Source organism: Pyrus communis, chromosome 14, assembly GCF_041283825.1.
Source record: "Pyrus communis isolate YQ-2024b chromosome 14, ASM4128382v1, whole genome shotgun sequence".
In the NCBI taxonomy this organism is placed as follows: domain Eukaryota; kingdom Viridiplantae; phylum Streptophyta; class Magnoliopsida; order Rosales; family Rosaceae; genus Pyrus; species Pyrus communis.
The window spans coordinates 25,117,738-25,189,826 of NC_142578.1; the positions used below are offsets into that span (position 1 = coordinate 25,117,738).

General features: G+C 36.2%; 6 protein-coding genes, 1 non-coding gene and 2 pseudogenes across 8 annotated transcripts in view; 4 read left to right on the plus strand and 5 right to left on the minus strand.

Moving 5' to 3' along the window:
• Window positions 1-15,117: 15,117 nt before the first annotated feature.
• LOC137713778 (UPF0481 protein At3g47200-like) lies at window positions 15,118-17,073 on the minus strand. Its single transcript, XM_068453129.2, has one exon. It carries the CDS (start codon window positions 16,905-16,907, stop codon window positions 15,414-15,416), a length of 1,494 nt encoding a protein of 497 aa, XP_068309230.2. The 5' UTR covers window positions 16,908-17,073; the 3' UTR covers window positions 15,118-15,413.
• Window positions 17,074-17,856: 783 nt separating this feature from the next.
• Window positions 17,857-17,955, minus strand: LOC137714013 (U6 spliceosomal RNA). The gene has a single exon (XR_011065356.2). It is a non-coding gene; the product is annotated as a U6 spliceosomal RNA (small nuclear RNA).
• A 1,985-nt stretch (window positions 17,956-19,940) lies between these two features.
• On the minus strand, window positions 19,941-22,072 carry LOC148691474 (uncharacterized; annotated as a pseudogene).
• Window positions 22,073-33,164: 11,092 nt separating this feature from the next.
• LOC148691475 (UPF0481 protein At3g47200-like) lies at window positions 33,165-40,496 on the plus strand (annotated as a pseudogene). The gene is made up of 4 exons (XR_015955662.1): window positions 33,165-33,318; window positions 33,445-33,569; window positions 36,050-36,686; window positions 37,424-40,496. The product of XR_015955662.1 is annotated as a UPF0481 protein At3g47200-like (transcript).
• Window positions 40,497-47,602: 7,106 nt separating this feature from the next.
• On the plus strand, window positions 47,603-49,444 carry LOC137712087 (large ribosomal subunit protein P2y). Its single transcript, XM_068451232.2, has 4 exons — window positions 47,603-47,740; window positions 47,825-47,914; window positions 48,655-48,887; window positions 49,224-49,444. The coding sequence occupies exons 2-4, from the start codon at window positions 47,827-47,829 to the stop codon at window positions 49,248-49,250; spliced, it is 348 nt and encodes a 115-aa protein (XP_068307333.2). The 5' UTR covers window positions 47,603-47,740; window positions 47,825-47,826; the 3' UTR covers window positions 49,251-49,444.
• A 985-nt stretch (window positions 49,445-50,429) lies between these two features.
• Window positions 50,430-54,667, minus strand: LOC137712847 (monodehydroascorbate reductase). Its single transcript, XM_068452021.2, has 9 exons — window positions 54,041-54,667; window positions 53,555-53,626; window positions 52,681-52,732; window positions 52,430-52,510; window positions 52,198-52,316; window positions 51,888-52,107; window positions 51,641-51,759; window positions 51,436-51,561; window positions 50,430-51,115 (listed from the first exon to the last, which is right to left on the minus strand). The coding sequence occupies exons 1-9, from the start codon at window positions 54,182-54,184 to the stop codon at window positions 50,651-50,653; spliced, it is 1,398 nt and encodes a 465-aa protein (XP_068308122.1). The 5' UTR covers window positions 54,185-54,667; the 3' UTR covers window positions 50,430-50,650.
• Window positions 54,668-61,254: 6,587 nt separating this feature from the next.
• LOC137712712 (serine/threonine-protein kinase D6PKL1) lies at window positions 61,255-65,737 on the plus strand. Its single transcript, XM_068451848.2, has 3 exons — window positions 61,255-61,586; window positions 62,373-64,367; window positions 64,761-65,737. Exons 2-3 carry the CDS (start codon window positions 62,563-62,565, stop codon window positions 65,605-65,607), a joined length of 2,652 nt encoding a protein of 883 aa, XP_068307949.2. The 5' UTR covers window positions 61,255-61,586; window positions 62,373-62,562; the 3' UTR covers window positions 65,608-65,737.
• Window positions 65,738-66,013: 276 nt separating this feature from the next.
• LOC137713183 (histidinol-phosphate aminotransferase, chloroplastic) lies at window positions 66,014-70,224 on the plus strand. Its single transcript, XM_068452450.2, is given in 10 exon segments — window positions 66,014-66,657; window positions 67,235-67,318; window positions 67,464-67,618; window positions 67,749-67,846; window positions 68,021-68,129; window positions 68,873-69,030; window positions 69,330-69,472; window positions 69,561-69,701; window positions 69,908-69,926; window positions 69,929-70,224. Coding segments are annotated over 10 exon segments (1,209 nt in total). The 5' UTR covers window positions 66,014-66,423; the 3' UTR covers window positions 69,997-70,224.
• A 437-nt stretch (window positions 70,225-70,661) lies between these two features.
• Window positions 70,662-72,089, minus strand: part of LOC137723265 (uncharacterized) — a 6,617-nt gene continuing 5,189 nt past the window's right edge. The window contains exons 6-7 of the mRNA XM_088684037.1: window positions 71,679-71,770; window positions 70,662-70,800 (exon numbers count right to left, since the gene is read on the minus strand). The gene's annotated coding sequence lies outside the window, so the exon portion shown is untranslated. The remainder of the gene's footprint in view (window positions 70,801-71,678; window positions 71,771-72,089) is intronic.

The following is a 72,089-nucleotide window of genomic DNA, read 5'->3' on the forward strand; positions in this document are numbered from 1 at the left end:
TTTCTTATTTATTTTTAGAACTTTATTTAATTTCTTATGTAATTTCTTATTTATTTTTAGAACTTTATTTAATTTCTTATTTACTTTTAGAACTTTATTTAATTTTTTATGTAATTTCTTATTTACTTTTAGAACTTTATTTAATTTCTTATGTAATTTCTTATTTATTTTTAGAACTTTATTTAATTTCTTATGTAAACTTAAAACACCAAATAAAATTACATAAAACACCATTTAAACTTAAAATTACATAACCTCACCATTTAAACTTAAAACACCAAATAAAATTACATAACCTCACCATTTAAACTTAAAAAAAAAAAAAAAAGCAAACACACTAAATAAGATTACTTAAAAAACAATACACTTTATTCTTCAACCACAAGCCTTATTTTAATTATCTTCGCCTTCGTGCAATCTCCATTGATGGTCAATCAAGTCATTCTGGCGGGCTATGTGCCAGTATGGCTCTTGCAATGAAGTGTATCGTTGAACGATCAATTCATTGTAACGTCTATCCCGTTCCAACGGCTCGTGTTGCACGGGATCTTCAGTCCGGTCATGAGCATAGTAGATTTGTGTTCTTGAGTTGTTCATCGGATCCGGCTCGTATTCATCGACAACATCATAATCATACTTGTCTTCAACAATCATGTTGTGGAGAATAATACACGTCATCATGATGGATTGAAGAGCCTCGACATCAAACATTCTAGCTGCAGCCCTGACAATGGCCCAACGAGCTTGCAGGATACCAAAACAACGCTCGACATCCTTCCTACACCCTTCTTGACACTTTGCGAAGTGTTTCTCTTTTTCACTCTGCGGGTGTGGCACTGTTTTGACAAATGTTGACCACCTTGGGTAAATACCATCTGCAAGGTAGTATGGTCCCTCGTATTTATTACCATTAACCCAATATGTGCATCTCGGCCCACGCCCTTGTAGCAGTTCGTCAAACACTGGAGATTGGGCAAGGACATTTAGGTCATTCTGAGCTCCTGGAACACCGAAAAAAGCATGCCAAATCCATGTATCAAAAGAAGCCACCGCTTCCAGAATGATGCTTTTGGCTCCTTTTCTATCGCCATAAGCTCCTTGCCATGCACTTGGATAGTTTTTCCATGTCCAGTGCATGCAGTCGATGCTTCCAATCATGCCAGGGAAGCCTCGCATCTTACCCTTCCTCAGAAGCCTTCGCATGTCCCTTGTCATGGGTTGCCGAAGGTACTCATTGGTGTAGAGGGCTTCAATTGCAGAGCAAAACCGCATCAGGGACTCCAGAACTGTTGTTTTTCCCATCCTTGAGATCTCATCCACTTGATCTGCAGATGCTCCATATGCAAGCATTCGCAAGGCAGCCGTAATTTTTTGCTCAGGAAGAAGACCTAGAACATGAAAAGCATCCTCTTTTTGCACAAAATATGGATCATGGTTGCAAACATCACTCATGATTTTAGCGAACAAACTTCGTTGCATTCTAAAACGACGTCTAAAAACATGATCAGGGAAAACGCTGTTGGGAATAAAATAATCTTCCAAGAGATCTTTACCTCGTCTTTCCTTTCTTCTATCGATGTTTGCCGCACGTCCGGGTATGGCTATCTGACCCATAGCTTCCATGATACGGCGGGAATGTGAGGCCCTCCGCCTTCTATGGTGATCATCCTCATCCTCCTCCATTGCGAAGGCCTCATCTCCACCTCCACCTTGGTCAAGATTGACCAATTCTTCCTGTTGTGCCAACAACCTTTTCTGCTGCTCTTGCAACTGTTTATACGCTCTCCTTGAAGAAGACATTGTAAGAACTCAAGATTTGAAAACGATAAAGAAGAATTCTGAGCTAAAAAAAAGGATTGAGTTTAGTGTGAGGATGGATGTAGGGATGTAGGGTTTATATGGACAAAAAAAAAGAAGATGAGGTTCTGGACAATGCCACGTGGCACTACGTGATTGGTTGAAAATCTTAGCGGAAATCTATTCAAAAAATAGTACGTTCGGATAATGACACGTGGCGTGACGAGATTGGTTAAAAATCTTATCGAAATCTTGCCTAAATTATTGTAAATAGGAAGTGACACGTGGGTTGTCGGGATTGGTTGAAAATCTTAGCGGAAATCTATTCAAAGAATAGTACGTTCGGATAATGACACGTGGCGTGACGAGATTGGTTAAAAATCCTATCCGAAATTAAAACTATTTTTTTTTATATAAAATAATTATTTAATATTTTAAATGGACTGGGTGCCAGCGCATTTTGTAGAGGTGGAGATCGTTTGTGCCAGCGCATTTTTAGACTAGGTGCCAGCACATTTTTTTTTGGGTGGAGATGCTTTGGCCTATTACGGTTCATTGGGTCTATTACTGTTCAATTAAGTGGATAAATGGGCTGGGTGCTGGCGCAAAGTGGATAGGGGTGGAGTTGCTCTTATATGTACAATAATCTCTATTTTTTTCAAAAATTTGAAAAAGGTATGCAGTTTTTGAACAAGAAAGGTATATAGTTAAATATATAGGGGCATATGATCTTGATTGAGGCCAATATAAATCATTTCTTCAATGCCATGTGCAGGTTTTATGGATATAGATGTCGCAGTCAGACCACTCCTTTAAGTGTGACAAGTCCACCAAAGGAATATACAGATAAGCCAATTCCCGAAGGCTTTTTCTATTTGGAGATATTTGTCATTTACAAATGATGGAGCCTTAAGCTTAAGCCGATGTGATTAGACGTTTGATCCACCACAACCCAGTTTTAATTTCCTTGTCTATTTGACCTGGAGCAAGAACCTAACCTTATTTATAATCTACTTTCTATTAATCATAGCAACTTAATTAGGATGTTCATAAATAGTTGCGTGGATCACACAAAGTTTCTGAAAATTGTGGGAGATCTCATTAGTATATATAGGCAATGATTAAATATACAAATTTAGAGTAATGCTAGATAAACTAATTTTTAGACTAAATTTGCAAACCATATGATGTGTCATCAACAAAAAATAAGCACATTAATCAATATTTCATTAATAATTCAAATTATCAACAACCACGTCATATGGTTTACAAAATTTGGTTTAAAATTTTAGTATCCCTGACATTGTGCATAAATTTAAGCGCTAGTACTAACGTGTTATTGGCCAACACAATTTAATTTTCAGTTTGAAATAACTTGTTGCTAAATTGTAAGAGCTAAGTATGATATTTGTTTTTCAATTTCAGTTTTAATCCTTCATGTATCATGATTGTTGCTAGATCTAGAGGAGAAAGTAATTATGTGAATTAGAAGAGATTCTCATCACTAAATAATGAGATGTTCAGAACAATCCTCAAATGACTAAATGTTTCCAGTTTTTCACTCATGGTGATGAACATCTGACGTTAAATTGCGATGTGAACTTAAATGAATAAACCTTAAATTTATATTTAACCGTTGATTGTCATTTACGCTTTATTTTGCTTACTAAATTTCATTTTTAAAATTTTCATTTTTGGAAACATGATCATCTGGTGGATGTAAGAAGATGAACAGTTCAGATCTTTGATATTCAGATATTTGATATCACGTTTCGATATTTACGGTTAACTGAAATATGAGTAGATGTCATATAGTTTGTAGAAACTTTATAAACATCAAGCAATATTTTCACTAACCGTAAAACTCTGAATATAATATCAACGATCCAAACTGTTCATCTTCTTACATCCTCTAATAGATCATGTTTTCAAAAAAGAAAATCCGAAAAAAAAAAAGTTTGATGAGAAAGCGTTGGATTTTAAAGTTGACCTCTTCATAAAAGTTGTAAAGCTTGTCGCTATGAGTGATTGTATATTTTTTTTTTACATTTTTTACACTTGTACAATAATTTTTATTATTTTTATTATTTTTTCCCTTAAATAATTATATGAATAAATACATAATATAATAATAATAATATTGGTAGATATGGTATACCACCGGTACTGGTTTTGGATACCAGTACTGTACAGAAATAGTATGGTACGATACAAATACCGTACCATTACCAATTGATACAAATTTTTTGGTAATAATTTGGTATGATATGGTTGGTAGGACAGTTGGTACGGTAATTTGGTAAAAATTTTCACCCCTACATACATATACGGTAGTTCTCCTAACAACAAGGCATTAAAGCTTTAAATAACTGTTAAGTGTTTTAAGATAATGAATTTCCATTTTCCTCTAATTTCTTTTATTAATTTTTATTTTATTTATCACAAATAGCGATACTATTCCAAACCAAACTTAAAAAAGTGAGAGAGTTTGAATATGAGGTGCAGTGCGACTCGTTATTGCGTTCAAGCATATTTAAATAGACAATTAATTGTAGTTTTACAAAGTAAATACCTTTCCATGAATTTTAGTTTCCATGAGTTTTAGTTTTCCAAAACTATATATATATAATTTTCATTTTATTTGAAAAAATTAAAATTCTTGACAATCTAACTAAGATAAAAGAGAGAAAATGGGAAATACCAGCTCCAAACAAAAAAGAGAATCGAAATCTTATCTTGGCATGCCTTGACCTTATAATATACAATAAGGTGATTGGTCAATGTGGTGTGCTTCCTATGTACTAACGTACGTTGTCTGTTCTTGCTGCTGCCGCATAAACATTAACTGATATATCTCAAATACAAGACATTCTTGATTCCCTAATCCTTATGTAACAATGCATTCTTATAAATAAATGCCTGTTTATGCTCCAATTTGAATGTTTAATCTCCTCTTATGGGATCCCACAAAGCAAAAGTTGAAGTGGAAAGCACAATGTGCTTCCATTTCTATGTATCCTCAATCAAATCATTGTTATAACCTTATAGAAGTGATTTTTATAGAAGTTTATTCGGTTATATCCAGTCTTGTATATTAAAATTCTTTAATTGTATATATCTATACAATATATAGTAGCGGAGCCAATTTGGGATCAATGATTGCTCATAATAGTTAATTTTAGAGTTTATCTTTGACCCCAACTAAGGAGATAGTGGACAATGTTGAATTACAACCTATTGTTGCTTCTTCATTCTCTAATTTCTTCATTCTTTCCCGTGTCTTCCTTCTCTTTTTTCTTGCGTGCAACCTAGTAGTGCGTACCTCACATGCTCAACTAAAAGCTTCACTTAAAAAGTCTTGGCCTGCAAGTCTTGACAATTTGCTAGCTTGGGCATACCTTGATAGATTTAGATGCTAGAAGAACACAACTATTGATAGATGTCATCACAAGCTTTCGGCGAATGTTGGTAGATTTTTATAGGTGCCCATGAGATGCTCGAATGAATGGTGCAATGATTTTTTTTTTCTTTTTTTCGAAACCATAGCCTCATTGTTGCAAATTGACGACTCCACCAATGGCAACATATATATAAGTTGGGTGGGGACTTAATAAACCTATTAAGATGTGAGGTTTTCTTTCAAAAAACTGTAATTTAAGGAAACTTGGTACTTAATAGAGTCATGTTCTTTTGGCCATCTGGATATATCAAAGATTGATAGTCACTCAGTTTCATATTAAATGTGAAGACTAAAACATTAGAAGCACATTATGTTCATCCTTCATCTTTAATATCCAATTTAAAGATTAATGACTACGTATTTCCTGATCACCTATTTACGAGCTAAACATTCTGCTACTTAATAAACCTTGGACAATCATCTTTCCACTGTAGTACATATGCACACATATATGTGTATACGATCGAGTTCCTAATATAACAAAGCTATATATGGTGCTGACAAAAGACTATTAATTCTCTGGTGCTGCAAAGGAAAATGTTAAGTAGGTGAGCTTAATTATTTAATTTATCGCATGCTTTTGGTGGCCTAGCCACTGTGACAAAACTATGCATGGATGCGCTCAAATTTTGTCAAACTTTATTGGTGTAAGGCCAGAAACCCTTGTGCTCTCGATCGGTTGATCTCTTTCTATATCGATCACTGTGTAGATGGACTATGCACGTATTATATTCTGCTAGACGTGACCGTACCATGGTCTTATCCCTTGCCTCTTTTGTTTATTAAGTTGTATGATTAACTACTGCCCCATGTGGAGAAGTGGACTTAGAAAAAGAAAAAGAAGACAAAAAAACGAAAGTGAAAGAAAATGGCAGTTCACTGTTTTTTTCTGGGTCCATGCAATTCATTCATTGATTTTTTATGGCAATGCCAGAGAGATCCTCAATTTAATTGTATTTTGTAAATTATATTACGTGGTTATTCACGATTGAATTATTACTTAGATTTTGATTAACATGCTTATTTTATATTGTTAACACATTACATAATTTACAAAGGTGGTTTAAAAAATAAGTCTACCCAGCGTTACTTTTTATATGGGTGTCAAAAGATAGCGAATCACTTATACAATTAACTGGGTTCGATTCCTAGCATTGGTGAATCGCACGATGGTGGCCAAAGGAAGTTGAAATGCTTCTTATTTATTTACTTGGGACATAGCCATGGGCGGGATAGGGCTTTTCTTTAGCATATGGCTAAAAAGAAGGTCTATAAGTAGAAATATAGTACATGTGAGTCTTCCCGATCCCTAAAAGAATGAACTTTTGTGGCGAAATTACCAGATCACTTTTTAAAAAAGAAATCGACTGGTAATATATAGTGTAGATCCAGACAAGTGTGTGCTGTATTTTCTATATTTTAGTTATGAGAGACAAACGTGTTCTTGATTTTTTAAGGATAACAATAGTTTTGTGACAAAATTGATTAAGTAAGACCAGACGTGGTTTTATGCATTTCTTTGTACAACTGCAAACCTACTACGTTAGGACCTATTTTATATTACACATTGGGAAAGGGGTATGATATCCACACATCCCATTTTACTTCTCACACACATATTTAATTTTCGGCCGTCGGATCGGATGAATTGAAGAAGATCAATGGACAGAAATTATCAAGGAATGTGTGAGAAGTAAAATGAGGTGTGTGGATAGCACACCCCTTGAAAAAAATATCCTCTCTTGAGATGGTATATGAGCTCTTGTACACCTTATTACACCAGGGTTTTGTAGGAGTAAGTTGTACTCATGAGATTTTCTTACTTGTGTGATTCGAAATTCTAATATTTAAGTTTACAACTCGTTCCATATTCATACATTTACCAAAGCCACCAGCGGATATTAACGTTTCAGAAGGTTGTTATGACTACGATTATTTACTTCGACTATACTCAATGCCATGAAGGTGTAGACTGTAGAGTTCAATTGATCACTCTATTGAAAACTGCCATAGATGGATTCTAGCTGCGCTGGTAGAGATTAAGATATAAGATTGACAAATGGGCTGCACAGAACCTAGAACCTTACGAATGAGGTTAGTGTTTCAAGGCTTGAGGTGGTTTGGGTTGTGGAAGATGGTTGGCTACCAAAAGGATTGAGGTAGTTTGGGCCAATATATGGTGGTACTTATATTTTGAGCCCAATTATGGTCTAATCCAAATTACACTTTTTTTGTATTATTTGAATTAGACTAAGGGCTAATTTAGTATGTTGTGTTTAAAAAAAAAAAAATATTATTTTTTTATTGTGCAGTGAGAAAAAGCAGTTTTCAAAGAAAGCATTTAGGTGTTTAGTAAATTGTAGCTATAAAAATGCTTTTAACAAAAAAAAAAAAAAAAAAAAAAAGTATGGAAATGTCTAGTAAACTTTTATGTAAAATTGTTGTGGTTGTGCAAAATGACTGAATGAGGATCTTGGTGAATGTGATATTATAATGCTTATCTTAATTTTTTTTTTTCACATTCAAATAATTTTATAAAAGATAAACAAAATATTTGATTAATTAAAGAGGAGAAAAGAGAAGGAAGACACGGGAAAGAATGAAGAAATTAGAGAATGAAGAAGCAACAATAGGTTGTAATTCAACGTTGTCCACTATCTCCTTAGTTGGGGTCAAAGATAAACTCTAAAACTATTGAGGTCATGAGCAGTCATTGATCTCAAACTGGCTCCGCTACTGTATATTGTATAGATATATACAATTAAAGAATTTTAATATACAAGACTGCATATAACCGAATAAACATCTATAAAAATCACTTGTCTATAAGGTTGTAGCAATGATTTGATTGAGGATACATAGAAATGGAAGCACATTGTGCTTTCCACTTCAACTTTTGCTTTGTGGGATCCCATAAGAGGAGATTAAACATTCAAATTGGAGCATAAACATGCATTTATATATAAGAATGCATTGTTACATAAGGATTAGGGAATCAAGAATGTCTTGTATTTGAGATATATCAGTTAATGTTTATGTGGGAGCAGCAAGAACAGACAACGTATGTTAGTACAAAGGAAGCACACCACATTGACCAATCACCTTATTGTATATTATAAGGTCAAGGCATGCCAAGATAAGATTTCGATTCTCTTTTTGTTTGGAGCTGGGATTTCCCATTTTCTCTCTTTTATCTTAGTTAGATTGTCAAGAATTTTAATTTTTTCAAATAAAATGAAAATTATATATATATATATATATATATATATATATAGTTTTGGAAAACTAAAACTCATGGAAACTAAAATTCATGGAAAGGTATTTACTTTGTAAAACTAAGATTAATTGTCTGTTTAAATATGGTTGAATGCACTAACAAGTGTTAACCAGTTAGTAACCTCTAAGATAAACTCTAAAACTATTGAGGTCATGAGCAGCCATTGATCTCAAACTGGCTCCGCTACTGTATATTGTATAGATATATACAATTAAAGAATTTTAATATACAAGACTGCATATAACCGAATAAACTTCTATAAAAATCACTTGTCTATAAGGTTGTAGCAATGATTTGATTGAGGATACATAGAAATGGAAGCACATTGTGCTTTCCACTTCAACTTTTGCTTTGTGGGATCCCATAAGAGGAGATTAAACATTCAAATTGGAGCATAAACATGCATTTATATATAAGAATGCATTGTTACATAAGGATTAGGGAATCAAGAATGTCTTGTATTTTTCAAAGAAAAAGCAGTTTTCAAAGAAAGCATTTAGGTGTTTAGTAAATTGTAGCTATAAAAATCCTTTTAACAAAAAAAAAAAAAAAGTATGGAAATGTCTAGTAAACTTTTATGTAAAATTGTTGCGGTTGTGCAAAATGACCGAATGAGGATCTTGGTGAATGTGATATTATAATGCTTATCTTAATTTTTTTTTTTTTTCACATTCAAATAATTTTATAAAAGATAAACAAAATATTTGATTAATTAAAGAGGAGAAAAGAAGAATATTGTTGAGAAATTAAAAAAAAAAAACGTGAGATAAACAATAGAGATGGAGAAGATAAAACTCTGGGTTGCAGAACTTCCCCTTCCTCTTGTCCATGGCCACGAGCCCAACTCCCAGTCTTTCTCATCCAAAAGGGTCAATTTGACTTCGATCAACCCCACTTTGGTAGCAGAATTCCACCCCGTTGCTGCCACCAAGAACACCGAAAATGTAATGGGATATGTGCTCCAACTAACTTCTCATATGGTCATCTGATTCATTCAATCCGTCCATTGATTTCTTGCGTGGAAGACGAGGGAGGGAGACGAAAAAATGTTTCATACGTAGAAGGGAACGATGGAGAGGATAGTAAGATTGTCATATTGAAATTTTCATTAATGACTATCGTTCACTCTTGTTTTGTGAAAAGAAAAAAAAAATCCACTTTTTTGCTTTGAATTTCCATGATTTAGAAAGAAAAAAAAGGGTTTGATTGAGTTACCAAATAAAAATTGGAGTCTAGCTTTTTTTAACACGTACTTATAAAAAAAAAAAAGTTGAGCAGTTTCGAACCAATACTAAATGGAGGGGTCTACTAAATACACACTATAATTTAACGATTCATGTTTGGCTCACCATCTTTCTATTCCACATCTTGATACCATCTTACATGACAAACTGACGTGTACCTCCAAATGTATTATCTTTTATTTATTTTATGAATCTTTTATTTTTTAGAGAAATCAATAGTGTTTACTCATTTTTTGAAGAAAGCTTGTTTAATTATTCTAATTATAAACAATCATTAGAATTATTGGTTCTGCAAGAATATCACTTTCGCATTTGAGGATTACGCGTTCGATTCTTTTATCGCTTGCATAATAAGAAAAATAATAAAGTTATTATTCAGTACAAAATGCACATCTTACTTTATGGTTCCTTGGTATGAAGTTAACAAATGTTATAAAACGAAATAAAAGAGAAGATGCAGATTAGCTCTTGCAAATTGAGATTGAAGACAAATTCATCAGATAACAGTTTAAGATCAACCCAAAAATGCTAGTGAGATAAATATTTTTCAAATATTATTGTCATCTCAATTATTTATTTTCACTAAGGTCCATAACTTGGAGAATTTTTTTTCCAGTGTAATTGAAACACAGCCTAGTAAATCAAGTATAATAATACAAGTGATTTAAGTTTTTTTTTTTAAGTATCCAACCATTTGCATTATGATATTACTATATTGATATGTGTTTTTGGCACACTAAAAAATCTCGCCACAATTTAGGGTTTGGAATTTAATTTGGGGCTTTGGAACTCAAATACAATTCTTTACTAGAGTTTGATGTTTAGGGCTAAGAATTTAATTTGTCTCAAGAAATTTTCTTTTGATTTATCTCAAGAAATGTGTCACTTATGTGTTTGGTTCCTTTTTATACTCTCATTCTCATTTCTTTAAGTAAATATGCATTGGAAATGAAAATTAATTGTGGCAATGAAAATTATCATTGTGGCAATAGGGGGAAAATTTGGCGGGGTATTTGGCTCAGCTTTGGCATTTGGCTTGGGTTAGAGTGGGTTTTTGGGGGGGGGGGGGGGTGAATAGGGGGAAATTTGGCATTTAGCCCATTGTTGGAGATGGTCTAAGGGTTGGAGCAAATAAGTTGTTTAGGGTTGGAGATGGTCTTAGGAAGTTAACATGACTAAACTCATGTTAGTAATACAAATATTAAAAAACATCGAAGTCCTCAACCAAATATGGCAAACTTTCGTTGTTATTTGGATAAATTATACAAAACTACCTTAACTATGGGTCGAACCACAATTTCATACTTCATGTTTTAAACATTGTAATGTCATACATCAACTTATGAATTTGTTGCAATGTTAGACCTTCGTTAAATTTTCTATTAATTTGACTGTTAAGTGATGAAGCGGCAACTAAAATAAAATTTTATTAATTAGTAATAAATTATTAATTTTTCATTTAACAATTAAAATTTAAAAAAAAAAAAAAAAACTCTCTCCCACTTGCCACATTGTCACCCCAACTCCTAAACCTGGAAAATCATACTAACCCATACCAAATCCAGAAAATCATACCATCCCATCCCAAATCCAGAAAGAAAATATAAATCCATACCACATCCCCACCCTCCCCCGTCTCCTCCACCTATTATCTCCAGCCAATTCCACCATCTTCACCTCACTCACAGATCCGACAAACCCAAACACCTTGGTCGACAGCTTCATTTCGTGGCATGGAATGGACTTTCTCCCTCCCAATTTCGTGACCTTTCGCACCACCTTCCCTGCAAAATCAAAATTCCTGAATCCTATATTTACCATGCTCTCACTTGTTGGACTTTTTAAGGTATTACAAATCATTTTACTTCCTAAATATTATCTATACACATAAAGTGAGCAACCTAAAATGGTGAAACATTTAAAATACCATAAATCGCCCTTTAAGAATTTCATAAATTACAATTGAACCAAAAGAAGCTAAAGTATTTAACCATATTTTTATTTTGAATGAATTTAACATTTAAAATTAAATAAAAAAAAATTACAAAAACAAAACCTCCCACGTTAGTGGGTGGTTTCACATTTTTAATTCGTTTCTTTTTTTTTTTTAAATAATTTTTAAAAAATATGTAAATTAATTATTATGGTTGTTAATACTATCAATTTGGTTGGTATCCATCACTACTAATGTGCGTTACTTTCTGCAACAACTATATTAATATCGAGACAGCTGTTTCTTGTATTTGTCTATCTTTGGTTTGCTTTTAATTTGCAATACATGTGCGGGATCGTAGGAAATATGTTTTGTAAGAAATTAAAATATTTTTATTCCATAATAATTACGATTATTGAATTGGTTATTTGCAAACCACTAAATGGGTTTTAATTTACTTTAATTTCAGTTTTGGTTGGTTACCATATCAATTTTATTGTTGCTGCCTTTATATGCTTTAATTCTTGATTTATGATAAGAAATTTATCCTTCCGTTTTGCTTTGAACAATTAAGTTACCTAATTTCTAATATATATTAATAGCTATATAATTTTAATATTTATTATTATGAAAACATGTTACAAAGGAAAGATATATCATATATAACAAGGTTGCGGGCATTTCATGGTAAATGAGTTGTTTTTCAATTTTCATATGACCTTTCCTTATTTCTTGAAGTGTTGTTATGTCATTCAATTGTTTTGTACCAATGGAAAAACCGAGCTGTTCACCAGATCTAAGTATTACGAGTGTACGCTTACAAGGACCATAGGTTGTTGTATCCTGAAGAGTACAGTGCCATAATCTGTTACACTAAGACATTGTCTTAGAGGGGCGAAATCTACTCTTTAAGAACAATGAACTTACACACCTCAACCTAAAATATGTTATATTCCAGGATCAACGAAGAGCGTTCTCTACATATCAAAGATAAGTATTTTATCTTATTTTGCTCATTTTATGTAATTAATTGTGGCAATGAAAATTATCATACACTAATATTTATCTTATGTGATTTGTTGTAGATTTGTTGTAGAAGAACTAGTATTCAAATCGTATTTCCAACATCACTTCCCTTGGCTTTCCCATTGTGGAGCTGAGGAGGGCGGCGTGTGGCGGTTAATTTAAAAAAAAAACTCACCGATCCGATCCGATAAGAAAAGGCCCAAATCCACATCCAAAGGTGACTCGCCTGGCCCGAGTACCAGTTCTAACGGCGGCGGTGAATTTAGAAGGCAGAGTCCGCAAGCTCAGCTTGAGACGCCGGCGAAGTACGTGAGCTCGACTACAAAGAAGTCGTCTGCGTCCGCATTGGGGGCGGCGGAGCCGGCGGCTTTGGTGTCTCCCATTATGGGTCGTCGTTGGGGTTGAATAGGATAAAGACGAGATCAGGGCCGTTGCCGCATGAGAGCTTTTTTGGGTTATAGGTGTCTCCCCCTTCAACCAGTCGTATCTATGTCTTTTGTCATGTCATTTTTCAAGAAGATTATTTTCCTTTTACTAACTTGAAGGTCTCTATTGAATCTCCAACCGTTTTGTTGGATATTCAGCCCCTCTGCAGCCCCCGTTGCCGAGCACAGGCCTACTGCCTTTTTTTCCTCCGCAGGTCCATTCTCTAACCATCGACCTGCTGAGCCCACCTCCCAACTCGCGGGCTGCAGCTGTATCATTTCTTTCTGCCACTCTACACGCTGCGTCTACTGCAGCTGCACCGACTGCACCTCCACACGTGCCCCTGCCATCTACACCGACTGCATCATTTCCCTCCCATGAGTCAGCACCTGCACCACCGCTGGCGAAGCTACAAAGGAACACCCTTGCCAGAAATCAAGCCTAGGAGCGTTGGTTTCGCCCCTCTGGTCCCGTCGGAGGTGATGGCTGCTCAGCCCGCTCTCTGGTTTTCTGCTACTATGCAGCACAGTGTTATAATTTTATTTTTTATTTTTAAAAATCGTAAAGTAAAACGACGCCGTTTCGTTTAGTGTTTTGAAAAAAAGTTAAGTGGGATGACATCTGACCGTTTAGCCCGTTCCCCTATTTCCAAAACAAATCAGAGCACGTAATCGAGCTCTTTCCTTCTCCCCTCCTCCCAACCTCAAACGCTAAGAGGTTCGTTCTTTTCCACTTCAATTCGGTTTTGCACAAATGGGTGTTTTTGGGTATTTTTGAATTTTGTGATTCATGTGCGATTTCGGCTTGAAAGATTTGATTTTTTTTATTCATTTGGGGAATTCCCCATTGCTTGATTGATTGGTTAATATTGAAACCTAGGTGTCTGATGCTTCATCGTCGTCGTCGAACAACGGAATTACGAGTGGGTCGCCGACAGAGTTTGATGGTCTTTCTCCACACATCTCCAGGTGTTTGATGGTCTTCCTCCATCTGCCTCTCGTACAGCTTTTTGCTAGTCTTTATACGCACTCCATGTGTTTGATTTAATGCCTCAAAGAATTATCTGACGAATCAGTCCCCAGGGGCAATGTGAATCAAAATGAGAATGAAAATGGTGGTAATTCTGAGTATACCATTGTTGGTGTTGAGGTAGCTAACGAGGAAAGTAAGGGTAATAGAGATGAAGTGGAGGTAGCAAAATGTTTAGTACAAAGGTATTAAACTTGGTCTAGGGGATTTCGTTTTCTACAGTGTTCTTGTGGGCAGAGCTGCAATGTATGACCTCATGACTGTGTATGCCGGTTATCTTGCCATTATTTCGAGACTCTAAGTGCACTCTTATTTTGTGGTCAATGTACCATCGAGCTTTGCCAGCTGTGCCCATATATATTATCTTGGGGGACTTGGATTGTCTGCCCTCCCGATTCCATACCATTCCCATCCTTTTCTATATTCTGTGATCATAGTTAAGTCACGTCAACATTTTATATTCTTATTGTTTTTTGTTTATTATTTCTATAAAAAAAAATCAGTATAAAATGTTGACGTGACTTAACCGTGACCACAGAAATAGGAGGGGATGAGAAATGTATAGGATGGGGAGGGCAGACATTCTAAGTCCTTTATTTGGATGCTTCTCTGATGCCTGCCCTCTCACTCGGCAAGCATATCCCAAGACATCACCTTTCATCCAATAGCTTCTCTAGCTAAATGCTCCCAAAGTCAAAAAAGCAAGCCTAGTCTAGCTTTTCTTTTGTAGCACTCCACATGGTTTGCATCCTTCAATGCAGCCCACCGAAAGCAAACATACGGTTCAATTGTTGCCATATTATATGGTCCAATCACAACAGGTCCGGAATCTGGACACCCTCATCTCATTTGAAAAAAGCATTAGGTATTTAGGTTTCTTGAAGAACCCTTAATCATCAAGTATGTCAAGTGAGGGAAAGGATAATGAAACCATCAAGTTTTCCCAGCGTGTATTGATGTAAAGCTGGAAGAATATTTATTGAAAACACACCAAATACAAGACTAGTTGAAACTTTCATTTGGAAAAACAGGGGAAATACAAAGCAAACAGAAATAAACGAGTGACGGTTGGATACGTTTTCAACTCGCACTCAGTCAGGCCAAACTCATATTGCAAGAAGTAGAAATCCCTAAACAAACTTACGACATAAGTATAAGATCTCATCTGCCGGTAACCGGAATCCGGAGAAGGGCCAGCATGCATCAACATTAATCTTTTGACTATTTTTTTTGAAGGTAGCTCAAGATGGCCATAATCGTTTGGATCCCAGCAAGAAGAAGAAGGGTGAAGGCAGTTAAAACTGTAATGAAGGACCATGGCCTGCTAAAATATGTTCGCATGAAAGTTGCCCAATGGCTGCTGTAATAGGCCTCTACATCTCTGAATTGCTCGGAGAGGTAGCATTCCCTTATGTTGAACACAACATTTTCCCCTAACTTTGTGAACATCTCAGCCACGTATTGATCGTTCAGTGAGAAGCCGGTGATTATCCCATCAGCACAGAGGAGCCTGACGTCCCTAGTTGAATTGATGAGACAGCTCATGAAGGCAATATAAGCGGTGAAGTGCTGTCTCTGAGATGTGTACTGGTGGCATCGTTCGAAGGCCATGCAATTGATGAAGACAACAATGGCGAGGTCATTGATGGTTATAGGTGGAATTCGGAGTACCCCATTTCGGAGGTCAATATCTAAGAAGCTCTGTGCATCTCTTCGAGGCGTAAACTTGATACCGGAGGGTCTTAGTTGTGTGGTACATTGGATTGACTCAGAAGATGGACGGTACTTGTGATTGGAGTCACGATCATTATCATATGGAGTTCTTGAGAAAGGTAGAAACCTAGAGAAGTAAATAAATAGTTTGGCTGGGAGTAGGGCCGCTTGACATAGTACCTGTAACGTACGTTGCAATTTTGACTTGGGGGCATATTTGGAAGTTAGCATCATATCAGATTGGAGAAGGAAGCTTAAGTGAAACAAGTGAAGCAAGTGCTTGGCCTCCCCTGGCTCGATTATCATTTTAAGGACTTCGCTAGGCCTAGGCAATGAATGATTGAAGAACTGAAGCGCAAGATTGCGTAGAGGTTGTTTAGTCCGCAAGAATGAGATCTCAAATAGTTTTTCAAGGACGAAGAAAGGGAGTTGGTTTTCAAGCTTAAGGAGATCTCTCGTAACAATTGGAACCAACCCTGGCCTTCTTAAGATGGGTTGACCAACGTCGGAGGCCTTACTCATCTGTAGAAAAAGCTCGATGATAAAGCAACCGTCAAGCACCATCATTCCAACAAAGTCAGGGCTTGACATGGATATCACCTCAGAATAGCAGCTTCTTGTGCTCTCCTCCAACGATTGCATTGCCTTGTAGTATTCGCCCAGCAAATCATGCCCTCCTTCATTCCTTTTTCGGCAAAGAAGCGATTCAAGAAACTGCAATTTGTAACTTTCAAATTCCAGTAACTTCTCCTTGTCGCGGTGGTGAGGTCCAATGGAGACAATCTCAGGCTCAATGGCTTCTGGACGGATTCCAGTGAGGCTGGGAGGAACTCTATCTATGCACTGTGTGCTCGTACTGTCTGTTGTCTCAACTTCTCTTTTCTGCTCCTCTAGACTCCTTCGCATTGCAGCTTCAGATTCTTTATAAGCATTCGCCTCTACTTCTTCTTCGCTAATACTCGACTCTAACACTCTGATAACATGATGCTCTCTATCCCCCATTCTCTCTCTCTCTCTCTCTCTCTTCAATCTAGTAGATAGAACGTTTGCATCAGTTTATACTTTATATAGAAAGATCCCTCAACCTCAACCTATCAAAAATTATCAAGGAAAGTTCTCATGCTGTTTTCAACAGTGGAAATTTCGTAGAAACCCCAGTTGTCACTCATGTTTTGACCAGTGGATATTTCGTGGATATTTCGTAGAAACCCCAGCTGTTTTGACCGGTGGGTGTTCGTATTGTCCCCTCCTCAGTCCCCAATTTAAGCAGTGAACATGGGAATCCATGATCAGCATATAAAGTGCCCAATTAATTTGGTAATCCCAAGTCCTTAGGCACCTAAAGTGAAGTCATCAAATCTTTTTTTGTAAGTGGTATGCTTTTTCACTTGTAAGTGAGAGGTTTTAAGTTTGATTATCGACATAGGTGAATTTGAACCACATTATTGCTAGCTCATTGTGAGGTTAAGCTCCCCCTCTCCCCCTTAGTGTAGATAATATTGTTTGTTAAAAATAAAAAAAAACCAACGAGTCACACACTAAACATAGCAATTATATCAAATGATTAATCAATTTTTTGTTCAACCTTATAAAATTGTTCTTTTCTTTTATTTAACAGAAAAAGAATGAAAGAGTTTGCCATTTTTGGTTTTATCACCATATATAACTAAATATAAGTCAAGTAAGTTCTTGACTTTAAGGCAAAGAAAGAATCTAAGTTAACCCACTCCCATTTAGTGACACAATCATTTTGGTTCAAAGTCAGTTAAGCGCAATCTTCATCACTCAAATCCTGTCTATTAACGGTAACTAGTAAACTAGTAGTGACACGTTCGCAAATCGCAATCACCAAAATCGCGTTCAAGTAAATTCCTAGCCTATACGCAAGGCCAATGGCAAATTTAGGGGGCGAAAAGAAATGTTTGTGTCAGTTTATATACAAAGGATCCCTTAACCCATCAAATCTCGATTTATGCGTGTCATCCTTGCGCAGGGATCATGCTAATCTTCTCTGTATCGTTCCAATTTTATCGGACGTCTCCGAAGGAACGTCCCTTAATCTATCAAGATTATCAAGGAAAGTTCACATACTGTTTCGATCAGTGGAGAATTCGTTGAAACCCCAGTTGTCACTCCTGTCTCAATCAATCTAAGGAAAGTTCACATACTGTTTCGATCAGTGGAGAATTCGTTGAAACCCCAGTTGTCACTCCTGTCTCAATCAATCTTTCCCCGGAGTTTCATGGAAAGTTACAAATGACTCTTGGCAAGGACAGGTTTCATGGTCCACGGAGACCATTACGTAAGACTTCTCTTTCTTGTTCTTGTTGAATGCTAACTTACTGAGGATATTATTGTTGAGGTACTTATACTGGAGCTCGAAGCTCAACAATGGTGGTCTAGAGAGAGAAATTATGGCACAGAATCTAGAGAGAGAATACAATTCCTTGGATCAAAAGGTCTTTTGCCAGGTTAAAATGGGGCTAAGGGTTATTGGCTATTAAAGGATAGGATATGAAATTCAAATTTTTTTGAGAAAGTATACATTAGAGCAAGCCAAAAACAGCAGCACCCCATCCCAATTTTGACTGGAAATATGAACTTTACATCACAAGCTATCCCTCCACTTATGTAATTGCCTACTCAAGCTTTTTATGTTTGATAACAATGAAATTTAAGAATAGAAGTATGCTTGTAAAGAACACATTGCAACATCTTAGTACTCCAATTTTCTTTTTCTTTTTTCATTCTTGCTTACATCACCCATCATTTTCACATTCAATGTAGTACACACTCTCCATCCAATTCCTATATATATAAACAAAACCCCAAAAACATAACGTCTGTAATATTTTCTCAAAACAATAAAGGATTGGTATATGCATAAAGGCTCAACTCCAATATCGGAGCATGCTAGGGAGAAGTGGCTAACAAAGAAACGGCTTATTTTAAAGCTCAAAGGGCTACTAGCGATAAAATTAGCATATAAGGTAGGCATGAAAGGCTCAAACGATGCACAAATGGCCTACATCCTTTCCAAGTTATTATATGAATTGATGAATGAATCGAGAGGTATAAAGCAAGTTCTAGAGATTCATATAAGAATGAGATCATACGCACAAGAATAAATGTGATTGATGTATGGTAGTTCAATCATGTTAGGCTCAAAAATTCACAAGGTTCACATTTGGTCACTAAATTCACATATGAAGCGTTAAATCATGCTAGTTTCACATCAACAAGGCTATGTGCATTTGTGTTTCAAGGATGATTGGACTTGTACAAACTAACAAGAGAATAAGGAAATTCACCTAAAACCTGCTTACTAATTTCTCGATCACCATGTTTCAAATTCAACCAATCATATATTGGGTCGGGAAACTAACAAAAAACTAATTCAAAACAATAAAGAAAATAGGAAAATGTTTTTGAATTTTGAATTTTTCTGATTTCTTTTTCAAATTTTCTGATTTTTTCTGTTTTTAAATACTAAGAACAAAGAAAACTAAAGTGATAAAACAAATTGACTCAAAATTGGCAAAGCAACATAAAGACAACGCAATCCAATTCTTGTTGAAAGATTTGAAAATTTTCTGATTTATCTTCTTTTTTTTTTCTTCTTCATCCTCACCCCCCAACTTAAACTGGACATTGTCCCTAATGTCTTTCAACACATGAGATAGAGAAAAGAAAATGACATGAACGAGGAAAAGCATTGGGAGTAAGACACTTCCCTAGTTTATGCACCACATGGCAGCCATTGTGTTCCAACTCGTAAATGCAATTTCCAACGAAATCACCACCCCCAAACTTCGATGTTTCAGAGTTCTAACTTGTATTGGATGACAACCACATGAACCTACAAAAACAAAGGGTAAAAGGAAAGGATTAGTAGCCAAGCAAGAGAGACAAAATTCAAACCTAAATAAAATGAAAGAAAATAAAAGGAAACAAAGGAAAAATAAAGGAAAAGAAAATTGGGGTTGCCTCCCAAAAACGCTAAATTTATAGTCTTCAACTGAACTACAGAACGGTTTAAGCAAGATCAGTGAGAAGAGGTGCATAATTGATGGCATTGGATTTGACATCCACATTCACCTCCTTGTTTAGAAAATTGACTTCAAAACACTCTGCCTCATTCGAACACTTAATAGCTTCAAAAACTTTAAACACCACATGCTCTCCTTGTACTCGCAATGTGACTAGGTCCTTTCGAACTTCAATTACAGTATCTGCAGTGGCCAAGAATGGCCTGCCTAGGATAATCGGGATTTCACGATCTTCTTCCATATCAAGAACCACAAAATCTACAGGGAGAATTAACTTGTCAACCCAAACCAACACATCTTTAATAATTCATCTTGGGTATGTGACAGACCGATCCACAAGTTGCAAACAAACCGATGTTGGTTTCATCTCTCCCAAACCTAAGTGTTTAAAGATAGAGAAAGGCATTCGATTAATATTTGCACCCAGATCACATAAAGATTTATCAAAATAAGTATTTCCAATTATGCAAGGAATAGTGAAACTCCCTGGATCTTTCAACTCAGGTGGTAATTTCTTTTGTAGCACCACACAACATTCTTCAGATAACATCACCGTCTCATGCTCAGCGAATCTCTTCTTCTTGGTGCACACGTCCTTAAAAAATTTTGCTTACCTCAGGATTTGTTTCACTGCATCAAGCAAAGGAATGTTAATATTCACTTTTTTAAACAATTCAAAAATGTCAGAAAAGTGTTGATCTTTCTTAGCCTTTTGTAACCGTTGAGGATACGAAATAGGTGGAGAAACTTTTTTCTTGTGTACTTGCTATTCCTCTTGTGGTTTAGTGATGCTAGTTACCAACTTTTCAACCGGGTCCACTTTTCCTTCACTCTTTTTCTCTAAAATTTTCCCACTACGGAGTGTGATGGCCTTGACTTGCTCTTGGTTTTTGGGATTGATCTCAGTTTGACTTGGAAATTTGCCCTTCTCTCTCTCAACCATCGCATTGGCAATTTGACCAACTTGCTCCTCTAGCTTACGCATGGATGCTTGTTGATTTTGCAGAGAAGTCTGAGTTGCTTGCATGAAATTGTTGGTGTTTTGAGCAAGAGTGTTGATAGTTTGAGCCAACTGAGCCATCGTATCTTCCATGGAATTCGTTTTGGCTTCATTGTTTTGGAATGGTATAAATGGGTTCACGTGATTCTGTTGATTGTTCTTCCAAGCAAAATTTGGATGATGACGCCAACCAGGATTATATTTGTCTGAAAATGGATCAAACTGTTGGCGGTTCAAGTTGTTTACTTGATTGGCTTGTTCTTGAATAAACTCTGGAAAGAACTGCTTATAGGACACTCTATACTTGAATGTATACTTGCACAAATTTCACAAACAACATAAAATGATTTCACAGATTTAATAGTCATCAAATTATCAAACTTTTTATTTAAACTAGAAATTTGTGCAGCCATAGCCGACATGGTGTCAATCTCATGTACTTCAACCTTCTTCGGTAATTTTCTATCTATACCCCAACTTTGAGAATTAACGGACAATGTATTGAATATTGCAGAAGCTTCATCAACGGTCTTTGTCATTAGAGCACCCCCACTAGCAGCATTTGTCATCCTCTTGTTATCAGTGCTTAAACCTTGATAGAAATTATGAAGTTGCAGCCATTCTGGTAGACCATGGTGTAGGCACTTCAACAACAAATCTCTAAATCGCTCCCAACTCTCATAAAAAGGCTTACCATGGAATTGAGCAAAAGTCATTATGTCATTCATCAACTTAGTAGTCTTGGAAGGAAGGAACAATTTTTGCAAAAATTTGCTTACCAAGTCATTCCAAGTTGTGATCGAGTTGGGTGGAAGGAATTAGAGCCAAGTCTTCACCTTGACTTTCAGTGAGAACTGGAACAAACACAATCTAATGGCTTCATCCATCATATTATGGATCTTGAGAGTGTCACAAATCTCAAGAAACTCATTGATATGCAAATTGGGATCTTCGGTTAACAAGCCATAAAATGATAGCATCATTTGAATAAATGATGGCTTCAACTCAAAGTTGTTAGCAGCAATTTGCGGACGAACGATGCATGAAGGAGAGGTTGTCATCGTAGGAGCGGAATACTCCATCAACATTTGGTTCTCCTTCGGATTAGGGAGAGCCATTTTCTCAGTTGGTCCTTGTGGCTTTGTGTGCATTCTCCATAGGTGTCGAAAGGTTCTCTTAATTTCTGAATCGTATAGTACAAGCTCTAGACTTCAAGAACGACGACCGTGCAGAAACTTTAGAAAGTACCTGAAAAGAAAAGAAAGCAAAAACAAAATTTAAAATCAACACAAATAACAATAAAAATAAGCTAGAAATAGAACTAATTCAATCCCCGTCAACCGCAATGTTGCCAAAATTAGATTAACCGAAATCAACCCAATTAAGTCCAAATTTTAATGCTCGCAAGTGTACGAATCGTAAAGTAATATAGTAGGCAAGCACAAGATCATTCCAACTAAGATTGAAATAATTCTAATTATCTAACTTAATTTGTATTGCACTTGAATTGAAATGGAAAAATTGATGATTTGAGAAAGAACTTTGAAATTGTCAACGTAAACAAAAATCAAATGAGCTTAAATAAATGACAAAAAAAACAAAGAAATCAAATTATAAATCAATTGCGAAAGACACTAGAGCATCCGATTCACCATAACCAATCCAACTCAATTCCTGCAGTTAATTATTAATGAGTAATCACCCAAATTGACAGTCTAGTTCCTCTAATTCATATAGTATCCATGGCATCTAAATTACTATGTATACTCATATGTGGTAACAATCTATGGCATCTAGATTACTAAACACACATGAGTTTATAAACGATTTGAGAACTACTTAAGAGACCGCATAAAACCTAGTGTATGGCATCTACATTAAGGAATTCATAGTACCATTTGCAAGACGCTAAAACCAAATTAACAACATGGCATATGTGTTAACTCGCATCACATACACTAGGCTCAAACCAAAGTGGTGGCCAATCACCAAGATTAAAATAAAGCTCATAAGCACAGCAAAATGATACTCAAAATGAATGAAACTTCATAAATAATTAAACTGAGAAATTAAAAATTCATAGTTAGGCTACATCGTAGCCCTAGCAAAAAGAAATTAGTTCCGGAACATAATTGGAAATATTATTGAATTCATAAAATTAAAAGAAAATTAAGTTTAGAAAAGCCTGAAAATCTCTTGCTTTGCCGCTGCCTTCTTCCCCTTGATCTCTACTTGCCACAACCTTTTTCTCCTGCTTGTTCAGCCTTCCCTTTTTGCTTCATTCATTTTTCGTAACCGAACATTTATAGCCCATTTATTGTGGACAATAAAAGAGAAAACAAAAGGATGAAACTTCTTGCCAGCCACTATGTATGATTAAACACCTCCATTGACTTCTCAATTTAATAACGCCTCCACTCCACTTTTTGCCTTCTTCATTTATATGCACAGTCAAACTCCTCACCAATCAAACAAACTGAGCAGCCATATATCCAAATTTATGATCTTCTCGAAGACCCACGCATTGGTAGCTGATTTCAGTAGATGGCTTTTCTTTTAATTTGGTGCGACTAACCCTTGGGAGAAACAAATACAACCCCTTTTATTTCTTCTATCCGTACAATTGAAAAGATAATGGCACATGCTTTACTTTATCATCTGCATAACATTTAAATGAAATAGATGTATTATTATGAAACCCAAAAAGAAAAGCATATGATCATCTTAAATATGCTAGAAGCACACATGGTCAATTTACTTAAACAAAATATTGGGAAAGAATCATACTTGACCCATTTAATTCTATAATAACCAATGAGATCCAATATAGTTTTTTTTCATCTTGTTAATCTAGCTAGAGAACACAAAACCATGTAATTCCTCTCATTTGAATCAAATATATCGTAAGAAAATGTAACTTTTGGGGTAAAATAAGTAGTAAAATAGGTACTCAATAATATATATATATATATATATATATATGTAGATCTTAGCTGTGTCTGTATGTCATTTTTTTTCTTTTCTTATTGTTTTCCTTATATTTCAGGACAATGTCTAGTTTGACAATTTTAGTGAACTATGGTGGGAGGTTGGATGACTCAACGTACAAAAATTGCAAAACGAAAGGATTACTTGTTTCAGATAAAATTACATTTGCGGAGCTTCAGAAGAAGGTACATGGTATTGTGAATGTAGACCCAAATGAGTATAAGATAAGTATGAAAGTCATAAATAATGCAATGGAAACTATATGGCCTGCAGATATAGTTGATGATGATGATGTGAGAACATTTATTTTTAAAAACCTTTCAAGGTCTTGAGGGATTCCCTTGTGTGTTAAATTAAAGCAGAAAGTATTTTCTTTAGAAGATAATGATGACCCATCACAAACAGTCTTAACTTTGTTACTCAACAAGGTGATGAAGATAATGTCTTACATGATTCAGATAACGACTTGGTAAATCAAGAAGTTAAGAATGCATCGTATCATGAAGAATTTGAGAATATGCCACATATGGAGTCTGATAATGACACATCCCGATTGAAATCAAGGCATGCTGGCCGTCTCATCAATGGCAAAGTGTAGATTTTGGTGCCCAATGTAAAAAATCTCATTAGTTTTTAAGTAAATGTGACGCTTAATGTGGCGGTTGATGGTTAAATTCCTAGAGTGTCAACTGTGAAAAAAAAAACTTGTAGCTCAAGTAGTCGCATTCACCCCTTTACTCGATCGGCATTCTCGATTTTTCTTCCCCTAATATTACTTGTAGTGAAATATTATTGTACTGTGCATTATCCAGGATTATGGATACCTATTTCATTGAAATATTGTGTCCAGAATAGTCATTTAATTCCTGAAAATTTGAAATTTATTTAAGTGTTTCGTTGAAATAATGTGTGGACCCTTAGGTGAAGGAAAGTTTGAAAAAATTAAGAGCACTGCTACTAGTACTACTTGCCAAAGACTAGCTTCTAAATTTCCTTGAAAATCAATGCCTCGTGCTAAGATAGAAGACATGACACTCACTGTACATGAGTGATAGGTTAACAACTGAGGTTTCAACGAATTTTCGTTGTGATGGAATCGCTTTCGGTGTTATTAAATTATCTATATACTAGAACTCGGATTAGCCGGCACTGTTTTTCACTGTTCGTGAACAGTGAAAGGATGGAAATGCCCCTGATTTCTTCTCTGCTTGTCGTGCTGTTTTCACTTTTCTACAGTCAAAAGTCGATTTTACCCATTTGATCCACGCGTTGATCATCGATGGGTTCTCATTTTCGACTAGGTTGCTTGTTTTACCTTTCATTTTCACTTTTCGTGTTTTGTGGGATAGAGCATCTTTCATTTTCCCCTTCCTCTTCTTTTCTCCTCTCTCTCTCTCTCTCTCCGTCTGTGTGTGCCTTTTATGATTTCTCTATCTCTTTCGTTTCAATTCCGATCCAATCTTTTGTGAGTGATCAGTATTGGCAGTCGCAAGGACGCGGTGGATCTGTTGGTAAGAGTTCTACTCTGTACAATAATTATGAACTACAATTTGTGTTAGGATGGCCGTGATTCATGTTAAACGATCTTGGTGATTGGATCTTTTAGATTGGATTTTTGTGGTTTTGAATTTGTGGGTTTTTTTTTTTGGGATTTCTGGGTTTTTTTAGCTTTTGAGTGTTGGGGATTTCTGTCCCTTTCGAACTAGCCCTCCCTCACTCTCAATTTCCTCCCCTTCACCGATCATCTAAACCAATGATACTCAGAGTTCCCCATCACCGAACTCCATTCGAAAACCTTCTGGAGCAACTTCTCCTCACCAAGCAGCCACTGTGCTCCAGATCTTTCCAGTTGAAATTCCTCTTCTTCACCCTTCCATGTTGAATTTCACATCAACATTGGATTCGAGTTTTTTTGTCTTCTATTTCTTTTTTCAATTTCTACTTTTCCACATAGAGTTTTTTATTTTATTTTATTTTTTTTTACTAGTTAGTAAGTTAGATATTAAATTAACTACCAACGAGATTTGAACTTAGACTGTCATGTAAGGGCACAACACATTTCCATCACTGTGGTAAAGGGCCATATTATTGTTAGCTTATTGTGAAGTTAAGCCGAGCACTTTCTTCTTAATGCTGATAATATTGATTGTTAAAAATAAAAAAAAATAAAAAATAAAAAACATAAAATTGGTTTCCAATAATAAACAAAAAGGTAAAGAATAAATAAGCCCGTGGTATGCGTTCGCGTGTAGGAAATATGTGCATTAGTGCATGCACACAGTGATCGATATACAAAGAGATCAAGTGATCGAGAGCAGAGGACAAGGATTTCTGGTATTATACCCAACAAATTGACAAAATTTGAGTGAGTTGGTCTGTTAATACATCCATGGTTTGGTTTAGTTTGGTCACAGTGGCGAGGCCGCCAAAAATATGTAATAAATTAAAGGAAAAATTAGTATTCGGTCCATACGAGGTTAGATACTGCTTACATAGTAATTGTCGTGAGTCAGTTTATGAATGCACCCAGTGAGGATCATATGGCGGCGGTAATATGAATTTTGAGTTACTTAAAAGAAGCTCCAAGGAAATGACTAATGTACAGGAAGCATGGGCATATGGAGGTGAAAGGGTACACCAGTGTAGATTGGGTTGTAAATATTACTAATCCGCGGTTCACTTCATGTTATTTTACATTTGTAACTAGTAACCTTGTAACCTGGAGAAGTAAAAGTAAAATGTGGCGCGCGACATTTTCGGCAGAGGCTGAATACAAAGGAATGGCACATGGTATTCGTGAGCTTTTGTGGCTTTGGATTCTGCTTACTAAGGTAGAGTTTAAGCCCAAAGATCATATGCTGTTGAATTGTGATAATCAAGCGCGGGAGATACCTAATAATCCAGTGCAGTATGATAGGACTAAACATGTTGAGGTGAATATGCACTTCATTAAAAAAAAAAAAAAAAAATTGGATGTTAAGTTGGTTGACATTCTGTTCGTAAAGACAGATGAGCAGCTAACAGATGTTTTGGCACATGCAGTCTCGGCAAGGAGGTTTCAGTACTCACTCAACAAGTTAGGTCTAGATAATATCTACACACCAACTTGAAGGGGAATGTTAGTGTGAGTCAACATGTTAAATGAATTAGGAGTGTATGTATGTTTCCTATATTTATGCTTCCTAGTTTGGTTGTAACTCTTTGAGGAGTGAAGTTGTGTATATATGTTACCTCCCAACGGGAGGAGTAAAAAGAAAAAGATTTGAAACATTGAGTTATAATTTTAATTGTTTTCACGACTTGGTCTACCGTTTATATTAAAAAGAATAATGTTAGAAAGACTTTAATTTTTAAACCAAATTTGCAAATCAAATGATGTGTAACAAATAGAAAATTAGCATATGAATCAACATTTAAGTAATAATCCGATTATCGATCACCACATTATTTGGCTTAAAAATTTGGTTTTCCTAGCATTACCCATAAAAATAATCATTGCCAAAGTCTTTGCATAAGTATATGGATAATGCTAGGTAGTCTATAATTTCAAATTAAATTTACAAACTAAATGATGTGTCACTAATGATAATGATAAATAAGCACGTTAATAAACTCAAGTAATAATCTAAATTATAGACAAATTTTACAAACTAAATGATGTGTCACAAATAGGAATGAAAACGTTCATCAACACTTAAGTAATAGTCCAATCTTCAACTTCTATGTCATTTAGCTTACCAAATTTTGTCTACAAATTTAATCTCCCTAGCATTATCTATAATCTAATCATTAACAACCACATTATTTAGTTTACAAAATTTAATTTAAATATATCAATATATCTAATATATACAAACCCCAAAAAATGAAAAAGACAACGACACAACGTAGAATCTTAGATGTGTCTTTGCCACGTACGCGCGCATGACAAAATACACAGATATGTCTCTGTCCATCGCATGGTTTTAGGCACCAAGAGGCACATAACTTGTACTTGGCACATTTTAGAGGAAACCACAAAATTTGGGATTTTATAAGAAAATAACAAGGTAAATTACACAAAACTACTTCAATTATAGGTTGAACTACAATCTCATACCCTATATTTTAAACATTGTAATGTCATATCTCAATTTATGAATTCGTTCTATTGTCAGATCGCTATTAAATTTTCTGTCAATTTGGTTGTTCAATGATGACGTGGCAATAGCGCAGCTCACTTCTGCACCAACTAGAATAAAAAATAAATTTTATTTAAGAATTAGAATTAATTAAAAAAATTAAGATAATATCGCATCCACCAAAATATTCATTTTGGTCATTTTGCATAACCGCAACAATTTTACCAGACATTTCTATACTGTTTTTGGTTAAAAGCACTTTTACAATTAGAGTTTACTAAACATCTAACTGTTTTCTTTGAAAACTGTTTTTTCTCACAACACAACTAAATTATTATTATTTAAACATAACAATACTAAATTATCCCTTAGTCTAATGATTCAAATAATACGAAAAAGGTGTAATTTGGATTAGACCATAATTGGGCTCAAAATCTAAGCACCAGCATATGTAGGCCCAAACAACGTCAATCCTTTAGGTAGAAAACCATCTTCCACAACCCAAACCACCTCAAGCATTGAAACACTAACCTCACTCGTTTGTTTACCAAAAGTAAGTAAAAAAAAAAAAAAAAACCATGAAGGTTCTAGTTTCTGTACAGCCCATTTGTCGATCTTATATCTTAGACCTGGTTTGGTACTGAGATGATTTTGAAAAAAAACTGGGAGCTGTTTTTGTGTTTGATAAACATTCAGCTTCAGCTTTTTTTTCACAGTTTTGGGTGAAAAAAAGCCAAAAACAAGAAGCTGCAAAACCCAGCTGTGAAAAATCGGTTTTTTTTCACATCTGTTTTACATAAAAGTACCAAACACTATAATACTATTTTTTTTTCAAAAGCACTTTTACAAAAAAGTTTACCAAGCACTTTGCTGCTTTATTTCACAGCCGCTTATTCTCACAGCACAGCAGAATCAGCTTTTTTTCAAAGTACAGCAATACCAAACCAGCCCTTAATCTCTACCAGCGCAGCTAGAATCCATCTATGACAGTTTTAAATAGAGTGATTAATTGAACTCTACACTCTACACCTACTCATGGCATTGACAGTCGAAGTAAATAATCGTACTCATAACAACCTTCTGAAACGTTAATATCCGATGGTGGCTTTGGTAAATGTATGAATATGGAACGAACTGTAAACTTAAATATTACAATTTCGAATCACACATGTAAGAAAATCTCATGAATACCACTTACTCCTACAAAACCCTGGTGTAATAAGGTGTACAAGGCTCCTATACCATCTCAAGACAGGATATTTTTTCCAATGGGTGTGCTATCCATACATCCCATTTTACTTCTCATACACCTCTTGATAATTTCTGTTCATTAATTTTCTTCAATTCATCATATCCGATAGCTGAAAATTAAATGTGTGTGAGAAGTAAAATGGGATGTGTGGATATCACACCCATTTTCCAATGTATAATATATATTAGGTCCTAACGTAGTAGGTTTGCAGTTGTACAAATAAATGCATAAAATCACGTCTGGTCTTACTTACTCAATTTTGTTACAAAACTATTGTTATCCTTAAAAAAATCAAGAACACGTTTGTCTCTCATAACTAAAATATAGAAAATACAGCACACACTTGCCTGGATCTACACTATATATTACCAGTCGATTTCTTTTTTAAAAAGTGATCAACTGGTAATTTCGCCGTAAAAGTTCATTCTTTTGGGGATCGGGAAGACTCACAAGTACTATATTTCGACTTATAGACCTTCTTTTTAGCCTTATTCTAAAGAAAAGCTGTCACATCCCGGCCCGGGGGGGGACCACTTCCCGGGCCCACTTCACCACTGTAGCACGATATTGTCCGCTTTGGGCCCCGATCACGTCCTCATGGTTTTGTTTCTGAGAACTCATACGAGAACTTCCCGATGGGTCATCCATCCTGTGAATGCTCTCGCGCGCTACTTGCTTAACTTCGGAGTTCCTACGGAACCCGAAGCCAGTGAGCTCTCAAAAAGCCTCATGCTAGGTAAAGGTGGGAATATACATATAAGGATCCCCTGGGCGTTGTGGGATGTTACAATCCACCCCCCTTAGGGGCCCAATGTCCTCATCAGCACACCACGGCTAGGGTTAGGCTCTGATACCAAATTGTCACATCCCAACCCGGGGGGGACCACTTTCCTGGCCCGCTCCACCACCGTAGCGCGATATTGTTCGCTTTGGGCCCCGATCACGCCCTCACCGTTTTGTTTCTGGGAACTCACACGAGAACTTTCTGGTGGGTCATCCATTCTGGGAATGCTCTCACGCACTACTCGCTTAACTTCGGAGTTCCTACGAAACCCGAAGCCAGTAAGCTCCCAAAAGGGCTCGTGCTAGGTAAAGATGGGAATATACATATAAGGATCACTTCCCTGGGCGTTGTGGGATGTTACAAAAGCCCTATCCCGCCTATGCCTATGTCTCAAGTAAACAAATAAGAAGCATTTCAACTTCCTTTGGCCACCATCATGCGATTCACCAACGCTAGGAATCGAACTCAGTTAATTGTATAAGTGATTCGCTGTCTTTGACACCCATAAAAAAAAGTAACGCTGAGTAGACTAATTTTTTAAACCACCTGTATAAATTATGTAATGTATCAACAATAAAAAATAAACATATTAATCATACAACTTAATAAACAAAAGAGGCAAAGGATAAGACCATGGTACGGTCACGTCTAGCAGAATATAATACGTGCATAGTGCATGTACACGGTGATCGATATAGAAAGAGATCAACCGATCGAGAGCACTAGGGTTTCTGGTCTTATACCAATAAAGTTTGACAAAATTTGAGCGCATCCATGCATTGTTTTGTCACAGTGGCTAGGCCGCCAAAAGCATGCGATAAATTAAATAATTAAGCTCACCTACTTAACATTTTCCTTTGCAGCACCAGAGAATTAATAGTCTTTTGTCAGCACCATATATAGCTTTGTTCTATTAGGAACTCGATCGTATACACATATATGTGTGCATATGTACTACAGTGGAAAGATGATTGTCCAAGGTTTATTAAGTAGCAGAATGTTCAGCTCGTAAATAGGTGATCAGGAAATACATAGTCATTAATCTTTAAATTGGATATTAAGGATGAAGGATCAACATAATGTGCTTCTAATTTTTTAGTCTTCACATTTAATATCAAATTGAATGGTGAGTGACTATCAATCTTTGATATATCCAGATGGTCAAAAGAACATGACTCTATTAAGTAGCAAGTTTCCTTAAATTACAGTTTTTTTTAAAGAAAACCTCACATCTTAATAGGTTTATTAAGTCCCCACCCAACTTATATATATGTGGCCAGTGGTGGAGTCGTCAATTTGCAACAATGAGGCTATGGTTTCGAAAAAAAGAAAAAAAAATCATTGCACCATTCATTCGAGCATCTCATGGGCACCTATTAAAATCTACTAACATTCGCCGAAAGCTTGTGATGACATCTATCAATTGTTGTGTTCTTCTATCATCTAAATCTATCAAGGTATGCCCAAGCTAGCAGACTGTCAAGACTTGCATGCCAAGACTTTTTAAGTGAAGCTTTTAGTTGAGCATGTGAGGTACGCACTACTAGGTTGCACACAAGAAAAAAAGAAGGAAGACACGGGAAAGAATGAAGAAATTAGAGAATGAAGAAGCAACAATAGGTTGTAATTCAACATTGTCCACTATCTCCTTAGTTGGGGTCAAAGATAAACTCTAAAACTATTGAGGTCATGAGCAGCCATTGATCCCAAACTGACTCCGCTACTGTATATTGTATAGATATATACAATTAAAGAATTTTAATATACAAGACTGCATATAACCGAATAAACTTCTATAAAAATCACTTGTCTATAAGGTTATAGCAATGATTTGATTGAGGATACATAGAAATGGAAGCACATTGTGCTTTCCACTTCAACTTTTGCTTTGTGGGATCCCATAAGAGGAGATTAAACATTCAAATTGGAGCATAAACATGCATTTATATATAAGAATGCATTGTTACATAAGGATTACGGAATCAAGAATGTCTTGTATTTGAGATATATTAGTTAATGTTTATGCGGGAGCAGCAAGAACAGACAACGTACGTTAGTAAAAAGGAAGCACACCACATTGACCAATCACCTTATTGTATATTATAAGGTCAAGGCATGCCAAGATAAGATTTCGATTCTCTTTTTGTTTGGAGCTGGGATTTCCCATTTTCTCTCTTTTATCTTAGTTAGACTGTCAAGAATTTTAATTTTTTCAAATAAAATGAAAATTATATATATATATATATATATATATATATATATATATATATATATATAGTTTTAGAAAACTAAAACTCATGTAAACTAAAATTCATGGAAAGGTATTTACTTTGTAAAACTGCAATTAATTGTCTGTTTAATTATGCTTGAAAGCAATGACGAGTGTTAACCAGTTAGTAACCTAATAATTCATTTAAGTTCACGCGGCAATTTAACGTCAGATGTGAATCTTACAAAACTTCATCACCATGAGTGAAAAACTGGAAACATTTAGTCATCTGATGATTGTTCTGAACATCTCATTATTTAGTGATGAGAATCTCTTCTAATTCACATAATTACTTTCTCCTCTAGATCTAGCAACAATCATGATACATGAAGGATTAAAACTGAAATTGAAAAACATACTTAGCTCTTACAATTTAGCAACAAGTTATTTCAAACTGAAAATTATTCTAAATTGTGTTGGCCAATAACACATTATTACTAGCGCTTAAATTTATGCACAATGTCAGGGATACTAAATTTTTAAACCAAATTTTGTAAACCATATGACGTGGTTGTTGATAATTTGAATTATTAATGAAATATTGATTAACGTGCTTATTTTTTGTTGATGACACATCATATGGTATGTAAATTGAATCTAAAAATTAGTTTATCTAGCATTACTCTAAATTTATATATTTAATCATTGCCTATATATTTAATCATCCTCGTCTAGAGTTCAAGAAGAAGAAGAACTTGAACCTAGAAGGAGTAAAAGGACAAAAATTCGAAAGGACTTTGGGCCTGATTTTGTGACCTTATTAACCGAGACAGAACCTCGATCATTCAAGGAGGCCATGTCCACTCCTGAAGCTCCATTTTGGAAGGATACAGTTAATAGTGAGATAGATTCCATTATGCAAAATCATACATGGGAATTAGTCGATTTGCCCCTTAGCAATAAGCCAATTGGGTACAAATGGATCTTTAAGAAGAAATTAAAACCTGATGGTACGATTGACAAATATAAGACTCGTTTGGTAGCTAAAGGATACCGTCAAAAACATGGTTTGGATTTCTTTGATACATACTCGCCTGTAACGAGAATTATGTTAATAAGACTGTTGATTGCTATAGCTGCACTCCATAACACGGAAATACATCAAATGGATGTAAAGACTGCATTCTTAAATGGAGACTTAGATGAGGAAATATATATGGAACAACCCGAGGGGTTTGAGGTTAAAGGTCAAGAACACAAAGTTTGTAAACTTGTGAAATCATTGTATGGGCTTAAACAAGCTCCAAAGCAATGGCATGAAAAATTTGACCATATTATGATAACACACGGTTTTAAGATAAACGAGTATGATAAGTGTGTCTACACAAAAACTCAAAATAATGCTTGCGTTATGTTGTGTTTATATGTAGATGATATGCTTATAATGGGAACTAACAAAGAGATAATAAATTGGACCAAGAAGATATTGAAATCAAGTTTCGATATGAAAGATCTTGGACTAGCTGATGTTATTCTTGGTGTAAAAATAAAAAGAAACCAAGAAGGATATATTCTTACACAGTCCCATTATATAGAAGCTACACTTAGGAAATATGGTCATTTGGAAAGTAAAGATGCAATTACTCCTTTTGATGCCAATAGCAAACTTAAGAAAAATAGAGGTGATGCTATATCTCAACGTGAATACTCACAAGTTATTGGAAGTCTTATGTACATTATGAAATGTACAAGCCCTGATATAGCATACTCAGTGAGTAGACTGAGTAGATATACATGCAATCCTGGGCATGATCATTGGGAAGCTTTAATTCGAGTATTGAGATACTTAAAGCATACAATGAATTATGGATTGCATTATACGAGGTACCCTCCTGTGCTTGAAGGATTTACTGATGCGAATTGGATATAGTAATGATACAAAATCCACAAGTGGATATGTATTTACTTTGGGAGGAGCAGCAATATCTTGGAAATCTTCTAAACAAACATGCATAGCCCGATCAATTATGGAATCGGAATTTATCGCTCTCGATATGTCTGGAGGAGAAGCTGAGTGGCTAAGAGATTTTTTGGAGGATGTTCCCATATGGCCTAAACCTGTAACGGCAATATGTATACACTATGATAGTTTAGCTGCACAATATCGAGCTAAAAATAGTGTATACAATGGGAAGTCTAGACAAATTAGACGAAGACATAATACGATAAAGCAATGGCTCTCTAGTGGTGTAATTTCTATTGACTATGTTAAGTCAAAAGATAATATTGCGGATCCGCTTACTAAAGGTTTGTCTAGAGAGCAAGTTAAGCATACATCGAGGGGAATGGGTTTAAAGCCAATAGAGTAAAATGAAACTGCTAAATGGAAATCTAACCTAGTTAATTAGAGATCCCATGGTCTAGGTTCAATAAGCAAACTGGTTTGGCTAGATTCAAGAAGAAACACACTTACATACCCATTCCTATGATGGAAGAAGTGTGCTGACTGCTGATGATGTAGGATACATTAGTTTAATGATATTGATACTTGTAAATCAAGTGGAATAGTAACAGCCTATTCTTAATCAATATCACATATATGAGAGTAAATGTGGGGTCGCATTTATGAGAATTACATGGCTACAGTCTCTAAAGCTCTCATGAATCCAGGATTTGTTTAGGACCAAAAAGAACACAAACGTATGAATTTGTGATGTGTAAATGTGGCATATGTTTTGCTTATTGTCTTGGTTTACTGCGGAGATGAACAGTTCAAGATTTTATAGTCACTGCATCATCTAGTAAATCCGATAAGTATATACTAAGGGAGGTTCAAGTCCAAAAGACACATCTCCTGATGTATGTCACATCTATTGTTTACTCTCGTATCTTAGTGTGTCTAGGACCAAAGAGTCGTCTCAAATGTGGGGTATTGTTGGAGTTTGAGACCCTCTTGTCCCACATTGGTCAATAGTATTTTTTCACAAGCTTTTATATAGGCTTATTCCCTTTTCTTAGTAATTAGAACTTGGACCATTTGGAAATGGATTGAAGGCTTGGGCCTTATGGTTGTGTGGATTAGGCTTGAATATAATATAGCCTAAATACAATTAATATTAATTAATCAAGACAAGGGCCTTGGGCCCTTGGGGCCTTGGAATTTAAAATTAATCAGATTCATTAATTTTAATTTTCGGATTAAGTTTTTTAATTAAAAAACGTTTTGATTAAAAGACACATCTATTAGAAAGAGTTGTACGTTTTGATTAAAAGACATTGCTATTAGAAAGAGTTATGTACTTTCAAAATACACTGAATAGGTATTTGAAAGGGTGTGAAACAGCCTATATATATGCAATCACAGTATCCAAGTGAGAATCATCTTTTCTTCCTCCTTATCTTCCGTACAAAATTTCCAGAGAGTAAACACACAAAGAAATTCGCTAGAGTTCTATAATCCAGTGCGGGTTGTAGAATTAGGTAGTTGTATCCTGGTCGAGCAGACGTTGTAGAACCACAAGCACAAGAGTGGGACGAAAATACTGTTCGAAGGACATAGCTTTTACGCTAGCCTCTACCTTCTGTGATCAAGTTAGTATCATTGATATTTTTATATTAGTTTATGTATTTATTGTATAATTTTATTCTGCACATCAAGTATATTTGGTAAATAAAATATTAGAATTTCAAGTTATGTTTATTTCTGTTATTTTTGTTTATTTCTGAATTGTTCTCCAACAGGTGCTTGATGGTTGCTTTATCATCGAGCTTTTTCGACAAATGAATACTGCCGACGAATTTAATTATTACCACTCTATCTTAGAGAGGCCATGGTTGATTCCAGTTGTTACAAGAGACCTCCTCAAGCTTCAAAACCAACTCCCTTTCGTCGTCCTTGAAAAACTATTTGAGATCTCAAACTTGGGGACTGAACAAGCTCTAGCCATGCTTGCGCTTCAGTTCTTCAATCATTCATTGCCTAGGCCTAGCGAAGTCCTTAAAAGGACAAGCAAGCTAAAGGGGGGCTAAGCACTTGCTTGACTTGTTTCACTTAAGTTTCCTTCCTACCCCACGCGAAACTAGGACCCTTCCTACCCAACGCGAAACTAGGACCGATCATTTGCCTCAGAATTCATGGTTTAAGCGTACGTTAGATGTACTATGTCTAGTGGCCCTACTCCCAGCCGTACCACTCATTTACTTCTCTAGGTTTCTACCTTCCTCAAGAACTCCAGATGATAATGATCGTGCCCCTGACCAAAAGTACCGTCCATCTTCTGAGTCAATCCAATGTACCACACAACTAAGACCCTCCGGTGTCAAGTTTAGGCCACACAGAGATGCAGAGAACCTTTTAGATGTTGACTTCCAAAATGGGGTATGTTGGAGAACAATTTAGAAACAATAAAATAACAGATGTACAAAACTAAAATACTTATACTTTATTATTCACAAATACTTGCAATATAGAATGCAATAACACAATAATTACAAAAATTAATTTGATACTAACTTGAATGAATTGAAGGTAGAGGCTAGCGCAAACGCTATGTCCTTCGAACAGTATTTCGTCCCACTCGTGTGCTTGTGGTTCTACGACGTCTGCTCGGCCAAGATACAACTACCTAATTCTACAACCCGCATTGGATTATAGAACTCTAGCGAATTGCTTTGTGTGGAAAGTTTGTACGGAAGATAAGGAGGAAGAAGAAAAGATAATGATTGATGGAAATGATGACTCCAGTTATATAGGCTCTTTCATACCTCTTCAAACACCTTTTGGATGTATCTGAAGCTATACAGCTCTTTCCAAAAAGATACAACTCTTTCCAAAGAGTTGTGTCTATTAATCAAAACGTTTTTAATTAATTTAATTAAAAACTTAATTCGAAATTAAAACTAATTAATCAGATTAATTTTAATTCCTTGCCCCAAGGCCCTTGTCTTGATTAATTAATATTAATATTATAGTATAATCATCAAGCCTAATCCACACAACCATAAGGCCCAAGCCTTCAATCAATTTCCAAATGGTCCAAGTTCTAATTACTAAGAAAAATGAATAAGCCTATATAAAGGCTAGTGAAAAAATACTATTGACCAATGTGGAACAAGAGGGTCTCAAACTCCAATAGGGTACTCCAAATTCCACCCATAACCATCAATGACCTCGCCATTGTTGTCTTCATCAATTGCATGGCCTTCGAACGATGCCACCAGTACACATCTCAGCACTTCACCGCTTATATTGCCTTCATGAGCAGGCTCATCAATTCAACTAGGGACGTCACACTCCTCTGTGCTGATGGGATAATCACCGGCTTCTCACTGAACGATCAAAACGTAGCTGAGATGATCACAAAGTTAGGGGAAAAAGTTGTGTTCAACATAAGAGATTGCTACCTCTCCAAGCAGTTCAGAGATGTAGAGGCCTATTACAGCAGCCATTGGGCAACTTTCATGCGAACATATTTTAGCAGGCCATGGTCCTTCATTACAGTTTTAACTGCCTTCACCCTTCTTCTTCTTGCTGGGATCCAAACGATTATGGTCATCTTGAGCTACCTTCAAAAAAAATAATCAAAAGATTAATGTTGATGCATGTTGGCCCTTCTCCGGATTCCGGTTACCGGCAGATGAGATCTTATACTTATGTCGTAAGTTTGTTTAGGGATTTCTACTTCTTGCAATATGAGTTTGGCCTGACTGAGTGCGAGTTGAAAACGTATCCAACCGTCACTCGTTTATTTCTGTTTGCTTTGTATTTCCCCTGTTTTTCCAAATGAAAGTTTCAACTAGTCCTGTATTTGGTGTGTTTTCAATAAATATTCTTCCAGCTTTACATCAATACATGCTGGGAAAATTTGATGGTTTCATTATCCTTTCCCTCACTTGACATACATGATGATTAAGGTGTTATGCGGAAGCTTCAAATATGAAACCAAAGCTAATACGGCAAAATATTACAAGACAAATAATCCAAAAAGACACAAGGATTTATACTGGTTCGGCGTAAGCCTACATCCAGTTTCGAGACGGCGAGGAAATTCCACTAATATCAAAAGGAGATTACAAATAGAGTTTTAACTCTCAAACCCAAATCCCACATACAACCAATAGCTCTCACTCAAACTAAGAAACAAATGGAGAAGAAGAAACACATATCAAAATCCTTCTCTCCCAAAAGCTACACAAGTAGCACCAACATCTTTGATTGAGTGATTACTAACAAAATGGGATTATTACAAATGGTGGGAAGAAGCAGCTCATATTCAAATGGGAGAGCCGAATGCTCTCCCTGGTTTCTCTCATCTGCCGCTCCCCCTTCCTCTCTGTATTCAGCTCAAAACATAAAATGAGCTCCCACTCCCTTTTTATCTGCAAAGAAAAAACTCTTTCTTTTCTCTAGTTTTCTGCCAAAACTGAACCTCACGGGTGGTAAAGGGAACCAACACAATAATGAAAGGTGATGTTGCTTTTCCCTTTTTTTCTCCCCAAAACAAGGAAAGGTGTTTCCACCTTCTTTTGTTTAATCTAAAGTATGGCCACTTGGCCACTTATTCAACAATCTCCACCTTGGCCAAGTTCCGAAAGCATCACAGAGAATCGAATCAACAATCACCATAAGCACCCAAAGTACACACAAAAGACAACGGGAACTAAATCAAATTCCCCAAACTTACCAGTGCTCATAACAATTTCCACCTCGACTCAAAATGTACCAAAGCCAACAAAAGTAGACCATTTCTCTACCGTCTTCTCCAATTTTGCAAACCATAAGTGCCTTGATCAAAACAAAAGGTGATTCAAACGAAGAACTGAAATTCTTCAATATCACCAACAAAAGATCAAGTACACCATACCAAAGTTGGACACACAATGAACTCCACCTGCTCACAAACACCATGGTCTTAAACTGCACCAATAAACTCATTCACATAGCATGGCACATTCTCCAAGTCAAAACTGATTACAAATTTGGCAACAAAGTCTCACATACCACAAACGAAAAATATGCCCTTCACTCAAGTTTACCATCATCACATGAGCACCAACAGGACAACCAAAAATTTCAAATTCAAATAATCAGCAGGAGATCCAAAACCATACCTCAACTGGAGTCTTCAAGAAAACTAATTGCAGATGATGGAGACCAACAGACCAAATAGCAGTGGCAAACACATCCAACCAAATGTCCATAGCCCAAACAAAGTTAGAAAGCATATAACTTACCTTCTACAAGAGGGTTCCACACAAATGTTCTGCAGTGCATGTGGTGTATCCAAAATAGTGTGGTGTCTCACTATCCAAACTTTTGCAGAACTCAGCAAATTGGCCCTCACAAACTCCTCCAATGTTTCCAGCAACTTGCTCCAAAGTCAACCAATGAAAGTGGAAAAACAACCAAAAATTTCTGCCGTTGAAAAATGCCAAAGAAAAGAAAACTTAGCCTTAGCCTTTTTCCCTTTTCTTCCAGCCAACAACATCATTTGTCATCATGATGTCCTTCTGCCTAAACAAATGTCGAAAGAAAAAAAAAACAACATTTTCTTTTCAATTTTCAACTGCTTCTACCTTTTCTCCTTCCGACTCAACTCGTCGACAACATTTTGCAGCCAGCATCTCCAATTGACCAAATGCCAAAGTCATTCCTCCTGTCGAATTTTTTCAAAAAACATATTTCACCGTCATTTAAAGATTTCATAGACATACTAGTACAAAGCCTCCAAGTCGAAACCCAGAGCTCTGATTCCACTTGTTGTGCGGAAGCTTCAAATATGAAACCAAAGCTAATACGGCAAAATATTACAAGACAAATAATCCAAAAAGACACAAGGATTTATACTGGTTCGGCGTAAGCCTACATCCAGTTTCGAGACGGCGAGGAAATTCCACTAATATCAAAAGGAGATTACAAATAGAGTTTTAACTCTCAAACCCAAATCCCACATACAACCAATAGCTCTCACTCAAACTAAGAAACAAATGGAGAAGAAGAAACACATATCAAAATCCTTCTCTCCCAAAAGCTACACAAGTAGCACCAACATCTTTGATTGAGTGATTACTAACAAAATGGGATTATTACAAATGGTGGGAAGGAGCAGCTCATATTCAAATGGGAGAGCCGAACGCTCTCCCTGGTTTCTCTCATCTGCCGCTCCCCTTTCCTCTCTGTATTCAGCTCAAAACATAAAATGAGCTCCCACTCCCTTTTTATCTGCAAAGAAAAAACTCTTTCTTTTCTCTAGTTTTCTGCCAAAACTGAACCTCACGGGTGGTAAAGCGAACCAACACAATAATGAAAGGTGATGTTGCTTTTCCCTTTTTTTCTCCCCAAAACAAGGAAAGGTGTTTCCACCTTCTTTTGTTTAATCTAAAGTATGGCCACTTGGCCACTTATTCAACAATCTCCACCTTGGCCAAGTTCCGAAAGCATCACAGAGAATCGAATCAACAATCACCATAAGCACCCAAAGTACACACAAAAGACAACGGGAACTAAATCAAATTCCCCAAACTTACCAGTGCTCATAACAATTTCCACCTCGACTCAAAATGTACCAAAGCCAACAAAAGTAGACCATTTCTCTACCGTCTTCTCCAATTTTGCAAACCATAAGTGCCTTGATCAAAACAAAAGGTGATTCAAACGAAGAACTGAAATTCTTCAATATCACCAACAAAAGATCAAGTACACCATACCAAAGTTGGACACACAATGAACTCCACCTGCTCACAAACACCATGGTCTTAAACTGCACCAATAAACTCATTCACATAGCATGGCACATTCTCCAAGTCAAAACTGATTACAAATTTGGCAACAAAGTCTCACATACCACAAACGAAAAATATGCCCTTCACTCAAGTTTACCATCATCACATGAGCACCAACAGGACAACCAAAAATTTCAAATTCAAATAATCAGCAGGAGATCCAAAACCATACCTCAACTGGAGTCTTCAAGAAAACTAATTGCAGATGATGGAGACCAACAGACCAAATAGCAGTGGCAAACACATCCAACCAAATGTCCATAGCCCAAACAAAGTTAGAAAGCATATAACTTACCTTCTACAAGAGGGTTCCACACAAATGTTCTGCAGTGCATGTGGTGTATCCAAAATAGTGTGGTGTCTCACTATCCAAACTTTTGCAGAACTCGGCAAATTGGCCCTCACAAACTCCTCCAATGTTTCCAGCAACTTGCTCCAAAGTCAACCAATGGAAGTGGAAAAACAACCAAAAATTTCTGCCGTTGAAAAATGCCAAAGAAAAGAAAACTTAGCCTTAGCCTTTTTCCCTTTTCTTCCAGCCAACAACATCATTTGTCATCATGATGTCCTTCTGCCTAAACAAATGCCGAAAAAAAAAAAACAACATTTTCTTTTCAATTTTCAACTGCTTCTACCTTTTCTCCTTCCGACTCAACTCGTCGACAACATTTTGCAGCCAGCATCTCCAATTGACCAAATGCCAAAGTCATTCCTCCTGTCGAATTTTTTCAAAAAACATATTTCACCGTCATTTGAAGATTTCATAGACATACTAGTACAAAGCCTCCAAGTCGAAACCCAGAGCTCTGATACCACTTGTTGTGCGGAAGCTTCAAATATGAAACCAAAGCTAATACGGCAAAATATTACAAGACAAATAATCCAAAAAGACACAAGGATTTATATTGGTTCGGCGTAAGCCTACATCCAGTTTCGAGACGGCGAGGAAATTCCACTAATATCAAAAGGAGATTACAAATAGAGTTTTAACTCTCAAACCCAAATCCCACATACAACCAATAGCTGTCACTCAAACTAAGAAACAAATGGAGAAGAAGAAACACATATCAAAATCCTTCTCTCCCAAAAGCTACACAAGTAGCACCAACATCTTTGATTGAGTGATTACTAACAAAATGGGATTATTACAAATGGTGGGAAGGAGCAGCTCATATTCAAATGGGAGAGCCGAATGCTCTCCCTGGTTTCTCTCATCTGCCGCTCCCCCTTCCTCTCTGTATTCAGCTCAAAACATAAAATGAGCTCCCACTCCCTTTTTATCTGCAAAGAAAAAACTCTTTCTTTTCTCTAGTTTTCTGCCAAAACTGAACCTCACGGGTGGTAAAGGGAACCAACACAATAATGAAAGGTGATGTTGCTTTTCCCTTTTTTTCTCCCCAAAACAAGGAAAGGTGTTTCCACCTTCTTTTGTTTAATCTAAAGTATGGCCACTTGGCCATTTATTCAACATAAGGGTTCTTCAAGAAACCTAAATACCTAATGCTTTTTCAAATGGGATGAGGGTGTCCAGATTCCGGACCTGTTGTGATTGGCCCATATAATATGGCAACAATTGAACCGTGTGTTTGCTTTTGGTGGACTGCATTGAAGGATACAAATCATGTGGAGTGCTACAAAAGAAAAGTAAGAGTAAGCTTGTTTTTTTTGCTTTTTTAACTTTGGGAGCATTTAGCTATAGAAGCTGTTGGATGAAAGGTGATGTCTTGGGATATACTTGCCGAGTGAGAGTGCAGGCATCAGAGAACCATCCAAATAGATGGTGATAGCATTTGGCTCTCCCATGGGCAGGGTTGAGAGAAATCAAGAGTGAAAGGTCTTCGTGGAAGAACTCTTGAGTGGAGTGAGGCTTTAAGAAAATTTTGTGAGTGGGTGTACAAGGAATTTAGAATTGGGTATTTAATTTATGTGTAACTTGTACTGGTATTCTTATAATGAAGAGCAATATCTCTCTAGAGACGTAGGCAGATTTTTGCCGAACCTCGTAAATTTCTTGGTATCTTTATTTCTTTTTCTTGTATTTTATTCTGTTCAACTGTGGAGTTGTGATTTGGTGAGTTTGTAATCTGAATCTCAATTCCGCACTAACTGGCCAAAGCATAACAGGACCCTCGTGTTATGTTTGGATGAGAGACTTCATAAAATGCTACACTAAAATGCTGTGCATTGCAAAGATTTTTGAAATGCCACCATTTAGAAATTCAGACAAATATACTGCATTCAGTAATTTTTAAGTCACTAAAAAATTTAGCTTAAATATCACGAAACTTTAAAGCCCTTTGTCAAAACAAAGCTTGCAAATGCAATCTCTAATGCTTGTCTTTTCTTTGATCTTGAACTAAAAGCGTAAATTTCAGATTTTCACTGTCACATAATTTTCTTGGCAAACAATTAGAGGACATGACAAATTCCCAGAATACAATGAAAAATAAAGGGAAGAAATTTGAAATCCCAATGAAACGAATTAGATCAGTCAAGCCAAAAAGATTAAGAAATAATAAATGAATTAAGAAATAATAAATGAAGATATGTGATTTATTAAAAAAATGATAGTTTTGAAATTATTGGGCACCAAAATCGAACCTCTGCTATTGGCTAGACCAGAAAACCGCCATGGCAGCTCGACTCCACCAAGTGAACCGATTATAGCTATTATAGCTAGTAATCTTCGTCTTCGTCTTCGTAAGGAAATAAACTGAATTTCGTTTGATTCTTCATCTTCTTTTTGGTACAAAATAAATTTACAAGAAAAATTAATGAAAATGGCTTGAAAATTTTAAGTTTTAATGATAAGAACAAAATAAATGGTAAAATGAATAGTACCAAATTTAATTTTTTAGTGTAAAAATATGATTTTTTGTTAAAGTGAACAGTATTGTAAGTTTTCTATTAAAACTCCTAAATTTAAAGGAGTAGAGGCTACGCTACCCCAGAAGCATATAAAAACAGTTAAGCAGTACCAAATGGGATATATGGCCCACTCTGCAGGTTTTTAAACTTGGAAGCCCAAAACTCTCCTTTCATACATTTATAATAATAATATTTAGGATAAAGTACAAAAAATTACCTCAATTATTGGAATCACGACAGTTTCATACCTTATCTTTTAAAATTGACAATATCATACCGCATCTAACGAATTTGTGACAATGTCATACCTCTGTCAATTTTTCTGTTAAGTGCTGACGTGGCAAGAGACAGGGATCACTTTCTATTAAAAAATTAATAAAATATTATTAAAAACTAAAAAGAATTAATATTTTTTTAAATATTAAAATAATAAATAAAAGTAAAAAAAAAAAAATTTGAAAACCCAACCCCACCGCCCCCCCCCCCCCCCTTGGAGAAGGAGGAAGAACCGAAGAAGAAGAAGAAGAAGAAGAAGGAGGAGGAAGAAGAGGAGGAGAAAAAAAATAAAAAATAAAAAATTTGAAAACCCAACCCCACCCGCCCCCCTCCCCCAGGAGAAAAAGGAAGAACCGAAGAAGAAGAATGAGGGGGGAAAAAATGGAAATTGCAACCCAGGAAGAAAAAAAAAACAAAAAAAAAAAACCCCCAGAAGAAGGAAGAAGAAGAAGAAGAAGGAGAAGAACAAAAAAAAATTGAAATTGGTGTGGTTTCCATTTTTTTTTTTTTTTTTTCTGGGTTGCAATTTCCATTTTTTTTTTCCTCCTTCTTCGGTTCTTCCTCTTTCTCCTGGGGGAGGGGGGGCGGGTGGGGTTGGGTTTTCAAATTTCTTCTTTTTTTTCCTCCTCTCCTTCCTCCTTCTCCTGGGGGAGGGGGGGCGGGTGGGGTTGGGTTTTCAAATTTCTTCTTTTTTTTCCTCCTCTCCTTCCTCCTTCTCCTGGGGGAGGGGGGGCGGGTGGGGTTGGGTTTTCAATATTTTTTTTTTCCTCCTCCTCTTCTTCCTCCTTCTCCTGGGGGGGTGGGGGCCGGGTGAGGTTGGGTTTTCAAAATTTTTTTTGTTTTTTTTTTGTGTTAAAGATTAAGCAGATGAAGATGGGGAGAGAGACAGGAGGGAAGGGATAACTAAGGTTTTTTTTTTTTTACTTTTATTTATTATTTTAATATTTAAAAATTATTAAAAAATTTTAGTTTTTAATAATATTTTATTAATTTTTTAATAGAAAGTGGTCCCCGTCTCTTGCCACGTCAGCACTTAACAGAAAAATTGACGGAGGTATGACATTGTCACAAATTCGTAAGATGCGGTATGACATTGTCAATTTTGAAAGATGAGATATGAAACTATCGTGACCCCAATAATTGAGGTAGTTTTTTGTACTTTACCCTAATATTTAAATTTTAAAGAAACTCGAGATTTCCAGTGCAAACGGTTATTAACTAAACTAACTGTTTACAAATCAAGAATGAAAAGGGGAAAAACAATTATACGAGAACTTTTTTTTATACAACGATACATTTATACTAAAGGGTTGAGTGAATAAATTTGTTTACAAACCAAAATTTTTTGTAATACATACGATACTATTTACATTAAGGGGAAGGTGAGTGAGTTAACCCTCACAATGGACTAGTCATAATAATTTGGTTCAAATTCACCTTCGGCAATAATCCAACGTTAAAAATCTCAGTTACAAATGAAAATAATATCACAAGATCAGAATACTAAATGACATTACAAACCAAAACTTTAGCGCAACTAATTTAAGACAAAGTCAAATCTACACTATAAAGTCAACAAGTTATTGAACTAGTAATACAACCATAAAAATATATGTGGGGATATTTGTTCACTTAATATTTGAAGATATCCTTTGTTTCAATTCCCTCCTTCCCTTCTACACTATTACAAAATTCAAGTCATATCCACACTAAAATATGAATCGAGTCTCACCACAAATGTAATCTTATAATCTGAACCATTCATCATTACGTCATTTTTCTGTTACCAAAATGTATCACTTGAATTCAATCAATCTAGTATCAATTAGATTAAGTATGATCCATCTTGACTACTAATCGATTTTACACAGATGACAAATACTTGACTCACTTCCTTTGAAGTAAGACCTTTCTATATTTCTTTCAATAACAATTTAATGCATGTACATTAATTTTTATTTTATGGTTTTGATGAGTTATGTCTGCATATAGATATTGGGTTTATGTATTAATTAAAAACTTCAACTCGTCTCTTTCCTCTCTCTAACCTTTCTTTCCTACTGCCTTTAAGCTAAAAGAAACCGTCTTAGCTGTCTGTGGGTAGTTGGGAGGCCTTTCCTATGTTGGCTCGGGTTAAGCAAATGGGGAGGGATTTTCTTGACTGCCGTTGGTCATGGGTGCCCAGATTAGCTAATTGTGTGGCGCATGAGTTAGCGTCGGTTGATTTTCCGGAGATGTGTGATGTTGTTTGGGTCGAAAGGCCTCCATCTTCGTTGGTCTTTGTTTTGAACAATGATGGGCTACCTTGTCCTCACTAATTTGGGTGTGGTGGTGATGGGGATGACGCCTCTACTTGGTGGGGGGGGGGGGTCTTGTGGTATCTCCTTTATCACTGCTTGGTATTGTTCTGCTGCTTGCCTCTTGTAGGCTTCAATATAATCGGTTTGTTGGGTTTCAAAAAAAAAAAAAAAAAAAAGAAACCGTCTTAGCCGCTGCTCCGGCTTGGGGTCGGCGACAACCCGATTCCCCCTCTTTCTAGCCTTCCTTTCATCTTTCTCTTCCTTCTTCACCCTCTGCATCTTCCCTCTTCCTTTTCTCCCACCTTTTTCTAGCTTTTCTTCCCCCTTTCCCATCCACCTCCACTCTTTGCATCTTATTTTCTCCTCCTACTTTTCTTCATCCTTCCCCTTTCCTTCCTTCCTTCCACTCAAAAGTTTTTTTTTTTTTTTTAAAAAAAATTTATGAACTTTTTCTCTTTTGTTCTTTGATTTGGCTTTCCTTGAGCTTTGTTATATGAACTCTGTTTCAATTCCCATGAGCTAGTCTCAAATCCAAACCTTCATGGCCCTTTCCGGCTCTGGTGCTACTTTTCGTCATGCATCCTCAACCACCGACCTCTGCTACTCGGCTCGTGTGCTTATTCTCGGGTGTTGGGTGGATGTCAAAGTGCTTTTAGCACTATTTGGTAGGATTATGGGAGCGCTTACTGCGCGGGTGGCTTGCTCACCCCATTTTTCGTTGATCCATTTGTTTTGTTGGTTCGTTCTCTTGGTGTTGGTGGTGGCCTTGCGATGGAGGCACATCTGGTGGCTGCTGGTTCTATTTCAGTCTTAGGGTTTTTTTGTTGTTGTTCAGCTAACCACTTTTGGGCCTATCTATTGTATTTTATTTTTTTGCTATTGGGCTTGTATTTAGGTAGTGGGCTATCCTTTGGGCTCCCTTTTTTCTTGTACTTGCTTTTTTATTTAATGGAAGTAATTTAGTTTGATAAAAAAAAAATAATAATAATAATAAAATATTGGGTTTATAACTTTGAAAAAAGACCTAGAATGGGTCAACAGTTAATAAATCCGGCCCAAACCCGGGTCGGCTAAGTGTTGCAATCCGATCCAAACCCTAGCACCAGCTCTGCATAAAACCTCATTCGGCAGTCTTCCTCGCTTCATTTCGCATTCGGCTGCAAATTACCCTTTCTCTCCGCACTCCGCAGATCCATAGCCCTCTCAAGTACTCTCTCTCTCTCTCTCGCTGTATATGGATTTCAGAGACTAATAGCCATTGTTACTGATTAAATTTGTGTTTGACTGGCAGAGATGAAGGTGGTCGCTGCATACTTGTTGGCTGTGTTGGGCGGCAAGACCACCCCTACTGCCGAAGATATCAAGGACATCCTTGGCTCCGGTAATTTTCCTTGTACCTTTCTGTGATTTTTTTGCTCGTTCTGTTTAGAACCCTAATTATTAACTGCGTCAAAGATTGTGGCTTTGTGGTTTGTAGTGCGATGTTGAATTTTGATTTGTAAATCCCATTTTTCTATTCGTATTTTCTATGTGGGTTTAGGGTTTTGACCCTTATAATTTGAGTTTCTAGTTGTAATGGGTCCACTTAATCTTTTGTGAATATGAATGTTTTGGAAATGACAAGGAATTTGGTTTTTCGGGATATGTTGTTTTTCAGTGTTGAATTGTGACGATAATGATTGCCTTTCAGCATTACTGTATGTACCACGGGCTTATATCATTTTTTTTTTCTTTTTTGTTAAGAAGAATCAATTGAATGTCTGTTATGATACCCATATTTCCCAAAATTTTCTGTTTGGCTGCATATGATTCTCCGTCTTTGATGGCTTCTCGGCCTCATTTGGTCTCTAGGATTGGATTGGATTGGATTTTTTAACACCTAAGTTAAATGTATATTGAAGGTAGAAATGAATGATAATAAAGCGGGTTATCGATTCCAATCCAATCCTAGAGACCAATGGAGACTTGAGGACAGTAATTTAATAATTGCATTTGAGTTATTGAATGAATATGTTGTCCATGCCTTCTACTTGGATGTTAACATTAGGGATCATAGTATGGTGTTTGTACAAGGTCAAGGTTATATTAATTATTGAGTCTGAAAACCTGGTATGTTTGCAGTTGGAGCCGAGGCTGATGATGACAGGATTCAACTTCTGCTTTCCGAAGTCAAGGGTAAGGACATCACAGAGCTAATTGCCTCCGGCAGGGAAAAGTTGGCCTCCGTACCAGCTGGTGGAGGTGGTGCTGTTGCAGTTGCCGCAACTGGTGGTGGTGGTGGTGCTGCCGCTGCCCCTGCTGCAGCTGAGGCAAAGAAAGAGGAGAAGGTCGAGGAGAAAGAGGAATCCGATGATGTAAGTTATCTGGATAATCTCATTAAGATTGGTTTTTGTGCTTCAATGACTGCTAATGCAATTCCGTTGCCATTGTTTCTTAAGAAGTATTTACGTTCAATAGCTTCCATCGGTTGTATATGTGCATGACAGCAACCTTCAATTAGCATGGTCATGTCAATTCAATAGCCATTTGCCTTTCGTTGAGTTCTGGCACATTCAGATGCACATTTCTTGACCGCTACTAATAGTCGTCATACTCGGATTGTATCACCAAACACTCTAGGAGACATGAGTCAATTTTGCATCCGTCGATTGTATAGTTTTCTTATATTTCCCGTTTTTCCCTTGCTGCAGGACATGGGCTTCAGTCTGTTTGACTAGAGCGTTTGGAGTGCATACATCCCGGTTTTCGCTATTCGAGTTAAATAGAATTTTTATTCAGTGGAATGTATGGTTTTTGGATCTTAGCCAGTAGAAGACCTGATTACAATCAAATATGTAGTTTGTTATGGTTTATGCAATTGTGGTGGATTTGAATCATCATTGCTATCGAAGTTTATGAATTTTTGTCGTAATGGCTTTTAGCTTTTATCATCTTATTTGTCGACTGCCCTTGCAAATTGATGGTTTATGTCGCTTAATTTATTTTGTTTACGAATGTTTGATAGCATATTATGACTTGGAAGCTGTATTAGGCGTCAGGACTCGGTGCCAAGAGAAGTTAATCGTACTCCAAATGATTTCTTTGATCAGTTTTTAGAGTTATTAACGATGGATACTCTATCATCTCTGTCTCACAACAAATTCTAACTTCTCAAATGCTAAACACATTAAGGATGTGAAAGTCGAATCAATCCTCTCCGGATTTTTATGTCCGGAGTTTGTGGACCGAGAGATCCTAATCGTTCAAAAGAAAAATATATACGCAAACAAGAGCTCGTGGACCGAGAAATCCAAACTGTTCAAAAGAAAAATATATACGCAAACAAGCTGTTTGGATTCAGATTTTGAATCAAATTTAGACTAGGTGGTGGTAAAGTCATGGCATTCCACCCTTTTGGGGGTTGAAAAAACTTACAGAGGCATTTCATTCTCCTCAGGCCGGGTGAATCACTAGCACCAGAAAATCGAATGTAGAACAAGCCATATGAAATAAAGACTTCGTCTCAATCACTAAGTCATCTTGTGGTGGTTAACAAGATGAACATGTTATAAACAAGAGACTTGTAAGGGGATGGATTTGAAGAATGTAGATACGTAACAGATAGGCCTTATTTGGTGGACCAAATCGGATATCTTAAGTCCAATTTAATTGAATGTTCGTGCCTATTATGGCGCCACAAAGTTTATCATGATTGAATATGAATTTCAGATCCATATCAAAGTAGTAGGGGAGACTTTGAACCCATCCTTAGACATGGGTTTCAAAGTCATTTCAATCCAATTTAAGCCACTTACTAATAATCAATACCGATATTGTCTTCAATTTATTTACTATCTCTCTAATTACTATTCACCCCCAATAGTACAACAAGTGTCGGGCTTTATTGCAAAAGACGATGCAATAACCATTCGTTATATATTGTATTTTATTTTTGTCAGAAATTCTTAACACTCTTTTAACAACTGCAAATAACAATAACCTATGTAAACTTTAAACAATAAGAAATTCATGCAACTAAAATCCTAAATTACAACATGGAAACCACTCGATGAAAACCAAAGCAAAAGCTATCACTCACAAGCAACAAAACCATTTATTTTTCCAACCACATCAAGGTTTACATCTTACAAGCGAAAGAGAGACCTTCCGCAGCAAGCTGATCTAAACTCGCAACCGGAGGTTGGGCCTTTGCAACCTTGGCAATAGCCTGGTTTTCCTCGGGTGTGCCGCCTTCCAGAAATGCTCCGACCACCTTCCCGTCTTTAATCCAGTATGTTCCAAACTTCGCCTTTGGTGTCGCGGGATTATTGTCTCCAAAGAGCACGGTTTCACCAACATTGTCACCGTAGAATTGCCATGAAAGATCGAAGGAGCGCGAATAGAAGTATGGAAGGTAGTCGTATTCCTCAACTGTCTTCCCCTCCTCGCTTGCCTTGATGGCCTTTACAGCCTGCTCAGCAGATTTGCGTGCATGATCGACATGCTCAACTCTTCTAATCTCATTGTACAACTTCAAAGGAAAAGTGGCGACATCGCCCACAGCATATACATCCGGAACACTTGTTTTGAAGAATGCATCCGTCTGCAATCAACCGGCACATATTAAAACGGATGCCATGAAACATTAACTAAAGAAACGGGATTACTAATCAAATGTTGAAATTGAAAACACGATTAACACGTTAAATAATCTCTAAAACTCACAAAGAATTCAAGTGATTAAATCCTTAAACCTTTCTTTCGTTATTGTTTACTTAATGTGGTCAAAACAAGCGCTTATCTGTGTGATTAACCAATCAAGACTATGAAGATTGATATTGTTAAGAACTCCAAGCATCACAAAGAATGATTAAAGATATGGGAAAAGGGGAAGGAATCAAGCAATTTCGGAAGTTGCATAACCTTAATGCCACCTTTCTCCTCTTCGACTTGTCCTTTGAACAATGTTGTCAGGGGCCTGCCCCCAACACCGACAACAACGATGTCAGCTTCAAGCACGGTGCCATCCTTTAGGTGCACTTCCTTGACCTACATTATGACAAAAGTCAAAATTCGGAAGCACAGTTTCATCGGATCATGACTACCAAAAACAAGTGACTGTATTTACCTCTCCATTTGAGTCAGCAGTAAATCCAGTCGCAACTGTTCCCTTGATGATTTTAACTCCCTTGTTTTGATAATAGCCCTCATAAAAAGCAGCAATACCAGAAGTGAAAAGTCGAGGCACTACAAGAATTAGGAAAAATTAGGGAAATGAGGCACATAAAATCGAAAGAGTGGCCGAAGTCATGAGTGTATTACACACACAACACGCATATACACACGAAACAAAGCTTGACGCAGTATTCACTTACTGCACCATGGTTCAGGGTAAACCATTTTAACATCTAAATTGTTAATTTTCAAAACTGCACCAAGCTCGAGACCAATGTACCCTCCTCCAACAATCACAGCCTTCCCATTCTTTTTTGACTTAATTGCTTCGTAGAGTTTATCGGCATCATCAATTTCTCTCAAATAGAAGATTTTTTTGGCATCAGCTCCTTTGACACCAAAATCTGTCAATCTTATAACCTACAAAAAAAAAAAAAAATGCATTGATTATGTATACAAGTGGGCTGGATATACAACGCTAAGGCATCAAAAATTCCCAGAGTTGCTTACAGATGAGCCAGTGGCAATGACGAGAGTCTGGTACTTGAAGGATTCCCCAGATCCACTGACAAGAGTCTTCCCAGGAAGATCGGCTTTAACTATTTCAGTGTTGAGAATCAATTCGATCCCTGAAATTGTAAATTATGCTTCCATGAGAATAATGCAATCTAAAAGACTCAGAAATGGAAGATATCTCCAACCATAATTCGTACGTTCTGTACTGTGTAGAAGACAAACATACCTTTCTCCTTGTACCAGTCAGGAAGCAATCTCTCTCCTCCACTTCCAACGCAGACATGAAACCCAGGAAGTCTAGCAGGAGCTGCAATACCAATCCCAACAGTAAGTTACAATGTCAGAGAATGTGATGAACTTAAAAACGAGGTTGCTCTTCGTTAATGTGTCTTGTGTAAGTAAGAATCTAGAGGTCATAAGACACAATTCCGCTTACTTTAAGCACTAAAAATTTGGAACTAAAGTAACACCACTTACACTCGGGGAAGAGATAAGCCTTGCTGAGTGCAGGACGTTCATAGGGAGCAACCTGGAAATAAATGAAACAAAATTTAAGAACATGTGAGAAGTTAACTATGTTATAAAACAAAAATAAATTCTACAGCCATTAGAGGATGATGAACGTATAACAGTAGTAATAATATGAAGTACAGAAAGTATACAGTTAGCAAGCAACGAGCATCAACATGAATAGCACAATAAAAGTATCTTAACCAAAGTTTAATGTGAAAAGTAAATCATTACCTGGTTAAAATTTCTTTGATACGGTCAATATTTTACAGAAATATCAAAAAACCAGAAAAAGATATGGAGGGGTAAAATCTAAACTTCACCCCGTATTGGAGAACTTAAATTTCAGCTAAAATTGACAGGTTTTGTCGATATTTCCAATATATCGGTTAAACATCGACAAACTGCCACATGATGTTCCGAAAGTTTTATTTAAAATTTCCATGCTTTTTAGCAAATTTCTATTATTTCCATCAAAGGCAACCATTATCAATTATATCCATCAATATTTCCACAAATTGGAACGTCAATATTTCCACTGAAACTGAGTCTTGTACAACTTTCATCACAAGGAACAACCGGGAAGAACAGCCGTCATTGTCATTCTTCAATCCAGAACGATATTTTAAACACAAATCATCACTTAAGCAAACAGTAATCAATACTCATGCATACTAAATGTAGACAGACACTACCGCAATTCGCAATTTCTGGTCTCGTTCCCAACACTCACAACTAATTGCATTAATACCCAAAAAAATTATAACTTTGCACAAAAATATCTCAAATATTCAGTCAACTGGATGCAAACACACTCGAAAGCAATCAGTAGAACACATACCGCCTCCTTGGAAATGACCGCTAGTTCGCCTGGCTTAAGGCCCTGTTTGGCAAACTGCCGAGCTGCATATCCCTATACATTTCGAAACCAAACACATATAAAGCACTAATAGTGATCAAGGCTTCCACAGCATAGCAAAAATCATCACATAAAACAGTTTACAAAGCTTGATCACAATTACAAAACGACTTAATTTGTAATAATTAGCATAATTATATACTAAAACAACTACAACAGAATCGAATTGACTTCAAGAACATCAAGTACTCAAAATTTCAAAAATCATAAAAAGAAATTCAAATAATTATACTAGATCTATGTATATACTTCAAAATTCAACGCCAGAACTATGTCAAACCTCATCAGGATCGACAGAAAAATTCAAAAAATATCGAAAAATTCATGTTTTGCGGTGAATTCTTAGAGGAAGCACGAAATTAACAGAAATTGATCAAACGGACGAGAATCGATCGCAGAGAAACTTACAGCTGAGACACCGCCGCCGAGGATCACGTACTTGAAGTTCTTCGCCCCCATTGATAGCTGATCGATAAGGCAAAACGCGCGTTTCGATTCTTCTTCTTCGCTTTGGATGTTGCTGGGGAAGAAGTGAGAGGAATGCGATGACATTCTGTGAGCTTGGTGATTGGTCAACTATTTATGGGGCAACTGGTGCTTCCTCATTGGTCTAACCGTCCTTCCATGTAAACGGGATTTTCCACGTGGCGGACCTTTGACCGTTGATCACTGCCGACTGTTCAATCCCCACGACTATCGATCCGTAAACGGATTTCGTTGTTGAATGTTACTTGCCAAAAGAACTTTCTAACATAATTAAAAAAGATATTGCAAGTTTCTGAAATTTCTTTTTAAATAATGAACATAGTCCTTATTTTCCATAATAATATCTTGTTTGATGTCTAAAAGGAAAAATGAATATCGACTTTCAATTTTTATCTGAAGTTGAATGCACAAGAAAGATTGATATAGACGAACTTCCCTCTTTTAATTCTCACAAAAATGGCCGGATAAAAATTGAAAGTTGAATTCATTTCTTTTCTTCCACATATACCGAATCGAGTGAGTAAGTCAAGCCACGTTCATTTATACTATGCTTATTAAAAATTTGAAAATTAAATTTATCAAGATAGAAAATACAAAATGATCACTAAAACTTTTTAATGACGACATTTAAATGATATTTTTGTCGCTGAAAAGGCTATTCAATATTTAAAAACCGTTTATACATCACTATTTTGTCACTAAATAATTTTTCTTATGTGGAAATTTTCTTGAATCTTAGATAGTAGGTCGGTAGGGTTGTGCAGTGTGAACACAATTTGATCCTATTTTTCAGAGTAGATACACAGTTGAAAAGCCCTTGGCTTTTATCATGGCCGTTGGATTTGCTCTTTTATTTATTTATTATTTTATTTATTTTTTGGGTGGAATTACTTTATGAGGAAAATGGAAAGTGTATAGTGCCGGAAAGAAGCCCACGTTCTTGGGCCGTAAGTTACACTTGCCCAAATTTCCAATATTAATATTCAAACTACTAACTCAAATTCCAAGAAATTTTTTTCTATCAAACGATAAATTTTATTATATTAGTTACCGATGAGATTCGAACTTACATTATTATGCAAGGGTCAATATTTTTTCATACTATGGTAAGATGCTACTTGCTAAATTCCAAGAAATTGAGTTTTTTGTTTTTTCCTTTTTTTTTCGTTTATTGTATTTCTTAATTATGGTGATGCTAGTTTTTAGGAATATTTCCTTACGTGGACGACCGGCAAGTCGTGGCTGGAAACGGTTCCGGAAATATTGACGTCAGCAGTGATGGTAGATACCATCATATTTGTTAAATGTCAATAGCTCATGGATAATACCATCATATTTGTTAAATGTCAATAGCTCATGCATAAAAGGACCGACATCCGTGACCACCGTTACAATGTTCTTTTTTGTACAGAAATAGGAATTCGTACTAACCTTCTAGTCCTTCTGCCTAGGGGTGGGAAATTTTTCATAAACTGATTTACCTACCGGACCATACTGGTCGGCTCATAATGGTATGATATAATTTCAGTATTTTTTCATAATTGGTTGGTATTTTACCAAACCAACAATTAATGACATGTGTATGGTAATTGATTTTGTATGCCAACGGTATGTCATACCTACCAATACACACACACACACACACACACACACACACACACACATATATATATATATATATATATATATATATATATATATATATATTTTTTTTTCTATTTACATATTTTAGGTATTTTTTACATGCTTGACTCTCAGTTTTAGGGTTTAGAAAATAAATGACTCATTAGTTTTAGGGTTTAAAAAATATATGTATATGTATGTGATTCATGCCATAATAAATATAGAAAATATTGTTAACAAAATTGATAGCATGATGATTATTGATACTATATATACACGTACATATATATGATTCTGAATGTATATGCGTTGCTTATGTTTAGGATGATGGAGTCTAGCCAATCAACAACTAGTGCACAACATGGATTAACCCAAAATGAACCACACAATGCAACCGAACAAGCACCCCAATCTGAAAATCAAATTGAGCCCTTGGAACTGGAAGATAGCAAGGAAGAAGTGGAAACCACCGGTTGTGCCATTTACCAACTGAACCAGCCAATAATTTTGGCTGAACCGATTTTTAACTACAAGAAGATAGTTGGCTAGCGGTAACTGATTTTCGATAATTATGTATATGTGGTTGGCAGGTGACACAAGGAATTTTGCATAGTTTGCCAACCGAACCCAGCCCTACTTCTACCAGCGTGAACGTTGTGTGCTTTCTTCCTAAAAAAAAATCATAAATATTTCTTAATGAAAAAAGAATATTTTTTAGCCAACAATGATCATTGAGATTTAAAATCGATAGAAGTGGTATCTGAGATTGTTCACCATCAATCATTTTGATCGTTCTGTGAATTTTTTTTGTTAAATTGAAGAAACCACCGATTCAAGGGGAGTGGTTGATTTGATAAAAATGCCCTCAATTTGACGGAGATTTCTCACAAAAGAGCCAAAATAATTGACAGCGGACAATCTCAATAACCACTTCTATTGATTTTAAATCTTAGAAAACAAAGTAAAGAATTATGCCTATCTCAAATACTATTTTGAATAAAAATCTTAAAAAGAAAACATACAGTTTACGTTTTGCATGGTCAAAGTCTTATGTTATGAAATGTCCCTTTTTTTTTTTATCACAAGCTGGTGGCCCAGTGTTAAAGGGTGGACTGCGAGGCTTCCATCAACTACTACAAAAAATGTGTGGATATCTCGGGTTCGAAACCCGCTGCTAGTCTGGAAGCCACACTTGTGGTCAGGGGAGGCTAAAATGTCTTTGTGAGTCTTTCCAACCCCCAAAAAAGGTAGATAATTGTGGCTTGCCACTTGTTTTCCCCATTTTTAAAGAAAAAAAAGGTCGTTTTTTTTCATTGCAATGCAAATTTATCTGACTTTTTATTTAGTAGTGTCATGTGTTGACGAAGCGTGGCACTTGACATTGTAAATTGATTTTTTTTTCTCTACTCGAATTTAAGAGAGATCAAATCCAAAAGTCTCACACTTCACAATTTTGTGTTGAGATGAGATGTTTTTAACTTTCTATTGCCCAAATTGGAATGGAAAGACTAATTTTTCCTCTGAATTTGTAAGACGTGGCGGCCAACACGTGACCTCTTCACCCCATTCTGTGCCCCATATGTTGTTCACTAACCAACACTTAATCCCATTATCGCTCACTTCATGAGTAAATATTTTACTTAATCCCATTATCGCTCACTTCATGAGTAAATATTTTTTTCATCATCCTCAAAGGATGATGATGTTCATCGTTCTATTTATTATAATTATAGGAATTTAACTTTTGATATCTACGTTGTGGACATTGAACAGACATAAATTTTAAAATTTAAACCCATTAAATTATGATGAATAAGATGTTGAGAAAAAAATGCATACGCTTCGGAATCAACAGCAGCAGCACTATGATCAAAGCCCAGTTCACTCAAATATGGGCCCTGAGGCGGCATTTGATTGGGTTATAGTCAATTGGATCTACGAAAATGAGTCAAAGCCCAGTTTACTCAAATATATTACTAATCGTGTTTTCACCCAAAAAAGTGTTCGAATCATGTTGGGCTTATTAGGTTATCCAGAGTCAAAAGCCTGCTTATGCAAATGAAATGAAGGTAAAAGATATGGGAAATAGGAAGAAGAAAGATGGGAGAAATGAAGTCGAATATATTAAAGAGTTTGGCTTCAATGCTACGTAGCACTTACTGTTATGGTTGTGTTAGCTATTAGATTTGATGTCCTTAACTGCTAGATCTTCTATTTTTAATATCACCTATTTATTTTTCGTATAACTCGATGTTTTGTTAAAGAAAGATTGGATATAGAAGTATAAGGCCTAATTGGAGTAATAGTCTACGTGATGATAAGGTAGTCGGAAGATAACCCATATGGTAAAAAAAAAATTAGGATTTAAGCTCTGTTGTGAATTCTGTTAGGATTTAGACCCAAAATTAAAAGTTTGAGTTAGTTTATTTTAATTTAATGTACGAATGTTTTAACTTAACCAAATTTAAATTGCAACAAAAGTTAAAAAACCAAACAAACCACACCAACCAACCATTCTACTAACCAAACTTCTATACACAAAAATTTATGTTATTATTTTGACCATTGAATTTAAATTTTAGCCATTGGGTCTTTTTTACCATTGGATTTGAAAAAAAGAAAAGAAAAAAAATCTCGACTGTTAGATCAAATTCAAAAGTTTGCCCCAAAAAAAAAAAAAAAGATTTTGATCTGGACCATTGATAGCCAACATCTAGAAATTGAAAGGCGCGTATTTGATTTGGATTGTTACCGTTGGACAAGCAGGCCTCCCTGACACGTGAGACCTAACTGTTAGCCATCACATCCAAAGTCCCGTGCGTTTTTTTTATTTTATAAAAGGGTAGCCCCCAACATTTGGGTCAGCCAAATAAAAATCCAAATTTGGGTTTTCATATGGGTCAAAATCCAAAATTTTTAAATTTAAATCTTGATGTCGGCGGGTGACAATTTTAAAATTTAAATCTAAATATTTGGGTATGTGTCGCTTTGTTGGAGTCGGCCTAAGTGGCATCAAGAATATTTTCCTAATAGATGGTCTCTTCCCATCAACCATCAAAGAATCAAATGGTGTTGAAGTACAATTGATGTTGATCAAAAGAAGAATTAAAAAAAAAGGGATCCAAAGCTTAATCATTGTTATCTTATACCAAATCTTTTGCCTAATGGAAGCAGTTAGAAGGCTGGCTTTCAAGTTTCAACAATATCATTTCATCCAAAACCTTTTGATATCCCAAAAGCAAATTGCTTTTTATCTACTAAGCATTGATTAAGGAGAGAAAAAAGAAAGAAAAGAAGATTTGATGGCTTCACTTTAGGTGCCTAAGGACTTGGGATTACCAAATTAATTGGTCACTTTGTATGCTAATCATGGCTTCCCATGTTCACTGCTTAAGTTGGGGACTGAGGAGGGGCCAATACGAACACCCACCACCATCCCTTTCGGCCGGCCAAGGAGTGAAGTTGGCATATGTACCATGTGAGATCGATGGCTCCACTTCATAATGTACACTGTTGTATGGTTGTATTTGTACATGCATTCGTATATCAATGGATATGATTGTTCGCGATCGTTCAATTAGACTCGCTGTTACATGATTTTTATTTGTTATTTATGGTTTGATTTGGTTTATGATTTTGATTAGTAACTAACTATATGACTAAACATATTCTAGTGTGGTCTAGTTTTTGCATAATTACATTTAAAGAATGACCTAGAATATATACGATGGTTTTGATTATCAAATCACTGTGTAAGATGAAATTCATATATGAGAAGGTAGAAGGGGAAACACAAAGGAAAATGTTTCCATAATTCCTTAAATAATTCATTAGTCTATCTCACTAACTCACTTCATAAAATTCGTAAAACTTAAATAACCCAAATCTCTTTCTCACTCTCTTGACCGGTAAGGATAATCCGTATCTATTTCTCGCTCTCTTGAATAATGAAATGTCTCGATCCGCAAATTTCAAACACAAAAATCTAGAGTGAATCTCGTTCCATTTGGACAAACCGATTTCAAATTTCTTTTCAATTCCAAGAAGAAGAAGATCATTATTGTACTTGGTGTGTGGTCAGGTGTGGGGGCATTGAAGTCGAAAGAAACCAAACATTTCATGGCCACACAAAATTGTACGTGTTTCCTCTCTCTGGCGATTGCAGTATATTATCATCCTACAGAATTACTGAATCACTGACATTGCATTCAATTATTTACCCTAATAAGAAACATCAGAAAAACATTGCATTTACTGATGCCAAATTTAGTGTTAGGTCATATCTCAATCTCAATGGGTGGACGGTGGATTCTCAACCGACATGGTACATAGATCATACCATTTTCTTCAATGCTATTTAAAGCTAAAAGTTAGGAGGGAAATTTTCATATGATAATGTCTTATTTGGATCATCTTCTCGAACGGTACTTGAATACTCTCCAAATTTTTTGAACACTGTTTGAATTCTTCTCGAAACCCTTCGAGCAATGTTCGAATCCCTTTCGAAACTCCTTTTATTTTTAACAAATGACTACGTTAGTGGGTTAAATTGTTAAATGTTATAGGAAGGAAAATCAATGAGGATCAAACTCGAATTAAAATGCATAAACAGTATTAATTTCCGTCGATGCAGTAAAACATCATCTGCAATCAATCACTCTTATTAATGAAGACTAGAAGTACTTGGTAGAGCCCTTTTTTATGGTACATCCTTGTAACATGGAGACAACTTTGTTGACACATAATCATGGTAGAGTTATTAGTTACTTAATTAGCAGGTAAATTATGAGATGGGGTTTGACATATGATATTGCATATTTTGTCTCATATGTTTTTCTTTTAACAAACGAAGAGATAATCTACATTAAACTATAGAGATGTATTCAAACACAAGATCCCAGATACAAAAGTTAATGCTCTTAATCAAATGAACTATAAACCACTTGTAAAGCAATTTTTGTCTCATATCGTTCTTTAGATTATACTTGTAAAATATATATATATACATACATACATATATATAATATAAAATGTTAGGTAAACCATGAATTTGGTTCATTCAATGTTAATATTAAGTGAAACATCAATTTATAGAAAATACTTAAGCTAACTTATTTGTCCAGTATCTCATGCATTAAATAATTGAAATTGTTTGGGACAAGTCCACGTGCCTCACCAACCTTACCACTATCTACATCGTATAAAAATACAAAAGTATAAACGTCCTATATACTTGTAGCTTTCATTCCAAACAAACTAGGTTACTTTATAGACCAACACGTCATTATTTATATTTCGTTATTAGATAACTTGTTATACGTGGTCGACCATAATGGATGAAAATATAACTCTAACAAGCTCGGAAAGTTTTGTTAAGGTCAAAGGTCGAAATATAACTCTAAACACTGTTTGATTGAAAAATCGAAATGACAAACATTTCTTCGGATAAAACTCGCTTACACAAATAATTAAAATGACAAGTATTTAGATAGAAAATACAGAGCCTTTTATTTACCTTCCTTCCCATATTTTCCTCACCAAGATTTTCAGTGGACCCGACAACGTATACGGTGGGAGCGGGACCCACATTCCTTCAAAATAATCAGTGCAACCAGGAAGGAAAGAGAAAACAGTGTTTTGTTTGTTAGCTCGCCTACCGCTTCCCCCATCCTCATCTCTGTCACTCTCCACATCGTTGCCACGGCATCTCTCTCAGCACCCACGCCCAAAGGGTTTCTAGGGTTTTTAGCGCCCTGAGATTTTGTCCAATCTTTCGCCATTTCTCAGATTTGTGATTTGCTCGCCGAATATTGCCCCAATGCGTCTATAGAAGAAGGGCGATCAGGTACTGTTCTTCGCGTTTCTCCGATCTGGGTTTGCTTTGAGCGTGTTCGGGTCTCAAGATTTGAGCTCCTGGAGCTTCAGGAGCTCAAAGAAGCTCTGCATTTTCATTTATTTTATTTTTTCTTGAATTAAATTTTTAGTCTGTTGGATTTGTTTTTTATTAAATTTGATTTGTTTGGTAGGATAAAGTTATTGGTGAATTATTATTATTATTTTTGTTGGTGATGTGCAAAAAGTGATTAAATTATAGCTTGAAGAAAATGAAAGATGGAAACTTGGTGTAGCTTTCATGTAGTTTATGCTTTGTTAGTTTAGGTCGAGGAAAGTGAAATTAGGGAAAATAAAAAATGCTCGTTACACACCATCAAATTGATTGGAAATCTGTTTCGTGCCGGTGTTACGGTCGGAAAGATATGATTTTTGTGTGGTGTTGGAAGGATGCTTTGTCTAAGCTCTTGGGGTTCAGATTAAGTGGCGAGGGAGGGTAGTGAAATGGATTTAGGATTAGGCTAGGTCAAGTGTTCGATTTTGTTCCATTGTAACCGAGTAACGAAAATGATGTTGTGACTAAGCTCTTGGGGTTAGCCGGAGTGGTGAGGGCGCGCGGGGAAATAGTGTTGCAATGTTGTATTGGTTTTGAGTTTGAAATCTTTTCGAGAATCTTGCTTGTTGAAGTCGTATTGCGTTTCACTGAGTAGCTTACTTCTGTTTTTACTAATCAGCGCAAACTGGAAACAACATCTGCTGTTGGGTGACTGATTTTCTGCATACTTTGTTGATATTTCAGGGAATGGATTTTATATTTGCCGCAGTGAAAAGACATTTAGCATGATGTGGGGAGTTTAGTTTTATAGGGCATGGAACAGTCTAACTCGTGATGTGATAAACCTGAAAGGCTTCTCAAGGAACTGATCATTGTAAACTTCCTCATTTTGGCACTTCATTTGGATTACGTGAACAGACTGAGTAACCCTGGAATGGCTTCGTCTTCCGGTACTTCTGAAATTGTTGAAGCAAAAGACGAGCTAATTACAGGTCAATATTCTCACGGAATGCATCGAACGAATCCTGGATTGAGTAGGGGTGAGAAAGATCGGAAGCTTCCTCCTGTTCTAAAACTGGGATACAAGGATTCTCTAGAAGATGATATTAATAAGCTCTTTGAGGCAATCAAAACATCATCCAAGGGTTCAGATCATTCAAAGCAAGTAGGCACTAGTCCTTTAAATAGAAATGCCTTAAAGAAACCAATTACAGTGGGCGTGTCTCGCTCACCAGGGATTGGGAATTCAGAACCGACGACTCTGAAGCAGGCGTTAAGAGAGCTCTCTATTACCAAGGCATCAGAAATGGCTGCTATGAAACGGTTATCAAAATTGACAAGTCCTTCAAGAGCCTCGGAATCTGGGAGGATCAAGACGTTATACAATGCAGTTGTTGTTCAATCCAGTCACTCTGGCGCCTCCTCAAGTGAAGATAGGGGAAATATGGTTGAAATCTCTCTGGTGCCAGAAGAAAGCATTTCAAATTCTTGCGAGGAGCTGTCAGAGCATCCTCAAATGTCCAAGATGAAGTCATCAAGCCAGAGTCGACATTCTTCTCCTCGATTTGCCATTGGGAAAATGGAAAATAATTCTGGGAGCACAATAGTGCAAAATGAAAGTACTTCCAGTTGCAAGTTAAGGACAGTAGGGAAGCAAACGGTAAAGGTGGAACTGGGACAGAAGGAGAAAAATAAATCTACGAATGACCATATTTCAGAACTTGCTGAAAATGTCCCTTCCAACACCATGTTACGGACAAAAACTAAGTCAGAGCTGGGGAAGAAAGAGAAACTTAAATCTACAAGTGGCAATACTTCAGGACTTGTTCAAAATGTTCCTGCCAAGACCAAGTTAGCGAATAAGGTATCAGCAGCAAAACCAGGGCGAAAAGTCAAGTTGCATGTAGTACCTTCTTCATCTAGTTTGGTGAATGTAAATCCGGCAAGCAAAGTATCCAGAAATACCGTCCGCTCTGTAAAACAAGCCAGCAGGAATAGGAATATCTTAAAGAAGAAGACAAGACAACTGGTCTGTGAGAGATGCCAATGTGCAATACAAGGTGCTGGACAACAATCCAATCAAGGTTCTTTGTCTCCCCAGTTTAACGGTCTTACTACTGAAATAAACTCAAGTAATGTGTACAGCACTCCAGGTAAACCAGGCTTCACCTTGGACAACAATAAGACTGGCAATACAGGAGGAGCTGACATCATGAAATCAAAAACGAACTCCAAATCAAAAGAAAAAGGGGAGTTCTCCCAAAGCTCAAAAAGTAGCCAAGGTGATCATAGTAGTAGTACGAGTTTGAGTGACGAAAGCAATGTAAGTGGATCTAGTTATAGCAATAAACCTCACATGTCAAAGGATGTGAGGTGGGAGGCCATCCGTCATGTTCGGTTGCAGCATGGATCCCTGGGCTTGAGACACTTCAATCTTTTGAAAAAGCTTGGTTGTGGAGACATAGGAACTGTATATCTTGCTGAGCTCATTAGTACGAACTGTCTTTTTGCCATAAAGGTAATGGACAATGAATTCTTGGCTAGAAGGAAGAAGATGCCAAGGGCGCAGACCGAAAGCGAAATACTGAGGATGCTTGATCATCCTTTTCTCCCTACACTGTATACCCAATTTACATCAGATAATCTGTCATGTTTAGTTACGGAGTATTGCCCAGGCGGAGATCTTCATGTCCTCCGACAGAAGCAAATTGGAAGGTGTTTTTCTGAAGCAGCAACAAGGTAGAATTATTTTAATTAACACCTATACGTATCGAACTTCTACATTTTGTTTTGGATGCTATTGAGATATTATCTGCAGTCAAGCATTAGGTTACAAGATGCATGTCTAAGAAAATATACACCTTTGTCACTCACCTCCCCAACTAAAATTATATTTAATGTGTTTTTTCCAGTCAGCTATTCACCTTCTCTTCTCTTTGAGAAATGCTTACATGACATCTTGAATTGTCTTTGGTCTTTATTTTTCTGGGTCATCTCTAAAGAGCTTTACTTCAAATTCAATAGAGTAACGGACCATTAGGTTCATGTCCTCTGATCTAATACTTTTTCGTGTATTAAATTAGATGCTGGAATTTTACCATTACAATACTAATTTAAACTTTGTGCTTTCAGGTTCTATGTTGCGGAAATTCTCCTTGCTTTGGAGTATTTACACATGCTTGGGGTAGTTTATCGGGATTTGAAACCAGAAAACATTCTAGTTCGGGAAGATGGTCATATCATGCTCACAGATTTTGACCTGTCTCTCAGGTGCGCTGTCAGTCCAACTCTATTGAAATCACCTTCATGCGATGTTGATCGTGCAAGAGTGTCTGGTCCGTGTACACAATCTAGCTGCGCCGAGCCCTTCTGCATTGAACCCTCCTGTCAAGTCCCATGCTTCAGCCCTAGGTTTTTACCTGCTGCTGCAAAAGCAAAAAAGTCCAAAAATGACCCTGCATCCCATGTCAGATCATTGCCGCAGCTTGTGGCAGAGCCTACTGATGCGCGGTCCAATTCCTTTGTCGGGACCCATGAGTACTTGGCTCCGGAGATCATCAAAGGAGAGGGTCATGGAGCTGCAGTTGATTGGTGGACGTTCGGAATCTTCCTTTACGAACTTCTGTACAGCAGAACACCATTCAAAGGTATTAACAACGAGGAAACGTTGGCCAATGTGGTGTTGCAGAGCCTAAGGTTCCCAGAGGGCTCCCTTGTTAGCTTCCAGGCTCGAGATCTCATCAGAGGTCTGTTGGTAAAGGAGCCAGAGAATCGGTTGGGATCAGAGAAAGGGGCTGGTGAGATCAAGCAGCACCCGTTCTTTGAGGGCCTGAATTGGGCACTGATACGCTGCGCCATTCCGCCAGAACTGCCCGAGTATTGCGATTTTGAGATCCCAGACATGCCTGCTGCTCAGGAGAATACCAAGTATTTGGAGTTTAAGGCGACGGGAGAGCACCTGGAGTTTGAGTTATTTTAGAGGAAAGTCACAATTTTTAGGAGAAGAAGCTTTCTGCTTGTGCATGTATAATTACCTCTTGAAAGACCTCCTCCTTTCCGGCTATATATAACTTATAAATCCAGCTTACGTATGCTCTTTTAAGCTTTCAGTAACGGCGCATATATCAGATTCCGAAATTTTGTATATAGTTGGATTCAATGAATTTATAAATATAAAATTAAATAAAATATACATATATGATGGACCGATTGCATTAATCCTAGATTAAATCTGGCTTTGTTTTAGGTCCAATTTTAAGCTTGGGTTGGATTGGATTTGGGGGAAATAGAAGAGGAAAAATAGATTATAGGCCTGGTTGGAGATGATATAAAGAAAATAAAGCTCAAAAAAGTATCAAATATAATATAATTTTTTTTTTTAATTTTAACAAACGATATTATTCACTATAAGATAACGGTACTGATTTTCATTTTTTAATAAAGAGAAAAATTGAAGGCAGAATGATAAAGGAAAAACTAATGAAAATGATTTGAAAAACATTGAATTTTAAAGAAAATGACAAAATAAAAGATAAAATGAATAGTACCAAAATTAACTTTTTAGTAAAAAAAAAAAAAAAAAAAAAAAAAAAAAGCAGTTTTTAGTCTAAAAACAATCGACGGCGTCTGGCAGAAGAGTCGGACTAGGATTCAACACCACTGGTATTACTGGATTTTCCCCCTAATAATCCTCTCCATCTCTCTGCCGCCGCCACGAGCATAGTTTGTTGCTGACATCATCAACGTCCGCTGCGAGCTCTCACCTGCCCTCGCAGCCATCAATTTGTAGAGGTTGATGGGTGTGATTGATATATACAACGCTTCCTCACTCCGATTAACCGCCCCCTGCAGACCCAGCTGTGGAAGAATCGAAGGGAATATAAAGAGGGTGAGGGTGGTGGCTATGGCGTCCACAATCCCTGTGCAGCATAAACAAGTCAATGACGGTCAACAGCGTTTGACTGGGGACTCATTCATTCGACCCCATTTGAGGAACTTGTCTCCTTATCAGCCCATTTTGCCATTTGAGGTACTTGGAATCCAAAAGATTTGATTTTTCTTGTTCTAATTGGTATGAAGTTAGCTAGTTATCACTAATTTGCTAAATTTATTTTTGTTTATGTGGGTTTAGTTAGCTGTACAATGCATTTCAATGAGCATGTTGAGAATTTTAATTATCTGTGAGTGTGAGCCGATATTTTTGTATTAGCATCGTGAATGTATGATGAATTATAGTTCTAGTGTTGACAAAATTGAGCTGGAGCAGCTTGTTCTAACTGAACCTTGAGTGACAAAATTGATCTCGATTCATCTTAATTGTTATTTGAACTTGTAAAGATTAGGTCTTTACCCCGGATGAGAGGCTGTCCGGGTGTCCAGGTGAGGATGATGCATTCTGTTAAAGAAATGGTTTATCTATACTTTGTTTTTGCTTCTTGTAATTGGGGTTGCTGTGTGTACTTACACTGTAAATTTTTTTTAAGGTCGAATTTGATATCTCTCAGTTGATTGTTAATCGTTTATCTTCGATGTGTTCCATTGTTTTATTAACCATTTCTATTAGTAAATTTATGTCCAAACCAACAGATAAGTTTCTTTTGCTACAGGTTTTGTCAACCAGACTTGGAAGGAAGCCTGAGGACATCATCAAGCTAGATGCAAATGAAAACCCTTATGGTCCTCCTCCGGAGGTAAGTCACATTTGCCATTTTTGCTTGGTTTCGTAGCAAAATAATTTTGATACTCACTTGGTTTCATTTTGTTTTTAAGTGACACCATTATACCGAGATTTTTATACTGCTTTATGTTGTTACTGTAATTTTATATTGTTCGTAGGTTTTTGAAGCTTTGGGTGCATTGAAATTCCCGTATATCTATCCCGACCCTGAAAGCCGTCGATTACGTGCTGCCCTTGCAAAGGATTCGGGCCTTGAATCTGATTATATTCTTGTCGGGTGTGGTGCTGATGAGCTCATTGATTTGATTATGAGGTCAGAACCGAATATTATGTTTGTATAAGATTCCAAAAAATGCTATTCTTTATGCTTTTTTTTTTTTTCTTTTTCTCTATCAATCTCTGATCTTCTATTTAATTTGTCCATCATTAAAATATTGCTGAAGATGTGTACTTGATCCTGGCGACAAGATTGTTGATTGCCCACCGACGTTCACTATGTATGAATTTGATGCTGCAGTAAACGCTGCTTCCGTCATCAAAGGTAAGGTTAACTTCCTGCTTAATTTTCTGTTGAATATTTCAAAAAAGTTTATTATTTCATATATGAAACTCTTTCTACTTATCTGCCCTCCTCAAAAGACAAAAGACCTCAGCTCTTATACTTCGATGTACATTATGTGTGTATAACACTATGTGTTTTGGTGGAACTGTGCAGTGCCAAGGAAGTCGGATTTTAGCTTGGATGTAGAAGTCATTTCTGATGTTGTTTTACAGGAAAAACCAAAATGCATATTCCTAACTTCTCCCAACAATCCAGATGGGAGGTAACTGAAAATTGTCTCTTTCTGTATGTATGTTTGATATACACGTGCTATAAAATTGATATTAGGGCCCTTTTGTGTTTTAAGTAATACAGTCTATTAACAAGCGGTTTAGGGTACTCACCAGAACAAAATTATTGTTAAAACTGATTATCCATTGATATATGATCTATCTTTTCCCCAACTCGAGATCTGGTTTTTTATAGACATGAGATAGATTTGATTCATTCCAAGCTTGAGAAACCAACTTAGCTGCTTAACTCAACTTATTCTTTTAATACGGGTTGCGTACTGGTCCCTAAAACTACTGGTGCTACTAGGGAACATGTAAGCAAAAAGTAAAGGATTCGATAGTCTTTCCAGCTATCTTGCTGAGAAGCTATCAAGTAAGCAATTGACATGGCACTTTTGTTAGACATGGATTTAAGGTTAGCATGATGAGCTGTGTCACAGAAATAGAAGACCAGAATTAGGAAAAAAAAAAAAAAAAAAAAAAAGAGAGAAGTTTTTGAGTAGAATTGTATCTTCGGTTATGAAAATCTTGAGACAATTGCTCCTGGATTCTTATTTTTTTTTATCACAATGAAGATTGGAGATGTTATTTTTTTTATCACAATGAAGATTGGAGATGGTTTATTCCGACTTAATGACTCTACAGACTTCTCCCATCATAACATGTATGGTTTCTAGAATCTGAGTGTCACTCTAAGATATTGTATTTTCATGTTCTACTTATTTGATGACAGTATAATCAGTGATGAGATTCTCTTGAAAATCCTTGAGCTTCCTATATTGGTCGTGCTGGATGAAGCATATATTGAGTTTTCAGGACTCGAATCGAGGATGCAGTGGGTGAAAAAGCACGAGAATTTAATTGTTCTGCGAACATTTAGCAAACGAGCTGGTATTCTTAAACTTCTTGTTTTGTTTTGATAAGTCATTACTTGTGAATACATTGCTTTATATAATTCAGTTTGGTAACTATTGAATAATGAAATATATCGATCAAATAATTTCTGGTGTCATGGTTTTGGCAATAAAAACTATACTTCTGCTTTTGTACTATTGACACTCTTAATAAATTTCCAGTAACAAGATTTTTGTTATACAAACTTTGGTTCTCTTTTGTTTGTCAATTTAACGCTTCTGGTTTCAACTTTTATGTAAATGGTTTGATTCTTTGGCAATGTGCAAATGATGCAGGCTTAGCTGGACTCCGTGTAGGATATGGAGCATTTCCGCTGAGCATAATTGAATATCTGTGGAGAGCTAAGCAACCATATAATGTTTCTGTTACTGCTGAAGTTTCTGCTTGTGCAGCATTGCAGAATCCCACCTATCTTGAGGTTAGGATTCTTCAGATTTCTCGCCTTGCCTCCTGTGACTTTTTAACGTTTGAAATGTATTTCTAACATCGGTTACTACATATACCAGACGGTGAAAGAAGCTTTGCTACGAGAGAGGGAGCGTCTTTTTAACCTCCTAAAGGAGCTCCCGTTTCTCAACCCGTATCCAAGCTATTCCAATTTCATTCTCTGTGAGGTTACATTGGGAATGGATCCTAAGAAGCTGAAGGTATTTTTTCATCTTTTCCTCAATGTAGCATTGTGTCATCATACTAAATTTGTAGTTCTGCACCCAATTTATGCAATCCAACCATTTCATAATTTTCAACCTGCTATTCACCGCTGAAACTTAAATAATGTACGTTTAAGTCACGTAAATCCATCCCTGTTTTGAACATTCTATATCGAGCGAGGTTTCAATTTTGTTTGATACAGGAGGACCTTGCGAAAATGGGCGTGATGATTCGTCACTACAACAACAAAGAGTTGAAGGGTTATGTTCGCATATCTGTTGGGAAGCCTGAACACACAGATATATTGATCGATTGCCTCAGACGCTTGTCGCCTTAATACAGCACCTTAAACCAGTTTCTTTCTTTCTTTGTCAGCAGTTAGTGAGGGATTGGAGTTGTATTTTGTTTGTCAATTTATTGCTGAAAAGCCAAAGATTCCAGGGAAAGCTTGCATTTTAACAGACCACGATATCCAGTTTTGGTGTAAAATATGGAACCGCCGTGATTTGGATTGGATAACTTACTAGGTTCTTTGAGGAATGTTGAACGAAGAAATGGACGACGCAAATAGTGAATAACTAGCAAAGAAACCCGCGCTCTGCTGCGGGTTTGAAACCATAACCACAATTTAGCACACCAATTTTAAGTAATGGGACTAATTAACCTTTCCAACAATGATTAGCAACTAAAATTGATCCACAACTTAATAAAAAGAAAAGACCAAGTTAGAAATTGAACACTATTAGCAGATTCATATGTATACATAATGGCAGGTCCATAAATTTTATCATGAATTCAGTTGTAAACAACTTGATTGTGCTCATGTAAAAAAATTTAACTCGTTATAATTATTGATTCATGTAATAAATGAGTTGATAGATCCATAAACAATATGGAAACCAAATACACATGGAACACTCTATACCTCCCATATACAAACAAATTAAAGGGGTCATATTGCAGAACAAAAGTATACCTCCAGCAGCAAACGCTTAAGCTTCGCCTCCAGTGGAGCAACAATGGATTCAATGGGTGGCATTTCATCATCTTTCTATGCAGCGTGAACTCTTCAAAGTCTGCCTTCTGCTGAAATATCTTGATATAAAACAAAACCCCCATAATCAGACTAATTAGGGTTTTTTCTTCATAGTTTCATGTACTTCAAAAGATATACGATGTAAATTATACTTGAGTATTATCATTGTGTATAGAAAACTAAACGGATATATCACATTCAAATTTAAACTAAACGGATATATCACATTCAAATTTTAGTATGCTCATTACCAAAATACTTTAAATGGTTCTTCAAATTATCATTGTCATATACCATGACTATGCTGACATATCACACTTTTTTTCCAAAAATACCTGCAGAAATTTCAAAGAACCTTCAAAAGAAGTTGTTGCAGAACAGGTTTCATCTCAACCGACTCTATAAAAATCAATTATTTATATAGACTGTTAAGTGTATCTATAAAGTAAAATAGGTGGAAACCTTTATCGGATAAACTATCTGCTCAAATATGCTCAAATATTCTGTACATTTGATCAAGGTTCGCATTCATGAGAGTCATTTGGAGAGCAAGACTAACAGCACCTTAGATGAGTTATGGACAATTTACTATGGCTCAGCCAAGTAAGGACCAATTGTAAAAAGCAACATGAAGTCAATGTGTAATGAAAAGAAGAAAATGAAATAAAGATAGTAATATTATCACAAAAACAGCAGCAAGAGACCTTAATTAATTAAGATGGCTTATTTTAGTGAGCAAAGAAAAGCTAACAATTAACAAAGTATGGATTTATTTGAGAAAAAAACACAGGATGAAATAAATTATTTCTTTCCAAAAGAGTATAAAAATACTACCAGAGATTCAAAAATATCAGTTAACACAAACAAACAGCAACAAAAGCCATTAGACATAAGGTAATGTACCAAATACTTGATCAAAGAAAAAAGAATCATTTACCTCTACGGCTCTAACCATGTGAGGGGAACTTCCTCTTTCACATTTAAATGGTGTTTTGAAGACCAAACATGTTTCTTTCCAAAGAGAAGTGCCTGATGAAGATTAAAAATATATATATAATTCAGGTTGCATCAAAAGAAGTAATAAAGTGGATAAGAATGGCAAAGCATGAAAATTGAACACAACGAATTACTAACATGATTAAATTTTCTATCTTCTACTCTTCAACTATTTTGACATAGCACAACAATTAACCATTTAAAAGAGTTGTGTAAAACATTATTGATTTTCTGAATTTGGTAGACATACACTATCTCTTTGCTTCAGTAGTTGAAAAGAGAAATGGAGAAATCATGAATGTGTATATAAAAAGTTGAACCTTATGGGAGACGAAGAAATAACTCTACAGCT

Coding starts and splice junctions, on each gene's coding strand:
- LOC137713778 (XM_068453129.2), bottom strand. CDS start 16,907: ATGGGGGATAGAGAGCATCATGTTATCAGAGTGTTAGAGTCGAGTATT.
- LOC137712712 (XM_068451848.2), top strand. CDS start 62,563: ATGGCTTCGTCTTCCGGTACTTCTGAAATTGTTGAAGCAAAAGACGAG. Junction 64,368..64,760: donor TTTTCTGAAGCAGCAACAAG/GTAGAATTATTT, acceptor TTGTGCTTTCAG/GTTCTATGTTGCGGAAATTC.
- LOC137712847 (XM_068452021.2), bottom strand. CDS start 54,184: ATGTCATCGCATTCCTCTCACTTCTTCCCCAGCAACATCCAAAGCGAA. Junction 53,627..54,040: donor TCGGCGGCGGTGTCTCAGCT/GTAAGTTTCTCT, acceptor CGAAATGTATAG/GGATATGCAGCTCGGCAGTT. Junction 51,760..51,887: donor TTACCCTGAACCATGGTGCA/GTAAGTGAATAC, acceptor TAATTCTTGTAG/TGCCTCGACTTTTCACTTCT.
- LOC137712087 (XM_068451232.2), top strand. CDS start 47,827: ATGAAGGTGGTCGCTGCATACTTGTTGGCTGTGTTGGGCGGCAAGACC. Junction 47,915..48,654: donor CAAGGACATCCTTGGCTCCG/GTAATTTTCCTT, acceptor GTATGTTTGCAG/TTGGAGCCGAGGCTGATGAT. Junction 48,888..49,223: donor AGAAAGAGGAATCCGATGAT/GTAAGTTATCTG, acceptor CCCTTGCTGCAG/GACATGGGCTTCAGTCTGTT.